The sequence below is a fragment of the Lissotriton vulgaris genome, chromosome 12 (genome assembly GCF_964263255.1).
Source record: "Lissotriton vulgaris chromosome 12, aLisVul1.2, whole genome shotgun sequence".
Classification (NCBI taxonomy): domain Eukaryota; kingdom Metazoa; phylum Chordata; class Amphibia; order Caudata; family Salamandridae; genus Lissotriton; species Lissotriton vulgaris.
The window spans coordinates 619,947,200-620,019,288 of NC_141700.1; positions in this window are offsets into that span (position 1 = coordinate 619,947,200).

Consider the following 72,089-nt stretch of genomic DNA (forward strand, 5'->3'; position numbering starts at 1 on the left):
GCCATAAGATCTCTTGACATTTTGCTTGGTCCTGTTTGGAGTTATTGTAGAAAGTGAATACCAGTTGGGGATCATCGGCGTATGACACCATTTTTATGTTCCGTGCTTTGGCCAGTTGGGCCAGGGTGCATACGTAAACATTAAATAGAGTGGGGCTCAGGGCAGAACCATGTGGGACACCACATCTAAGAGGGTGGACGCTGGAAAAGAAAGGGGGAGCAGAGACCTGGAAGGATTGGTCTGTCAAAAAAGATGCAAACCAGGCCAGGATCTTGCCCGTGACCCCGATCTCCTCTAACGGTTGTAGCAGGATCTTGTGGGAGACCGTGTCAAAGCCCACACTGAGGTCCAACAGAATCAGTGCTGAGATTGTGCCCTCATCCAGAGTGGCCCGTAGCTGCTCTGTGACTTCAAGTAGTGCATATTCAGTTCTATGTCTAGGCCGAAGGCCATTTTGTGACCTATTTAGGGTTGTATTAGCTTCCAAGTATTTAGACAAAGCGATGTTGACATAGGACTCCATGATTTTCACCAGGTATGGGAGCAAAGATATTGGGCAGACGTTTTCTGGCAGAGAAGTGTTTAGTGTTGTTTTTTTTAGTAAGGGCATAACTTTGGAGTGTTTCCAAGACATGGGGATCACTGCCACTGATAGTGACCCGTTAATCAGCTCCCGGCCCTCCGTCAGGAGGCAGTTGTGAAATTTCCTGAAAAGATACGGTTTTAGAGGATCATCAGGAGAGCCGGATTTTACCTTGGCTGACACAGCGTCCATAAGCATGAGCGAATTTTGCGGATCTCGCGTTCGCGAATTTGCGGATTTTTGAACTCGCAATCCGCAAAATCCGCGAATTCTTGCGAATTTGCGGATTTTTTTTTTTTTTTGTGTTCGCAAGGATTTCTGCCAGTTCGCGAGGGTTTCGTACCAGTTCGCAATTGCGAACTTACATTTCGTCGCGCAACGGTCGCGAATTATGTTGTTTCTACGTCTGGTTCATCATCACAGGTTCCCAGCACCCTCTGTTTCACCACTGCAACCCTCTGTTACATCAATGCCACCCTCTGGTTCATCATTACTGTAGATTATGGGGGGGAAAAGCAAGCACACCATCCCTGCTTCAACTCAGATTAATTAATTTGGGGTTAGTTTATTAATGTGTCACTGTTTTAAAATTCCAGTCTGGCACCTGCTTCCTTATCTGTAATTTTGCTTTCTGTTGCAGTGCATTTTTTTTCCCCAGGACCTTCTTTGTGGCCTACTTGTAGCTATTGTATGAGCCTGCTGTGAGGGTCAGAGCAGGGTCATACAATTGTTGCAACTAGCAACTGAATTCTGGAGGGGCCCCAGTCAGGAAGCACTACCGGGAATTGTTACTAATGATGAGTTTGAACTCTTGCCCCTGCCGAGTGCTTTCACTTTTGAAAAACTCGTTTTTCTGCAATTTCGCGGGGTTCGCGGGGTGCGAACACGCGCAAGATCGGATTCGGAAGCCGCAAATTCGTGCGAATATGCAATTTGTTTTTTTTGCGGCGTGTTAGTTGGCAAGGTTTTGTGCGTTTTTGCGAGCCGCTCGTAGCGCAAGACGCGAAGTTACCCTCGCGGTCGTTCAAGGGCGCAGCCATCTTGTTTGCCTGACGTATTTCCGTTTCCGGGCGCGAAGTGTAATCTCGCAAAGTCCGCGGTTTGCCAGTACAGTTTCCAATTCGACGGTCCGCAAATCAAGCAATACTAAAGTAATGACGTAGTCGACCACATGAGATTGGTCAATAATATATCCCGTGGAGTCGTTCCCTATTTGCTATTTCGCAAAAATATTTTGTTACTTTGTTAGTTCTTTTTTAAATGTTTGATTTGGTTGAGAAATAAATATCATCCATGTTTTCTGTTTTTCTTTCTTTCATGTTGTACATCAGCTTCCCCCAGGGGCAAGAGGAGGACACAGGAGGAGGAGGAGGAGGGTGCTGTTGTCGATGCAGGCCAGGACCGGGCAGTCGAGGGCTCCTTTGCTGGCCCCAGTAAGTTTTAATTTTAATATAGAGTACTTATTTTTTCCTAGCGTTCCTCATTCGATTTTTTCTAAATCGTCTTTGATCTTCTTGTAGACAGGATCTAAATTCTTATCCCTATGACTCCGTGTGGTATTACTAGATTATTCTTATTAGTCTGTCTGTGTAGCTAACTAAGATTGCACATTTGGCATTTCCATTGGACTCCCATTCTAGTCAGCAATAGCTCTATGCACTGAGTGTAGTCCTCTGGGATTGTCCATAATGTCTTTTCAAGTATTCTAAATGTTTATGCTTTGACCATTGCCAACAATAAAAAGGTGAATGACCACCACCAAGAAATAATAAGATACTACTTTACTTTTGGTTTGGATAGGACAATCCATTCTACTACTGTTGCAGGGACAAATCTGCACAAACAGAACTATGGACACTAAATAATGCATCGCTTAGCTTATCAATTATAATAGGTGCTGTAACTGTTAGACTTTCCACATACCTCAGTGATAACAGACTTTGTAGTTGAACCCCCAATCTCCTTACTGACTAGATAGTGTGGCAGAGTCATTTCGCTCCCAAAGTCACCGATGGCAGAGGCACGGACTCATGCTTGCAAAAATTCGAAAACCTTTAGCTCATCCACTCTAGTCTGGAGGACCAAAAACCACAGAGTCTATTTAAGTTTAAAAGCTTTATTAAAAGTAAACACATTTATTAAATTCAAGTTTGTCATAAAAGTGAACGTGTAACTGAAAATGGAAAAGTGCTTAGTGCTGACGATTAATTGGACACATTTCTTGTGGTCGAGCCGAGCTCTCACCTGGTTTGAACTTGATCCTGCTCGTGTTCTTAGAAGTCAAGGTTCTGTCTGTTAGGAGAAAAAGTGGTGCGTGTTAAAAAGTAAAAAGCAAACATTCATCAGTTGTGCCAAAAAGTGCAGCAAGACAACAGCCTTCCCTGGAAAAAGGGACATTTTTACTCTAGAGTACACAGTCAAAAATTATTAAATTGTACACTTTTTTTCACATTTCTTTCTTCCTCCTAGACCAAATATTATATAGTAGTGAGTGGTGTATTCTAACATTATTAAATGTACTTTGTAGGTGGAACATCTGGAGACGGGGCCAGCGCGGAGGTGGTGGCATTGGACGAGGAGGACAACTCTGGGGAGGAGGCGGTGCAAGTGCCGGAAAAGGACATGCCTGTGAGGGTTCACACGGTGGTGGCGGGCAGAGGTAAGCTATACATTCCTTAGTCATTGAGATTGAAGACTGCAGAGTGTGCTTTCTGCACGGGTGTATTATAAAAAAAGCAGGTAGTAGCCTCCTCTAAATGTACTTCGACTTAGCTGTGAAGTTTTTGGCGAGAAGAATCCCAATCAGATCTGAGGTGAACTTGATGGATGGGATGAACGAAAAGCGAAAGAAGGGTGTAAGTAAGTGTGGAAGCACGAGAAATGTAATGATGACTGGCAAAGAAGAATGATATGTGTTTGCTTGGTCCCCGAGGTGGCTGGGAAGGTAAGAAAATGGTATGGTGCATGGCTGGGTGAATGATGAAGCAAGGATGGGTGGAAGGAGAACAGCCTGGGTGGGTGAGACAGAAACTGTATGTCTGCAATATACTTTGAATGGATGGATGCCTGGATCATTCATGGTACTATCTGACTCTTAGATAGCATATGTGAATCTAGAGAGAGTAGACGGTCACTGGATGAACTAAGTGTTACTTTGAAGAGCATGTAACACCGCACCCGCACGTCCGTTCCAGTGTAGGAAAGGCAAGGAAAAGAAGTTGTAACGTTGTCCAAAGACTACCATGAATAGTAGCAGTAGTTTGTATTGCAACTGCAAGCACAGCATATATCCAGTTATTACGGTGGGCACTCCCTACCTCCCTTAATAACTTTAGTTTAGTAGTAGTACGTCATTCATGTGTGGGGGTATCACTGTTCACTCAATAATAAGCAAAGCACCTAAAGTCATCCCATATGTCATCAAATACATCCCATGTGAAGTGATAGATAATCAGATAATTTAGCTTCTTCATTTTCCTTTTCTAATACTCATTTGCACTGTAGGGTGAAAGCTAAATTAATTAAGCAGTAGCCCTTTTAACAGAGTATTCTCAGTGCCACCCGTAATAGAAAAGTAAGAGCTTCACCACCTGCATGTACTGGACCGGTACAGTAACGCAAGTCTGTCTCACTCACCATGGTGTGCGTCTGTTTTTCTCGGGTGCAAGTTCACTGCGCTGGCATTATGCCGGCTTGCATAAGATAATGTACCAATTTTCCTAAACAAGAGAGAAGAAGAAGAATAAGAGTGGTGTACTGTCATAGTCGACTGTAATAGAAGTCCATAGTGCTCGTAGAATTTGTTCCTTAAACTCCCACTAATGTTAGAGCAAGGATGAAGAAGTCGGAGGTTACAAAGATACTGTCCTCAATAGTTATGCACTGTGCTTTCAATTTGCTACTTGTACTGTGACAACTTTCTGCTCAATCATTTTGTGTTAATCTTAAGGAGCATTGGTTACAGACTATGTCTTTCTTTTTTCATGTAGTTGCTCCTTCCAAATCCAAGACACCATCAAGGAGGAAGGAGCAGGCTCGAATGGCCCGGCAACGGAGGCTGGATGCCACTGTTGCTGAATATCGGCGGCTGGTGGCCCTGGAGGAGGAGGAGACGCAGTCTGGAACAACAACAACGTCCACTGGGACAGCTGCCTCCTCCTCCGTGCGGGCTGCCAGCCAGCGCAGTGCTCCAGCGGTACGGAGCCGGGCTACCAAAGCCAAACGCCACCGCCCAGCAGCAAAGAAAGCAGCTGCCCCTCACAGGATTTGCAAGGCACACCGGCGCCGCTTATCCCTCAGACTGTCCTACCTGGAGCAGGAGGTCCATAATTATAAGAACGTGGTGGAGGGCCTCCGCTTCGAACTTGCCACCCTCCGCAAGGAGCATGATGCCCTGGCTGCTAATTCCAACAGCACCCTGCCATAGTGTCCCTTGCCCCTTTTTTAGAGACTTTTGGGGGGTGGGAATTGGGAGTTGTGATTTTTGGGGACTTTTGAAGGACAATCGTTGGGGTTAGGGAGGGTCTTGCGGCAGATTCTTTTGTTAGGGCTATAAAAATATACTTTTTGAAACTTTATCTGACCATACCTGTTTTTTACTGCTTTTGAGTCTGGTGGGTGGGGGTTTAACATAACAGTAAGTTTGTTTTCCTGAATAGTCCTAGGACTTTAGTAGTACTACCGTCAATCAAATCTCTCGTCTCTCCTAATACTCCATTATACTACCTCCAACCAAACGCCTATCTTACCTGTAATTTCTGTTTGCAAGTAGGGCTAGGCCCAGGGCTGGCTCCACGGGAAACAGCAAATAAGGTTGGCAATCCTGGGCGGATAAAATTTCCTCATAGCGGTGGTACTAGTGGTGTGACACAGTGGCAGTTGCTTGCCTATGAAAAAAAGAAAATGAAATCTGGTTTGTCCTCCTGAGCAATACAAAGGTACAATACAGAATATAGCAGGTGACAGAAGTACACTAGAACAGTGCCACGTTGTAGCCTAACAAATGTTAAAGTATAACTAATTCGGTTGAAGTTCTTTGACATTAGCCATGGGTCTTTGTCAAGCAGAGTAAGAATATATCCTCGGATTTCTTCACCAGCCTGTTGCTATCACCTTATCCTCCCCAGCAAGTGTGTGGATTTATTGCTGTAATTTAGTCACACATCAATCAAAACCACACAGCCCGGGGGAAGAGGGTTAGGGTTTGAAAAATGGATGGGTACGGGGGTTTTTGGGAAAGGTTTTGGGAGACAAGAAAAAGTAGCACAGCATGGACGAACAATTGTGAACATAAACAAATCTTTGGGTACAAACCTATCCATCAATCTTTGAAAGTGCATACACTACTGTAACTGCATGCATGTCAGTTAAAAGTAATTAGTACTTTCGACAACTGTGGAAGAAAGAATGCGACAGTACAGGGCGTGGGTGGAAATATTGATAACTATATTCAACATAAGGTCTCTGTAGCCAGATACCTGAGAGCCTTGCTGGTCACTATAAATCCATTCACAACAACACTCAATGGGGTTGGTCTGGAAGGTGTCAGGTTTACTCCCCGTGATCCAGTCGATGCAAATATGGTTCCACTTCCAAATGTCACCAACACCCAGAAGTGTAAACACAGGGTGTTCGAGGCATTAGGCGGGGGAGAAAAATAACAAACTAAAATAAAAAATGTGGGATGGGTAAAGGTAGGGTCAGCAGGGAAAGGATACCTGTAACAGAAGACAAGACAGGCATCAGTGAAGTGCTGTCCTAACATACAAGGGTACTCTCATATAGTCTCACTAAATAGTCTGCAAGTCTCCCGCCTACTCATGGGAAATGTAGTTTCATAGTACGGTAGGCGCTTAGGGGCTGCGTAACCTGACAGAAGGTATAGTAGATAGAAAAGGAGAAATTGCTTTTTTTCTAGGTGTCCCCTCACTCACCAGGGTTGCCCCTTGGTGACATGCTTCATCATTGGGGCCATCCCAGTCCTCTACGGCCTGGGGCGTGCTGCGACTTGCGAATTACGTAGGAGCACTTACAAATGACTATGTGTGGTGCAGATGTGATAGTGGAGTGGACTAAGTGATGTGTTAAGGGATCAATGTAGAAGCAGAGAGAGAGCCAAGAAATGCAGTCACAGTCAGAGAAAAAGGCAAGGGATACTGTATCTATGTGGTTGTAGTGGTCCTGTTGGAAGTGGTAAGTAAGTTGCCCGCAGAAAAAAAATCCTCCTATTAGCGGCACTCCTCCATTGCAGCCGACGCTTCGTCCATCAATGTTGGTCACCAGAAGACACCCTGTCCACTGCCTGCCTGATGCTGAATTGTGGCTCGCTACTGTGAAGCCTGACTCCATCCTTTTTTCCCCATTGCAGAGACTGAAACCCGGCCTGTAATTATTCAACGAAAAACAGGAAGTGATATAATATTACAACACCACTGATAAATAAATATAAGGTATGTAGGCTGTGGAGTGCAAAAAGTCACAATTTGTTTTTCCTAGTAGACAGTACAATGTTTTTGAAAGTGCGTACTCTGAGTCACCTTTTGAAGGATAAATAAGTATGGGCAAATTAATGTATCGGATCTTGCCCCTCAAGCTAGGTGTACTGTAAACTGTGTTTTAGAACAAAATTAGATCTTCCTAGCAGTGCTCCCACCCAGACCCTTACTAAAGCCAGTCGCAAAAATGTAGAAGACCCCCAATCAAATCTCAAAAAACGAGGCCTAGCAGAAAACTGGTGACAAAACTTACTTTGAAAGTAAAAGTAGGCCGAAGTACCCTAATTACCCATTACCCACCGTGGATTGCATTCAAACCACTTGCAAGCAACCAAGCAAAAGTAGCCATAGCCAGCATCGCTCCAAGACTCGAAATCCCCCCCACTCAAACACATGCAATAGAAATACTGCTAACCCTAACGAACCCTAAGTTAAGAATAGTGGCAAAGGCTTTCTTTAACTATGCCAAATCCCCCCTTTCCCACCATGGATTTTCTTCAAATGACTTGCAACCAAAATTACACATTCTCACGAGTGCTCTAAGACCCCAGAACTCAGTTTGAAAAATCTAGAACACCCCGAAACACATGCAATCCTGCTGCTAGGGCTAACCCTAACGAACCCTAAGTTACAAAAAGTGCCAAAACTAAAGGCTTTTCCGCGCGGATTTTGTCCCAACCACTTCTACCCGGTATTAGACCTTCCCAGGAATGCCCCAAGACCCGGCAACCCACCCGCCAAGAAGCGTAACACCCCCAAACAGGCCAAAAGCAAAATCTCATACTTGCAATATTTCTGGGCCTTCGGTCCAAACGCGCTGCGTAGCTAGGCCATAAGTCGGGGTTGGCACGACGGATTTCCTGAAAAGCAAATGCAATCAAGATTAGAGTGTCCCAGCAGTGCTCCCAGACCACGAAACTCACCCGCAAACAGACGGAACCCCCCCTAAGAGCACCTCAAAGGCAAGCAAGTCATCAAAAACACAAAAAAAATTCCGCCTGGGATTTGGTCCAAAACACTTTTATCCGGTATTAGAGCTTCCCAGCAATGGCCCCAGAGCCGTCAACCCAGGAGAAAACGAGTAGAAGACCCCCAAACAGCCAAAGAGCAAAAGTACAAAAATGGGGACTTAGTCACTTTTTCACAAATTTCCCAAATCACTCCGCGCGCGCTCTGCAGCTAGGCCCTAAGTCCCCTCAGCCACCATGGATTTGCTTCAAACCTCTTGCAAAGTAAAGTATATATAGCCAGCAGTGCTCCCACACCACGAAACTCACCCACAAACACCAGGAAGCCCCCCAAACAGGCCCCCGAAAACGCTACATAGAGCAAAATGTCAGAAATAGCCCAAAAAAAAATCGGCCTGGATTTTGTCCCAACCACTTCTACCCGGTATTAGACCTTCCCAGGAATGCCCCAAGACCCGGCAACCCACCCGCCAAGAAGCATAACACCCCCAAACAGGCCAAAAGCAAAATCTCATACTTGCAATATTTCTGGGCCTTCGGTCCAAACGCGCTGCGTAGCTAGGCCATAAGTCGGGGTTGGCACGACGGATTTCCTGAAAAGCAAATGCAATCAAGATTAGAGTGTCCCAGCAGTGCTCCCAGACCACGAAACTCACCCGCAAACACCAGGAAGCCCCCCAAACAGGCCCCCGAAAACGCTACATAGAGCAAAATGTCAGAAATAGCCCAAAAAAAAATCGGCCTGGATTTTGTCCCAACCACTTCTACCCGGTATTAGACCTTCCCAGGAATGCCCCAAGACCCGGCAACCCACCCGCCAAGAAGCATAACACCCCCAAACAGGCCAAAAGCAAAATCTCATACTTGCAATATTTCTGGGCCTTCGGTCCAAACGCGCTGCGTAGCTAGGCCATAAGTCGGGGTTGGCACGACGGATTTCCTGAAAAGCAAATGCAATCAAGATTAGAGTGTCCCAGCAGTGCTCCCAGACCACGAAACTCACCCGCAAACACCAGGAAGCCCCCCAAACAGGCCCCCGAAAACGCTACATAGAGCAAAATGTCAGAAATAGCCCAAAAAAAAATCGGCCTGGATTTTGTCCCAACCACTTCTACCCGGTATTAGACCTTCCCAGGAATGCCCCAAGACCCGGCAACCCACCCGCCAAGAAGCATAACACCCCCAAACAGGCCAAAAGCAAAATCTCATACTTGCAATATTTCTGGGCCTTCGGTCCAAACGCGCTGCGTAGCTAGGCCATAAGTCGGGGTTGGCACGACGGATTTCCTGAAAAGCAAATGCAATCAAGATTAGAGTGTCCCAGCAGTGCTCCCAGACCACGAAACTCACCCGCAAACACCAGGAAGCCCCCCAAACAGGCCCCCGAAAACGCTACATAGAGCAAAATGTCAGAAATAGCCCAAAAAAAAATCGGCCTGGATTTTGTCCCAACCACTTCTACCCGGTATTAGACCTTCCCAGGAATGCCCCAAGACCCGGCAACCCACCCGCCAAGAAGCATAACACCCCCAAACAGGCCAAAAGCAAAATCTCATACTTGCAATATTTCTGGGCCTTCGGTCCAAACGCGCTGCGTAGCTAGGCCATAAGTCGGGGTTGGCACGACGGATTTCCTGAAAAGCAAATGCAATCAAGATTAGAGTGTCCCAGCAGTGCTCCCAGACCACGAAACTCACCCGCAAACACCAGGAAGCCCCCCAAACAGGCCCCCGAAAACGCTACATAGAGCAAAATGTCAGAAATAGCCCAAAAAAAAATCGGCCTGGATTTTGTCCCAACCACTTCTACCCGGTATTAGACCTTCCCAGGAATGCCCCAAGACCCGGCAACCCACCCGCCAAGAAGCATAACACCCCCAAACAGGCCAAAAGCAAAATCTCATACTTGCAATATTTCTGGGCCTTCGGTCCAAACGCGCTGCGTAGCTAGGCCATAAGTCGGGGTTGGCACGACGGATTTCCTGAAAAGCAAATGCAATCAAGATTAGAGTGTCCCAGCAGTGCTCCCAGACCACGAAACTCACCCGCAAACACCAGGAAGCCCCCCAAACAGGCCCCCGAAAACGCTACATAGAGCAAAATGTCAGAAATAGCCCAAAAAAAAATCGGCCTGGATTTTGTCCCAACCACTTCTACCCGGTATTAGACCTTCCCAGGAATGCCCCAAGACCCGGCAACCCACCCGCCAAGAAGCATAACACCCCCAAACAGGCCAAAAGCAAAATCTCATACTTGCAATATTTCTGGGCCTTCGGTCCAAACGCGCTGCGTAGCTAGGCCATAAGTCGGGGTTGGCACGACGGATTTCCTGAAAAGCAAATGCAATCAAGATTAGAGTGTCCCAGCAGTGCTCCCAGACCACGAAACTCACCCGCAAACACCAGGAAGCCCCCCAAACAGGCCCCCGAAAACGCTACATAGAGCAAAATGTCAGAAATAGCCCAAAAAAAAATCGGCCTGGATTTTGTCCCAACCACTTCTACCCGGTATTAGACCTTCCCAGGAATGCCCCAAGACCCGGCAACCCACCCGCCAAGAAGCATAACACCCCCAAACAGGCCAAAAGCAAAATCTCATACTTGCAATATTTCTGGGCCTTCGGTCCAAACGCGCTGCGTAGCTAGGCCATAAGTCGGGGTTGGCACGACGGATTTCCTGAAAAGCAAATGCAATCAAGATTAGAGTGTCCCAGCAATGCTCTCAGACCACGAAACTCACCCACAAACAGACGGAACCCCCCCTAAGAGCACCTCAAAGGCAAGCAAGTCATCAAAAACACAAAAAATTTTCCGCCTCGGATTTGGCACAAACCACTTTTAGTGCTTCCCAGCAATGGCCCCAGACCCGTCAACTCACCTGCAAAGAGGTAGAACAACACCCCCACAAGTGCTGAGTCTTTCTTCATTGGGCGTAAACCAGCCCTCTGCTTTGATGGAAATAGGAGTCTGGAGGAGGAGGATAGAGGAGCATGTTCTTCTGAACTTGTGAACCTGAGGAATGCAGACTGCGGCACCTTCTAATAAATTAGCAAACAAGTGAAGACAGTTCTGCTGATGGGCTTGTTTTTGTGATTATCTGATTAAAGTTTGAATTATATTAACTGTGCACAACAAAGAAAGACAGACACACAGGAATAAAAGTGAATAAGGATGAAAAAGAAAGTTATTGATTCGTTGTCTCATTTTCAGGGCTCGAAGTCGGTATCACGGTCCAGGAATAAGAATAAGGCTTCGTCATCATACTCTGCGAATTCAGCCAGGGTGAGGTCAGTCACAGTGCCACCTGACAGAGTAGAAATTCCCTCATCTATGGTGCTGGCCACCTCCTCTTCATCCGGCACGCTCTCTCGTACTCTTATATCTGGTGGTATGAGGTGCTGATTCATCTTGATCATTGTTAACCTCTCCACATTTTTGGGCGAGAGGCGGCTCCGTTTGGGAGTTACAATCCCACCAGCCGCACTGAAAACCCGTTCAGAAGACACACTTGCGAGTGGGCAAGACAAGTAGTTTAAAGCCAGGTTGGTGAGCTGTGGCCACAATTCTTTTTTCCCATGCCAATACGCCAATGGGTCAGAATTAACATAGACCTCTGTGGAGTCATTCAGATAGTCCTTCACCATCGACTCAAGGTCCTCCTCCAAGGTTCCTCCACTTTGCGTAGCTCTTGCTGTGCCTCTGACCTTTTGAGAACCAAACCCACGCAGAGCTAGCCAATCCTCTTCAGCCTCCAATGTTTCTGTTGTCTTTCGTGCAGATGATCCGGTTGCCGGTGTCTTTAACGGCTGAGAGGTCACTTGTGCCACAGCCACAGGTGCAGAAGTGGATTGTTTTGACTGGGGATGGCCTGCTGATGTACTGCCATTTCCTTCAATTTCCAGCCGTTCTGTTTCAAACTTCTTGGCTGACAAGGCTAGCCAACGTTTGTACTTTGTAACATCTTCATCAGCAAAAGGAAAGAATGCTCTGCCTGCCAGCGCCTTTTTGTAGCGTGGATCCAGAATAGTAGCACAAATGTAATGCTGTTCTGAGTGGATCTTTTGAAGACGTTCATCACCTTGTAGGAGCTCTAATAATTTCTCAGCCAGAAGCAAAGAGTCTTTCTTTTTGTCATCTTTTCGAAACACAGAACACACCTCCTTCAGTTGGTCCTCCAGCATGTACAACAATGGGATAGCTTTTCCCAAATTAGAGTCCTCCTTGCTGACTGCACGTGTGAAGACCTCAAAAGGACGAAGCATGCGTGTTAGGCTTTCAACTATGTTCCATTGCGGCCCACCCATCCTCAGCTCCTCTATACCCTCTTTCAAGAAATATTGATCGAGTTGCGTATACTGCTCATACAGACGCTCAAGCATGTAGAAGGTTGAGTTCCAACGTGTTACCACCTCCTGGATGAGTGCTTTCACTGGCATTTGACATTGATATAGCATGCTCCTCAGCTGCTTGCGGGCCTTAAAAGAATGCCTGAAATGCTTGCAAATTTTTCGGCAGTTCTCCAATACACTGTACGCTGCACTGCGTTTATTACCCAAGAATTTTTGGACAACCAGGTTTATACAGTGCGCCAAACACGGCACTCTGAAATAGTAACCGTCCCTCATGGCCTTAACTATATTGGAGCCATTGTCCGTGGAAACATAACCAACCTTGCGTTTTAGTGGGGACAGACAGTTAAGGACCTTTGTGTTAAAGACATCCAAAATGTTTTCTGCTGTGTGACGTTTCTCCAAACCAAACATGGCTAGTGTTGCATGTTTCCGAGCACCTTTAAAAACAATGTTAGTGTCAACACCTGAGTTTAGCTTTGCTTTAGCCCCTGAAAAAGAGACCCAGTGTGCAGTGATGCACATGTAATCAGCGCCTGCGCCACTGGTCCACATGTCTGTTGTCAGATGTATAGTGTGAACAGCACTCTTCTGCAAAGCTGCCCCAATCACCTTCAGAACATCTTCATGTAGTGCTGGAACCGCAACTCGGGCAAAATAGAACCGGCTAGGAACCTTCCATTTAGGGCAGAGCGCTGTCACTAATTCTAGAAAACCAACCCCTTCTACAAAAGAAAAAGGGAGAAGGTCCAGAGCTAGCATTTTAGCCAGCTTAGTGTTATACAGACGGGTCATTGGGTGGTTGCGTTCATATTGCGCTTCTGTAAACAACATCTTTTTAATGTTGCCCTGGACCAATGATTTACGGGATGATGATGATCTCTTCGACCCAGTTACGCTCGCTGATGAACTTTTCCGCATTGATGTCTCACTCTCTCCCACACTCTTAGTGTGGCTCCCATGGGGTGTGCTGCTGACATGGGAACTGGGTGTAAGTGAAGTGTTTGAATCGTCTTCTTCTACCTCCTCGTCATCAGCAGATGACAAATCAACGTTTTCATTACGTGCAATTCCGGCTTTCTTGACCGCCTCTAGGTGCGGAAACCATTCGACAGCGTGCCTTCTCTCAAGATGACCTCTCTGGCCTCCGGTACCATAGTTAGAACCAAGCTTACCACGACTAAATCGAAGCTTACAAAGGCTACAAATGGCTACGTTTTCCTTTTTTGGGCAAACACTAAAGAAGTCCCAAACTGGAGACTTGAAATGTCTTCGGGGGCCGGAGGAGGCGGCGATACTGGTGGTGGTGGTCCTGCTGCTAATGACAGATGAAGTGGAGGATGTGGATTGCCGAACTTCAGTACGTTTTGCACTTTCACCACCACGAATTGAGGTCGAGGACGAGGTGGGTACCTTCTTGCGAAGAAATATGGAAGCGGTAGGTTTTGGTGTACTACTTAACTCCAAATCTAATGATTCCATTTCCATTGCCTCCTCGCCGACATCATCATCACGCTCAGCAGCTTCTCGGGATAGGGTCAAAATGTCTCTTTGCTGCATGCCCGGTGGGGCTGCAGTGACCTTTGTGATGACTGGCTCGTCGTCATCGTGAGAGGCTTCATCACCAGCAGTATCTGTCACTTCTTGTTGAGCCTCATCACACTCCATAGGTTTGAGTTTTTGGACGACCTTCCTTTTACGCTTAGGAGGTACCGGTGTCAGATCATGGTGTGCCTCTGCCTCACTGTCAGACCGCAGTTGTGGTTCCCAAGACAGATCACTTGCACCAGAACGAGGTGGGCTTGAAGAAGATGTAGACACCCCCCTTGATCTTTTCCTTGCTAGGGATGTGGAAGACAATGAATGATCATCAGGAGGAGTGGCTTCCAATGATACCTCAGCTTCATTGTCGATTTCCAAATGTGCCCCTACTTCGGGAGGAACAACTATTGTGGGCACTTGTGAACGTCCATGCACCTTTGCTTGCGCATCTCCTTTTGCTGCCTCTCCTTCCACATGTACTTGGGCGTGTACTTGCACATGGTGTTGTTGTTGCGGCTGTGGTTGTTCAACACTTGTCAGATGAGTTACAACAACCTGTGTTGATTCAGGGACATTGCTGCTACTTTCTTGCGATGAGCCAACATCACTGGTCGATGGTGATTGGAGAAGTACACTGACTGCCTCTGAAGCACTCAAGGGCTTTGACTTAAGTTGGCGTGGTGGTGGAGGCACTGAACCCAATGGAGCAGGGGTGCTGCTCTCAGGTTGGTCCCCAGCAGATCCTGCTGCTGCAGGCGTACTTTTTTTTTTGCTCCCAAAAAAAGTGGCGGGTGGCACACCAGCCTCCTTGGTAACTTGCTTCTTCTGCTCCTTACTAGCAACTTTCTTGCTAGAGGAGCTACGGAGAACTTTCTTTGGGGCCATCTTCTTCAGAGCAGGTCAGACAGCAGGCCGCAGTTGCACGAATTGTAGAGTTGTCTGAGGCCAGACGTGACGTCGCGTGACGTTATGCTGCACACACACACCGCTGCAGGACTTCTTCCTGGCACTGGTGGTTCTCTTGAGTCTTGTGCACCTAAAAAAAATGGAAGACAGAGGAACATCAGTTCAGTTATAGAGCACAAAAAAATCGAAAAACACTGCAAAATCAGCACAATCCCAATCCATCCATGCCCTCCATAATGTTTAAATTCAAGACAACCCACAGAAAGACTAGGTCCATGCAAGACTCACTACCCCTGGGCATAAATAAAGGTTGAAAAGTAGGCAAAATGGTTGGAGGCCTAACAACAAAGCCTGCATTCAAAATGGCCACTTGCCTGCCAGCACATGGCCAGTGCCTGTAGCTGCACTCAAAATGGCCACCAGCCACATGGCATGTCCCTCCCCATGAACACCCCCAAAAATCGAAAAACACTGCAAAATCAGCACAATCCCATTCCATCCATGGCCTCCATGATGTTTAAATTCAAGACAGCCCACAGAAAGACTAGGCCCATGCTAGACTCAAATACCCCTGGTGAAAAGGCCACAAGTACAGGCCCAAAAATCGAAAAACACTGCAAAATCAGCACAATCCTATTCCATCCATGGCCTCCATGATGTTTAAATTCAAGACAGCCCACAGAAAGACTAGGCCCATGCTAGACTGAAATACCCCTGGTGAAAAGGCCACAAGTACAGGCCCAAAAATCGAAAAACACTGCAAAATCAGCACAATCCCATTCAATCCATGGCCTCCATGATGTTTAAATTCAAGACAACCCACAGAAATACTAGGCCCATGCAAGACTCACTACCCCTGGGCATAAATAAAGGTTGAAAAGTAGGCAAAATGGTTGGAGGCCTAACAACAAAGCCTGCATTCAAAATGGCCACTTGCCTGCCAGCACATGGCCAGTGCCTGTAGCTGCACTCAAAATGGCCACCAGCCACATGGCATGTCCCTCCCCATGAACACCCCCAAAAATCGAAAAACACTGCAAAATCAGCACAATCCCATTCAATCCATGGCCTCCATGATGTTTAAATTCAAGACAACCCACAGAAAGACTAGGCCCATGCTAGACTCAAATACCCCTGGTGAAAAGGCCACAAGTACAGGCCCAAAAATCGAAAAACACTGCAAAATCAGCACAATCCTATTCCATCCATGGCCTCCATGATGTTTAAATTCAAGACAGCCCACAGAAAGACTAGGCCCATGCTAGACTCAAATACCCCTGGTGAAAAGGCCACAAGTACAGGCCCAAAAATCGAAAAACACTGCAAAATCAGCACAATCCTATTCCATCCATGGCCTCCATGATGTTTAAATTCAAGACAGCCCACAGAAAGACTAGGCCCATGCTAGACTCAAATACCCCTGGTGAAAAGGCCACAAGTACAGGCCCAAAAATCGTAAAACACTGCAAAATCAGCACAATCCTATTCCATCCATGGCCTCCATGATGTTTAAATTCAAGACAGCCCACAGAAAGACTAGGCCCATGCTAGACTGAAATACCCCTGGTGAAAAGGCCACAAGTACAGGCCCAAAAATCGAAAAACACTGCAAAATCAGCACAATCCCATTCAATCCATGGCCTCCATGATGTTTAAATTCAAGACAACCCACAGAAATACTAGGCCCATGCAAGACTCACTACCCCTGGGCATAAATAAAGGTTGAAAAGTAGGCAAAATGGTTGGAGGCCTAACAACAAAGCCTGCATTCAAAATGGCCACTTGCCTGCCAGCACATGGCCAGTGCCTGTAGCTGCACTCAAAATGGCCACCAGCCACATGGCATGTCCCTCCCCATGAACACCCCCAAAAATCGAAAAACACTGCAAAATCAGCACAATCCCATTCCATCCATGGCCTCCATGATGTTTAAATTCAAGACAGCCCACAGAAAGACTAGGCCCATGCTAGACTCAAATACCCCTGGTGAAAAGGCCACAAGTACAGGCCCAAAAATCGAAAAACACTGCAAAATCAGCACAATCCTATTCCATCCATGGCCTCCATGATGTTTAAATTCAAGACAGCCCACAGAAAGACTAGGCCCATGCTAGACTCAAATACCCCTGGTGAAAAGGCCACAAGTACAGGCCCAAAAATCGAAAAACACTGCAAAATCAGCACAATCCTATTCCATCCATGGCCTCCATGATGTTTAAATTCAAGACAGCCCACAGAAAGACTAGGCCCATGCTAGACTGAAATACCCCTGGTGAAAAGGCCACAAGTACAGGCCCAAAAATCGAAAAACACTGCAAAATCAGCACAATCCCATTCAATCCATGGCCTCCATGATGTTTAAATTCAAGACAACCCACAGAAATACTAGGCCCATGCAAGACTCACTACCCCTGGGCATAAATAAAGGTTGAAAAGTAGGCAAAATGGTTGGAGGCCTAACAACAAAGCCTGCATTCAAAATGGCCACTTGCCTGCCAGCACATGGCCAGTGCCTGTAGCTGCACTCAAAATGGCCACCAGCCACATGGCATGTCCCTCCCCATGAACACCCCCAAAAATCGAAAAACACTGCAAAATCAGCACAATCCCATTCCATCCATGGCCTCCATGATGTTTAAATTCAAGACAGCCCACAGAAAGACTAGGCCCATGCTAGACTCAAATACCCCTGGTGAAAAGGCCACAAGTACAGGCCCAAAAATCGAAAAACACTGCAAAATCAGCACAATCCTATTCCATCCATGGCCTCCATGATGTTTAAATTCAAGACAGCCCACAGAAAGACTAGGCCCATGCTAGACTCAAATACCCCTGGTGAAAAGGCCACAAGTACAGGCCCAAAAATCGAAAAACACTGCAAAATCAGCACAATCCTATTCCATCCATGGCCTCCATGATGTTTAAATTCAAGACAGCCCACAGAAAGACTAGGCCCATGCTAGACTGAAATACCCCTGGTGAAAAGGCCACAAGTACAGGCCCAAAAATCGAAAAACACTGCAAAATCAGCACAATCCCATTCAATCCATGGCCTCCATGATGTTTAAATTCAAGACAACCCACAGAAATACTAGGCCCATGCAAGACTCACTACCCCTGGGCATAAATAAAGGTTGAAAAGTAGGCAAAATGGTTGGAGGCCTAACAACAAAGCCTGCATTCAAAATGGCCACTTGCCTGCCAGCACATGGCCAGTGCCTGTAGCTGCACTCAAAATGGCCACCAGCCACATGGCATGTCCCTCCCCATGAACACCCCCAAAAATCGAAAAACACTGCAAAATCAGCACAATCCCATTCCATCCATGGCCTCCATGATGTTTAAATTCAAGACAGCCCACAGAAAGACTAGGCCCATGCTAGACTCAAATACCCCTGGTGAAAAGGCCACAAGTACAGGCCCAAAAATCGAAAAACACTGCAAAATCAGCACAATCCTATTCCATCCATGGCCTCCATGATGTTTAAATTCAAGACAGCCCACAGAAAGACTAGGCCCATGCTAGACTCAAATACCCCTGGTGAAAAGGCCACAAGTACAGGCCCAAAAATCGAAAAACACTGCAAAATCAGCACAATCCTATTCCATCCATGGCCTCCATGATGTTTAAATTCAAGACAGCCCACAGAAAGACTAGGCCCATGCTAGACTGAAATACCCCTGGTGAAAAGGCCACAAGTACAGGCCCAAAAATCGAAAAACACTGCAAAATCAGCACAATCCCATTCAATCCATGGCCTCCATGATGTTTAAATTCAAGACAACCCACAGAAATACTAGGCCCATGCAAGACTCACTACCCCTGGGCATAAATAAAGGTTGAAAAGTAGGCAAAATGGTTGGAGGCCTAACAACAAAGCCTGCATTCAAAATGGCCACTTGCCTGCCAGCACATGGCCAGTGCCTGTAGCTGCACTCAAAATGGCCACCAGCCACATGGCATGTCCCTCCCCATGAACACCCCCAAAAATCGAAAAACACTGCAAAATCAGCACAATCCCATTCCATCCATGGCCTCCATGATGTTTAAATTCAAGACAGCCCACAGAAAGACTAGGCCCATGCTAGACTCAAATACCCCTGGTGAAAAGGCCACAAGTACAGGCCCAAAAATCGAAAAACACTGCAAAATCAGCACAATCCTATTCCATCCATGGCCTCCATGATGTTTAAATTCAAGACAGCCCACAGAAAGACTAGGCCCATGCTAGACTCAAATACCCCTGGTGAAAAGGCCACAAGTACAGGCCCAAAAATCGAAAAACACTGCAAAATCAGCACAATCCTATACCATCCATGGCCTCCATGATGTTTAAATTCAAGTCAGCCCACAGAAAGACTAGGCCCATGCTAGACTGAAATACCCCTGGTGAAAAGGCCACAAGTACAGGCCCAAAAATCGAAAAACACTGCAAAATCAGCACAATCCCATTCAATCCATGGCCTCCATGATGTTTAAATTCAAGACAACCCACAGAAATACTAGGCCCATGCAAGACTCACTACCCCTGGGCATAAATAAAGGTTGAAAAGTAGGCAAAATGGTTGGAGGCCTAACAACAAAGCCTGCATTCAAAATGGCCACTTGCCTGCCAGCACATGGCCAGTGCCTGTAGCTGCACTCAAAATGGCCACCAGCCACATGGCATGTCCCTCCCCATGAACACCCCCAAAAATCGAAAAACACTGCAAAATCAGCACAATCCCATTCAATCCATGGCCTCCATGATGTTTAAATTCAAGACAACCCACAGAAAGACTAGGCCCATGCTAGACTCAAATACCCCTGGTGAAAAGGCCACAAGTACAGGCCCAAAAATCGAAAAACACTGCAAAATCCGCACAATCCTATTCCATCCATGGCCTCCATGATGTTTAAATTCAAGACAGCCCACAGAAAGACTAGGCCCATGCTAGACTCAAATACCCCTGGTGAAAAGGCCACAAGTACAGGCCCAAAAATCGAAAAACACTGCAAAATCAGCACAATCCCATTCCATCCATGGCCTCCATGATGTTTAAATTCAAGACAGCCCACAGAAAGACTAGGCCCATGCACCACTCACTACCCCTGGTCAAGGCCCCAACAACAGGTCAAAAATCGAAAAACACAAAATTTTACAAAAAAAAAAAATCGAAAAACACAGAAAAATCAGCACAATCCCAATTCATCTATGGCCTCCATGATGTTTAAGTTCAAGACAACCACAGTCCACCCACCACTGAGTACCCCTGGGGAAAAGGCCCCAAAACAGCCCAAAAATCGAAAATCCCAAAATTTTAGTTGCAGCAACTGTAATGCCCCAAACAAACTTACTTGTAAAATTTCTAATCCAACAGTGATCCAAAGAAAGTCAAAAAGGCCTCAAATCCAAAGATCCAGCAGCATCCACAAAAAGTAATCCTTCCAGGTCCACATCCGAATGAAAAGTGACCAGGAGATGGACAAAGCACTGGGAGGAGCCTGCTGAACAGGAACAGGAAGTTGAAGACTATGGGGCACTTCCTTCCTCCCACCCCCCTGCCCCCCTCCCCAAAATGGACTCCTCGCTAAAAAAGTGCAGGCAAATGTCAAACTAAGGAGTTATTCACATAAAAATCATCATTTCTAGAAGGTTTATGCTGCTTGCTGGTGGATTTCTTGTGCAGAATTGCAAATTTATATTTTCGCTCGCCGCATCTCAAATCTCGCAATTGCGAAGTACCGCGAGACGTGATCTCGCCGTACTCGCGTTGACAAACTATCGCTGGCAAGCCGCGATGACGTAATCGCGCTCGCCAATTCCCGCGGGATCACACAGCAAGATCCAAAATGGCGCAGCACTCGCAAACTATCGGAAAAAACAACTCGGCAAACGATGATAAACGCCGCGCGCCGCAAAAATTGTATCACCAACGCCGCGCGCCGCCAAAAAAATCCGCTGCGTGCGAATTTGCGGATTTTGCGGGAAATCCGCAAATCTCGCGGATTGCGGATTTCCCGAAAATCCGCAAAATCCGCGAGCGGAACGGATTTTCCGCCCACGCTTAAGCGTCCATGTCTTTAGGAGGCAGGGACGGAAGGTCGTGTAGGGACTGAGGTATGGCTATCAGAGAGGAGTTCTCCCAAAGTTCGAAGGTAGCCTTTCTCGGGCAGAGTGCACTATAAATATGATCCACCATGCTGATGAAATAATTAGCTACAATGCCGAGGTTGCTGGTATGGTCTTTTGGTGTGGGGGTTGGTCCGAGCCCCGTATACCACCAGGAGTAGTTCCAGACGGCAGTGTGCCCGCTGAAGATCAGGACTTCCATCTTGGCCCTGTTAAGTTTGTGGCAGTTGTCTCTCATCCATGTCGCTACATTCTGCATTCAGTTGTGGAAGTTGGTCTTTGTCTGGGTGGGATTAGCTGAGAGTGAGAGCACATGGGTTTGTGAGTGCCTCTGGTGTTGGGGCCAGGGCTTCCTTCTATATCTGAGTTGTGCGATGGACTCGTTTGCACCATATAAAGAAAAGTACTTGACTTTTAAAAGCACAATGCAACACTGTAAACAAAGGTCCAAAGATGTCAGTACGGTACATAATTGTCAAAGAAGTAACCACTGTGCAAGCAGGTGCTTTTGGCTTATGCTATTCCCACTGGTAAAGTATTGTACAGAATCGATCCATGAAGTCTAGGATACATTGCCCCTTTGGATAAAAGTAATGGGTAAGGATCTCATGACACCCCCATTGGTACACCATCTAGATCAATCAATCAATCAATCAGGAGTTTGTTAAAGCGTGACTACTCACCCGTAAGGGTCTCAAGGCGCTAGGGGTGGGGGTGGAGGGGGGGGGGGGTGCAGGTTCCATTCCATCAAGGAGGGGGTCTGTCGAAAAGCCAGGTTTTGAGGTTTCTTGCAAAGATGGGGAGCAATGTTGTCTGTCTGAGGTGGAGCGGAAGGGGCGTTCCATGCTTTGGCCGCGAGGAAGGAGAAGGAGCGGCCTACCGATCTGGTCTTTCTGGTGCGGGGGACCACGGCGTAGGAAAGCTGGGCTGATCGTAGGGTCCTTTGGGGTGCGTGGAATTTGAGTCGGCTATTCAGGTATGCTGGTCCGGTGCCGTGGAGGGCCTTGTGTGCGTGGGTGAGCATCTTAAAGGTGATTCTCGCCTCGACAGGGAGCCAGTGGAGTGTGCGCAGGTGCTGGGAGATGTGGCAGTGTTTTGGCAGGTTGAGGACCAGTCTTGCGGCGGCGTTCTGGATGTTCTGTAGCTTGCGGATGAGGTTTTTGTTTATTCCGGCATAGAGTGCGTTGCCGTAGTCGAGTCTGCTGGTGACCAGGGCGTGAGTGACTGTCTTTCGGTGTTCGAGGGGGATCCATTTGAAGGTCTTACTGAGGAAATAGAAATTTTACGTGGCCAGTGTGTCCCCTACATGCACCCTATGTATGTACATATACCCCGTGTTTGTCCATATCATCATACAATTCCCTTCTCATGCCTGTGATAATAATGCCTCTGCATTTCCGTTCAATGTTAGCATGTTAGTTATCAGGCCCTCCATGAATGAAACGTTAATTCTGCACTGAGGCCTATGTTGCCAATGCATTTACATGGTACACGTTTAAAAGTCGAGATGAACTCGTTTTTGTGGCTCAGCCGAGCTAGGACCCGAATTCAGGCTCCAAGCCTCCTGACACTCTGAAAGCTGCAGAATAGTTATGTATCCCTGACTTCTCACTTACTTCCTGCTCAGCCGAGAGGTGCCCAGCTCGGCCTGCCAAAGACAGTATTTTGCCTACAGTTATCTGCTTCGCTCCACAGAAACACATTCCTGTCTAATGAAAGGGGTAAACATATTCCGCCTGCAGAAGATAGGGCCTAGCCTTTCTGTCTCCATTCAAGTGATTTACAGCACCCGAACCCATAGAAGGCCCATGGCCCCATGCCATGCACGAAGAAATATAGGCACACACTAGCATTTAGTGATGAACAGCCTTTGCTCCAGCGACCTTTAAGTCAGACAATACATCCTCCAAACACAAGATATCAGATAATGTCAGAGGTGCAGGTCGTTCTGACATCCAAGACTCCTCTACTAGCACGAAAAGTCAGCTCCCCCCAGCTTTCCCCCAGTTACACGTCAATTCCACGTCATGACCAATTTGCGCGCACAAGTAGGGTAAAGGTTCCTGCTGACCATGCAGACCCCCTCCATGTATCCACCCATCTATGACACATCAAGTGAACACCCACGTGTACGCCTCCTTACACGCCTTTTTTCTTCGCCCATGTGCTCTTATCTCTCTCTTTCACTTGCTCCGCCTGGAGCGCTCCGCCTTCTCTACCCAAGTCAATGTATGTTTTAACTATAAATAATGCATTTTGTGAATAAAGATCAGATGACGATCCTTCCTGATCCCTAGTGGTGATGGAACCCGATTCTCCCTTAACTCGAGTTACTGAATTAAAGCCCTTCTGAATCAGACACCACGGACTCTGCCTCTCATTATATGCATGATCCTTATTAATGTATAGAAATTCTGACAGGGTAATTAATTTATTTACCACATAATCTGGCGCCCGAACAGGAACCAGTCCCCTTCCCCACACGCCGGCGATGTAGGTCCAGCCCCCTGCCCCCTTCTACAGCCGTGACGGACTTCAAGTGTACAGGACAGCGGGACTTCCTGCTTACTCCCTCAGGCCCACGGAGGAGACGGAGACTGCGACCAGGCATCCACACGAGGCGGTGAGGATTGCGGACCATCCCAACCAGAGCCCAAGCCGAGAGAGCAAGGTCCGAGGTATCCCGAGGCCCACCTGTTCCGAGGCGCATGCGCAGCAGCAGGCGCAGCAGCAGCAGTCACGCAGTATCGAGTGTCCGAGTCCTTCAGTTCTGCTTCCCGGTGAGTACCGTTATTTGGAACGCATAGAGACGGGTTCATTTATTTGAGCCCGGTAAAGACGTGTCTGGGTACGCAGACGCGGTAAAGACGTGTCCATTTGATGGATGCGGTAAAGACGTGTCTCTTTATGAGGCCGGTATGGCTGTACTGTTTTGCAGTGCATAAAGTAAACAGTTTTTCAGGATCAGGTTTTGTTCTATATACTAGTTAGGATGTATTTGTTTTTAATGTTTTAATGTCGTAGTGTGAATGGTTGTTTCCAGTCTATTCTTGTGCATATTGTGTTTTTGTTCAAGTTAATTCCAACATGCCACTGTTTTCGAAATTACGTCAGATAGGGACCAGGAAAGGGATACTCGAAGAGGCAGTCCCCGTTCCGCCTAGAGACACACCTGGTCATTTCATGTATCAGAAGCATGGGCTAGATGCCATACTGTTTTTAGACTTATGGGTAGATTATACGAAGGATCTGGAAGAGAAATATAGATGGCCTGCCTCAGGAACATGGGATGCTGATTGCATTATGAGAGTAGAGGAAGCACTATGGAAAAAGAAAGTTAGACAGTCCCAGAAAGATGCCATTGAGCTATGGCGTAAAGAAGCGCATAGGAGAGCAGAGAAAGAATTCCACAAAGCAGAGAGAAGTAAAGAAGCAGCAGAAAAAGCTAGAGAAAAAGAACTAAAGGAAGAAGGGGAGCGGGTCAAGGCAGAACAAGCAGATAGAGAAAGAAATGCCCTTATCAAAGGCATGTATCCCGTCCTCGCCGAAGGACTAGCTAAAGTGACCCCGGAAGTACCCAGTAATTTGCCGCCACCACTGATCCCGACTAAAGTACGTAGGCATAAACAGACAGAAGCTGAGGCTTTTCTTTCCTCTTATTTAGAGGAGGCCGCTCCGGATTATGTTAATGCAGGTTTTCCTCCTCCTCCTCCTGGCAACAATCCTTTTCTCCCTCCGCCCCGCATCACAGGATCAACTTACACCAGCAGTGACAATGACAGTGAAAAACGATTTAGGACAAGGGGCAGTGGGAGGGGGGCCCACAAACATACCGCGAACACCGCCACCAACACGAGCGCTGCAAGAGCTAGGATTACAACGAACACCACAAATGACATCATCACCCTATAAGCAAAATGTAACGATTTCACATTGTATATATGATCCAGTACCAGGTGTGGGTCCAATGCTCATGTACTCACTACGATTAAGACGCGTTGCAGAGTATCTGATCACATTACCAGGCATGAAGGACAATTTAGACAAAATATACCATTTCATTAGAACGGGGGAGGGACCCGAGAGTATACATGAGGCCATGGAACAAAGAAAGGTGGAGGTTCAACGCGCAATTTTACGTTTTCTAATTAATTGTCTGATCAGGAAACAAGACCAGCCAGATAAAGGAGTAACTAGAGGTATGATTGATTGGAGTGACAACATAGCTGCCTGTAAACATGATACAATGGCAAAGATAGAATGCATGTACAAGAAAATACGTAAAGAAATTCTAAACTTACACAGGAAAGAGTCAGACGAGAAAGAGGACGACTTAGCATCAGATGATGCTGAGCCCGAAACAAAGGAAATGGGTAAAATAAATTATGTAGGCAGAGCAAGACAGTTTGACAGGCCCAAGTGCCTCGATTACAGCAAACATGGACCTCCCATACCAGAAAGATATTCTCTCGAACATCTATTCCAAGCTACTGAGAACGCACTGAAAAGACGAGTAGAGTGCGATAGACCCCACACTATACACGAACAGGAACTAGCCCGGTCAGCCGTTCAATGGGTGACTAATTCTAACATATATAACAGCGACGTAGTGGCTCAGACCTTTTTGAGCCTTCCCCCTGAAGAACAGCGTTTGGCTGGTATTTACATGGTTCAACATCTGATCACGTTGTACGAGAGTCAACGTTCTGATCCCGGTCCTTTATATAAATTACTAGACGATATACTCCTAGAGAGATGGATAGGCCTAGGTACTGAATTAATTAATGTCATTCTAGACCAACGACATAAGTACTTGACTTTTCTGACCACGCACCTGATTCCTGCCCCACACCACGACAGAAAGATCTTACACATAAACAGACAGAACCCCCTACGAGAGGTGCATCCCGTTAGAAATGCAGCGAATGAGCTTCAACGAGTATATGTTTACACACCCTTGATGAAAATAGAAATACTGGAAATGAAAAAGATGCTGCCCTGCCATGATAAAGACCCGGGGGGGTTCCACCGTGAATTAAAAGACATTCTCCGCATAGGGGATTACACGTACGCTGACATCATTAAATTATTAAAGGTACTGTTACCGGCCGGCATTTATGAAAAGCTTAAAGAGAAAGACTGGGAGGTGGGAGAGAAAAAGATAAATTGGACAGAATTAGAAGATGAAGATAAAGGACGAGACCCTGGTGTTGGTCTTGGGGAAAAAGCTAAAGCACTACCTGAACTATTGATACAGGTCCTGCCGAGATTATTGGTTACTAAAAAGGAAGATTGGGATGCTATTTCAGCCTGTAAACAGAAACAAGACGAAGACACCAGTGATTTTTATTCTAGATTCGAGAAATGTTTTACTATTAATAGTGGCCTTAAGCCAAGTAGTGAATCGTACCCACATCTTTTTGTGAGCAAACTAGTGGAAAATTCCTTACCCGCGATCAAGAATAGAGTACTGAAGGTTGAGAGTACCTGGCAAGCAAACAGCCCTTCCCAAATGTTACAAATGTTACAATACCACCAGAACAGAATTAGAGAGGAACAGGAGCATGAAAAGAGACGCATGAAAGATACGAAAATGAAAGTGCTAGTTGCACAATCTGTACCAGCTAATGGGAATAAAAAGGGCACGACACCTGTTAAAGGGAACTGTAATTATTGCAAGCAACCAGGTCACTATGTAAATGAATGTGCTGTCCTGAAACACAATATAGCTACAGGCAAGACAAAAGAAAGACCGCATCCTCCCAGACAGAATAGCACCCCACAGAACACGCAAACGCCACAGAACACGCAACAGACAGTAGCTATACCGCAGCCAATAGCTGCCACACAACATGTCACGCAACAAATGTACCAGTACGCACAGTCAGACTATCCAGAATATCAACAGTACTCATGAAACAGCCTAGAGAGGGAGGTTGGCTTGCCCCTTATTGAGGTTCCTGTAGATCAAGAGGGTCCCTATGTACATAGTCGTGTATTGGGAAAAGACAGAAAATTTTTGATTGACACAGGGGCGAGCAGAACTACCATCAGTCATGACGAGGTTCCAGGGGCACCCCTCTCAGGCTCACAGAATATTTCCCTGGGATTTTTAGGAAAGCCTATTGTTAACGAAGTGTCAAAGCCAGTTTCACTAGGAGTCGGTCCATTGTCCCGTACCACAGACTTGTTACTTACTAAGTCATGCCCAGAAAATTTGCTTGGTATAAAGACATTGAAAGAACTAGGAGCAGTTATTTGTTGTTCTCCGGAAGGAGTGCAATTGTTTTTACGTGATTTTAAAGGACATTATGCGTTGAAAGATTTTGATCCCAGACTCCAGAATGTACCACAGCATTTATGGGCACAAGGTCCGACTGACGTAGGTTACATGCACATTACGCCACACCGTGTCACTCTCAAACCAGGAGTAGTACTGCCACGAATCCGACAATACAAGTTACCACCTGATGCCGTAGTAGCATTACTAAAAATTGTTGACGAACTCATTGCACAAGGAGTGGTAGTAGAAACTGACTCAAATGTATGTAATTCACCTGTCATCCCTATTCTTAAACGAACTGACCCAAATGCACCACCTGTCTACAGACTAGTTATTGACCTTCGAGAACTGAACAAATGCATAATACCCCAATACCCAGTGGTCCCAGACATTTCTTCTTTATTGACTGCAATTGATTCCGAGGCGACGTTCTTTACTGTAATCGATTTAAAGAACGCCTTCTTCAGTGTCCCAATACATCCAGAGAGCCAGTACCTCTTCGGATTCTGTTTAAATGGACGCAGCTTTAAATTTACGAGGGCTCCTCAAGGATTCACAGAAAGTCCTAGTATTTACAGCCAAGCATTGAAAAGACAACTAGACAGTATTCACATGCCTGCCAACACCGCACTGCTCCAATATGTAGACGATATCCTGATCACAGCACGAACAGAAACAGATTGCGAACATGCATCACTGACAGTCTTATACTTTCTGGCAGACAAGGGGCACAAAGTGTCCCCTTCGAAGTTGCAATTCTGTGCACAGCAAGTGGTGTACCTTGGACACTTGCTGTCCAAGAGGGGTAGACAGCTGACACAAGACCGCATTCAGTTAATTGCAAATCTTTCACAGCCCAAGACACAAAAGGAAGTACGGGCCTTCATTGGCCTCACTTCTTACTGTAGACAATGGATTCCCCAATACGCATATCTAGCCAAGCCACTCATACAGTTAACAACACAGGAGGCAGCGTCTTCGACTGTCCTCCCTTGGACTCAGGAACATACACTTGCATTTGAAGAATTGAAAAAAGCTCTATGTCAAGCACCTGTTTTAGCGACTCCTTGTTACAGCAAACCTTTTACACTTTTTGTCACTGAACGAGAAGGTACAGCATTGTCTGTTCTTACACAAGATCAAGCAGGCAAACACAAGCCTTGTGCTTATTTTTCTAGTACATTGGATCCAGTGGCCCAGGCTCTGCCTGCGTGCCGGAATCAGTTGCAGCAACAGCCCTAGCAATAAGACAGAGTGATTCCATAGTGTTAGGACACCCCCTGACAGTACAGGTTCCACACTCAGTGGAAGTTCTCTTGAACAGGACTCAGACACAACATCTGACTGTAGCAAGACTGACAGGATATGAACTGACATTATTCCAGCCACACATAGAGATCAGACGATGCAACACTTTAAACCCTGCTACACTTTTGCCCTCAAGCACAGCAGGCACTTCACCACATGACTGTGTGGAAGTAGTAAATACAGTGACGAAGCCAAGACAAGACTTGACAGACATTGCACTACCAGACCCAGACCTGACACTATATGTGGATGGTTCATGCATGAGAACAAGCACAGGAGAGTTAGTGGCCGCATATGCAGTGACCACTGATACTGAAGTCATAGAGACACAGCGAATTGACACGCTATCAGCACAAGCAGCAGAGCTCATCGCTCTGACACAAGCCTGCATACGAGCCAAGAACTTGAAAGTAAACATATACACAGATTCACAGTATGCCTTCGGGGTCTTTCACGACTTCGGAGTCTTGTGGCAGGAAAGAGGTTTCCTGACCTCTCATGGGGCCAAAATACAGCATGGCCCCCTTATTCAGGCTCTGTTAGATGCAATACACTTGCCTACAGCCATAGCCATCATGAAGTGCAAAGCGCATACTAAAGTCACAGACATCATTTCCCAGGGTAACGACCTGGCAGATCGAACAGCTAAACTTGTCGAGGATACAAATATGTCCTAGTAGTTGTATGTGCACTATCTAGATGGACAGAAGCATACCCTGTCCCAGATTACACTGCTGTGACCACTGCCAGGCAGTTGGTTCGAGAGTTCTTTCCGCGGTATGGCTTGCCCCGTGTCGTGTACTCAGATAACGGTCAGCCATTCTCCTCTGAATTAATGAAACAAGTATCTCTTCTGTTAGGGTACCAGTGGAAGTTCCATTGTGTACGACACCCAGAGGCAGCAGGCCTTGTTGAGAGACACAACCAAACACTTAAGACAAAATTAGCGAAAGTCTGTGCAGAAAAAGGCGTGGATTGGATGGTAGCCTTGCCGGTTGCCCTCTTTTACATGCGTATGGTAGCCCATTCCAGAACAGGACTGTCCCCTTACGAGGTGGTTTTTGGTAGACCACCGAATATGTGGGGTACGCCTATGCCCAAGAGAATTACTGATGTTGACAGTAATATGCTGACAGATTACCTGGCTTCCTTGATGTCTGCACTCCTCTCTTGTCGTTCACAGGTTGCAGCCGCCTTCCCCGACAACACCGAAGTTAAAGAACACTCCATCGTGCCTGGTGATACAGTGTTAGTACGGAACTTTGATCGTTCAAGTCCTCTCGAGCCCCGCTGGCGAGCACCGAAGTTAGTACTGCTTACAACGAGGACCGCCGTCAAGGTCGAGGGAAGGAAGGGCTGGATCCATGCCCAACACGTCAAAAGATTCCATGGACACGGAACTGTAATCGAAACTAAAGACTGCCCCGAAACCAGTGACTCAAAGCCCCCTTTGCTAGAAAAGACTCCGCAACAGGAGTATAAGTTAAAGTTACGGTCTAGTAAGTCAGACAGCGTTTAATTGTTTAAGTCCACCCTGTGGTGAATCGGTTAGACAGGTTCCTGACATGTATAAGATCGTAGACCAGAATAATAGACAGAGAGATAAGAAAGAGAAATACTGCAAGACCTTACGCAGCAGATGCATAGTAACTTTGATCATCATGTTCCTTCTAAGTATATTGGTTATATGTATAAGCTTGACGCTACATGTTTTCTTTCCTCCTCTTGGTTCACATATACATTCTTCCTTTAACGACACTGTAGAGCACACATTCAGTGAACTGCCACCCCATGAATTGTCATATCGACTAGCACTGCGCAACAATACTTTTATTCGCATGTTGCACCATTCTCATCAGACCAGCAATGTAACGAATTGCTGGGTATGTGGCCGACTCCCACCTTATCAGAAAACAAAGGGAGTTCTGCCCCTCTTTCCTTTTCCGTTTTCGCACAATGGTTCGTGCGGAGCATGGTTTGCTTTAATGTCATCACAAGTTAGAAAGTTCACAGACTCCCAGAGTGAATGGATCTGGGGAGATTTAAATAAAGTAATGAATGAGGCATGTTTCCCAGACGAAGATGGTCTTCCCCAGAGAAAAGGGACCGATCTAGAAAATGAGGTGTACGAACAAGGAAATGCTTCCCTTAATTTTATGATTTTGAATGTTCAATCCGAGAAAAATACAGGTTCACCGTTCATAACAGTCTTACCAGTAAAAGGTGAATTATGCGTTAGAAAGAAAGGCTCAGTGCATTTAGGACACAGTGATTGTAATACTGTGGTCGAGTTCAATGATAAAGGAAAGTCTACTTTCAAAGCTTCCCGCCATTCCTATTTCATTTGCGGTCAGACAGCCTATGTACGTCTGCCCTTAGACTGGGGTGGAACGTGTTATATAGCGTTCCTACTGCCACCTGTTTTTCTAGCCCCATCCCATTATCATCGAGACTCACGACTAGTACATGTTAGACACAAGAGGGAGACCAATTCCCCAGTTGTCGATCAGACTGAGACAGCTTTGGAGCAATACTCAGATTTCAATAAAGGATTCTTTTTCTTCATAGGTCCCGTCCAAAACAGTAAATTAATACGCAGATTAACGAGAACACTTGAAGCAGTAGTGAATGAGAATACTTCTGCCCTGGCTAACTTGACTGAGGAGCAGTCTGCTATGAGACTTGTTGTTCTTCAGAATCGCCTTGTTCTTGACGTCATCCTGGCAGATAGGGGCGGGGCTTGTAGAGTGATCAGCTCCAGTTGTTGCGTGTTTATTCCAAATAATGCGACATCCGTATACGCAGCAATAACAAGACTCCATAAGATAGCTCACGAGATACACCAAAACCCAGGCACATGGACGTGGTCCGGTTGGCTCTGGAGTGTAATATCAGCTTGGGGATGGAAAGTATTATCGTTCCTAGGGATAATACTACTAGTTATATTCAGTTGCTGTCTCTGTCTGCAATGTGGCCCAGCGATTTGCGGCTTGTGTGCCACTGCCTGTATTCCCCATCCACGTATACAAAAGAAAAAAGACGAGCAAATGATGCTGTATGATCAGATATATGGTATCATGAATATAGATGTGTCCTGAAGGGCACAGTAGGGAACAAGGAGGGAATGAGGAAATAGAAATTTTACGTGGCCAGTGTGTCCCCTACATGCACCCTATGTATGTACATATACCCCGTGTATGTCCATATCATCATACAATTCCCTTCTCATGCCTGTGATAATAATGCCTCTGCATTTCTGTTCAATGTTAGCATGTTAGTTATCAGGCCCTCCATGAATGAAACGTTAATTCTGCACTGAGGCCTATGTTGCCAATGCATTTACATGGTACACGTTTAAAAGTCGAGATGAACTCGTTTTTGTGGCTCAGCCGAGCCAGGACCCGAATTCAGGCTCCAAGCCTCCTGACACTCTGAAAGCTGCAGAATAGTTATGTATCCCTGACTTCTCACTTACTTCCTGCTCAGCCGAGAGGTGCCCAGCTCGGCCTGCCAAAGACAGTATTTTGCCTACAGTTATCTGCTTCGCTCCACAGAAACACATTCCTGTCTAATGAAAGGGGTAAACATATTCCGCCTGCAGAAGATAGGGCCTAGCCTTTCTGTCTCCATTCAAGTGATTTACAGCACCCGAACCCATAGAAGGCCCATGGCCCCATGCCATGCACGAAGAAATATAGGCACACACTAGCATTTAGTGATGAACAGCCTTTGCTCCAGCGACCTTTAAGTCAGACATTACATCCTCCAAACACAAGATATCAGATAATGTCAGAGGTGCAGGTCGTTCTGACATCCAAGACTCCTCTACTAGCACGAAAAGTCAGCTCCCCCCAGCTTTCCCCCAGTTACACGTCAATTCCACGTCATGACCAATTTGCGCGCACAAGTAGGGTAAAGGTTCCTGCTGACCATGCAGACCCCCTCCATGTATCCACCCATCTATGACACATCAAGTGAACACCCACGTGTACGCCTCCTTACACGCCTTTTTTCTTCGCCCATGTGCTCTTATCTCTCTCTTTCACTTGCTCCGCCTGGAGCGCTCCGCCTTCTCTACCCAAGTCAATGTATGTTTTAACTATAAATAATGCATTTTGTGAATAAAGATCAGATGACGATCCTTCCTGATCCCTAGTGGTGATGGAACCCGATTCTCCCTTAACTCGAGTTACTGAATTAAAGCCCTTCTGAATCGGACACCACGGACTCTGCCTCTCATTATATGCATGATTCTTATTAATGTATAGAAATTCTGATAGGGTAATTAATTTATTTACCACATTACGAAGGAGGCGGAGGGTGTGGAAGCAGGAAGATGAGACAGAGTTGATCTGGCGGTCCATTTTGAGCTCGGAGTCCAGGATGATTCCCAGGTTGCGTGCATGGTCTGTGGGGATTGGTGGGTTTCCGAGGGCGGTGGGCCACCAGGTGTCGCTCCAGGCGTCAGGGTTTGGGCTCATGATGAGTACTTCTGTTTTGTTGGTGTTTAGTTGTAGGCAGCTGTTTTTCATCCATTTGGCGACGGCTTCCATGCCTTCTCGAAAGTTGCGTCTGGCGGTGTTGGGCTCGTTGGATAGGGAGAGGATGAGCTAGGTGTCGTCTGCATATGACACGATGTTGAGTCCGTAGGTTCTGACGATGGGGGCAAGTGGAGCCATGTAGACGTTGAAGAGCGTCGGACTGAGGGAGGAGCCCTGGGGGACTCCGCAGGTGGTAGGTGTGGGGTCCGAGAGGAAAGGGGGGAGTCTGACCCGCTGCGTCCTGCCGGAGAGGAAGGAGCAGATCCAGTCGAGGGCCTTGTCTTGGATTCCTGCATCGTAGAGTCTGCGTATTAGGGTGCGGTGGGAGACTGTGTCGAACGCCGCTGATAGGTCGAGGAGGATGAGGGCTACTGTTTCTCCTTTGTTCAATAAGGTGCGGATGTCGTCTGTTGCGGCGAGGAGGGCGGTTTCCGTACTGTGGTTTTTTCTGAAGCCGGATTGGGAGGAGTCGAGGATGTTGTGTTCTTCAATGAATGTGGCGAGTTGGCTGTTGATGGCTTTCTCGATGACCTTCGCTGGGAACGGGAGCAGGGAGATGGGTCTGTAGTTTTTGAGGTCGGTGGGGTCCGCTGAGGGTTTCTTTAGGAGGGGGTTGACCTCGGCGTGTTTCCAGTCGTCGGGGAACGAGGCGGTCGCCAGGGAGCGGTTGATGGTTTGGCGGAGCATGGGTGCGATGGTGTTGGCGGCTCTGTTGAAGATGTGGTGGGGGCAGGGGTCCGTGGGGGCCCCTGAGTGGATTGACTTCATTGTCTTCAGTGTGTCTTCGGTGGTGAGGGCTGTCCAGTCATCAATCGCTGGTTTCCGGGTGTCGGGGGTGGTTGGTGAGGGATCAGTGTGTTGGTTGTCTTCGTCGAAGTTGTCGTAGATGCTCTTGATTTTGTGGTGGAAAAAGATGCTGAGTTTGTCGCAGAGGTCTTTTGAGGGAGGGATGTCGGTACACTCGCAGGTGGGTTGGGCGAACTCCTTGATGATGCTGAAGAGTTCCTTTCTGTTGTGTGCGTGGGTGGAGATTCTGTCTTCAATCGCTTTTTTCCTCGTTTCTCTGATGAGTTGATGGTGGGCGTTGGTGGCGGCTCTGAAGTTGTTGTGGGCTTCTGTGGATTTGGTGTTTCTCCAGGCCTTTTTGAGGCGGCGGCATGTGCGCCTGGACTCTCGAAGTTCGGTGGTAAACCATCTGGCTTTCTTGGCACGGGTATTGTTGTTTTTCTTGAGGTGGGCTATGGTGTTGGTGCTGTCCGAGATCCATCTATGCAGGGTTCCGGCTGCGGTGTTGGGGTCGTCGTTTTCCGCGATGGTTGGGGTGGAGTTGTTGAGTGAGGAGGTGAGCTGGTCATCAGTGATTTTGGTCCAGTTTCTTTGTGGAAGCAGGTGCTGGTGTCTGTGGATGGTGGGTGTTCTGAAGGTGAAGTGGACGCAACGATGGTCGGTCCATGGGAGTTCGGTGGTGTGGCTGAAGGTGATGGAGTTTCCTGTAGTGAAGAGGGGGTCGAGGGTGTGTCCTGCTGAGTGCGTGGGCTCGGTCACGATCTGGCGGAGTCCAATGTTGTGGAGGTTGTCCAGGAGGCATGTGGTGTTGGGGTCCAGTTGATTGTCGAGGTGGAAGTTGAGGTCTCCCAGCAGGGTGTAGTTGGTGGATGCAATGGCCTGCGGGGAGATAATGTCCGTGATGGAGTTGGCGAAGGGTCCGCGGGGTCCAGGGGGTCGGTAGATGAGGGTTCCTCGGAGGGCGGCGGTGGGGCTGGCCAGTATCTTGAAGTGAAGGTGTTCCATCAGTTCTGTGGACTCGTCAGGGAGTGTGCTCAGGCGGAGGCTGGATTAGTGGACGATGACGATTCCTCCTCCTGGGTGGGTGGGGCGGTCCTTCCTGGAGATCTTGTATCCTTGGGGGATGGCGATGGCGATGTCCGGTGGTGTTGGTCCAGGTTTCGGTGAAGAATGCTACGTCTGGGGTGGTGCTGTCGAGGAGGTCCCAGATTTCTGTGGCGTGTTTGTGGAGGGATCGGACGTTGAGGAGGATGCATTGCAGGGTCTTCGGTTCGGTTGTGTTCTTGTGGGCGGGTTGTGCTGGATCCGTGTTCTTGGCGGTGCTGCAGGTGTGCCGGTAGCGGTGACAGCTGAAGGGTCCATGGGTGTCGGCTGGTGATGCTAGTTTGCAGTTGTTGTTGCAGCCTGGGTTGAGTGCGTGGAGTGCTGCTGGGTCGTTGCGTTGGCGGGGCGGAGGTCCAGGGTTCCAGACGGGCGTAGACGTGCTTGCCTTTGACGCGCCTTCGGTGCACCAGCGGCGCGCCCGCAGCCCGCGGCCCGCGGCCGCCATTAATTAGGGGTCGGGGAGGGCTGGACAGCTGGGAGGCGGGAGCGGGGAGGGGAGCTGGATTGGGCCGGTCGCGCTGGGGGGGAGGGGCTGCGGGGGCAGCAGCGGCGGGGAAAGGTAAAGGGAGGAATAACGTGACATAACGTGACTCACTGACACAATATCAAAATCAATATTATCATGATACAAACATTTTATATGAGAAATATTAATTACAAAAATATTCTGTAGCTTTACTATTAATGGTAAGTACAATAATTTTACACACATTTTTTTTTACACTATCACAGTTTTTTTTAAATATAGCTATAGTTTAAAATAGTAAATATTGAATATTTTAACCCCTTACATGCGTCGGACGCGCAGGAGCCATCAGGCTCAAAAGTGCCCATGTGTGTCGAAAGCTCCCATGCAGCATGGCACTGGATCGCATGGCACTGGAACGGCTCCCAGCGGCATGGCACTGGAAATCCCTCTGGTGCGAGCACAAGAGGGATTTCCGTTGTATCAAAACAGCCTCAGGAGATGGGGAAGAGCTTCCCCAGCTCCCGAGGCTACTCTGATTTTTTCAGTAAAATGACGATCAGGGCGCAAGGCGCGTTAACGTCATTTCACTGAAACTGAAACTGAAATGAGCCGATTGGCTCGTTTCAGTTTCACTGCCTATGTGCTTGTGGGGCTATCTCAGCCCCTCGAGCACGTAGGCTGATGGGAGAGGTGTCATTCTAAAGGGGAGAATCTTTGGATCCTTGTGGATCTCTGCTTGGAGATCACCTCATAAGGGCAATACCCAAACAGGGATCCACCAGCTAGGCACCAGGGAAGGGGGAGCGGCCCCTTGGGCAAGGGCTTTTGCACCCCCTCTTTGTTCTGGCAATAATCAGTCTTTATGTCCCCTTGGGGGCAGAAAGCACACTAGGCCCCAGGGATTTATTTCCTTTATGTATATCAGGATGGGGGCTCCCCAAAATGACCATGCCAATGCCCCAACCAAAAAAATGCCACAGTTCTTTCAGCCCTCCCAGGAGGCAGATGGGGGCTATAGCCCCTAATCTGCCCGGGGGCGGGGGGGCAGAAAGCCCAACAGGGTTATGCTTTTTTAGGTCTCGCATAGAGAGAGACCTAATGCCGTCCACCCACAAATGACTTTTTACGAGCCGGATTTGTAGAAGTGCACGTGTTCGTGACCGCGCTTCTATCACAGCCATCAGCCTCCCTCCCACGGGCAGCTTGCCCTCAGGCATTCACCCAAGCGCGACTTCTCCTCCCCCCTAATTACATCACGGCCGCGAGGCCGTGCTTCAAATGATCCGCTCCCCCATCCCCTGCTTTAATTACATTAGCGGTAAAGGGCTTGTTTTAGGACTTGTGCCCTGGCTATCGCCTACTAACTTTCTCTACTCTATCTCTCACACACATACACAGAGGCCTCTTTTTCTCCACTGAAACATTCTCCACTGGACTAATTTGCTTCTATAAAAAGAACAGGATGAGAACAGGCATACCTGTTTCCGCTTCCGGTAACTTTTCACTTTTTCCCTCTCCAGACCCCTCCAAACAAAGAGAGACAAACAAACTGCGCACTCACTAGTATACTGATTTTTGTTGAGGCCGGCATCTGGGGGCCTGAGTCAGTGCTGTGTGTTTTTTTATGCAGTTCACCAAACCCCCAACCTATCCCCCTCTGCTCTGCGCACTTTAGTTATCGGGCAGCGGACTCCGGGGCCTATGATTGGATTTCCCTGCTCATCATTACATCAACATGCAATAGACGGATCAAAGGCATTTTTTTAAACAATGAGGTACTTCCTGATCATCTCTGTTGCTAAACTATAAGTAGCATATAGGAAACACTTTACACACTTTTAAAATTCCACCTTCTAGCGTTCGCACTCTCGCCGCACCGTCTTTGAATTCTAAAGTCTCCGCCCCACCGCGCCCGGGAACCCTTCCTCCACTGAGAGTCCATATGTGAAAGTGTCAGTGTCGAGAGCTCGTGCCCCAGACGGCGCTTCCAGATGAGATCTGCTTTTTTTTATGCAGTTCACCAAACCCCCAACCTATCCCCCTCTGCTCTGCGCACTTTAGTTATCGGGCAGCGGACTCCGGGGCCTAGGATTGGATTGCTCTGCTCATCATTACATCACCATGCAATAGACGGATCAAAGGCATTTTTTTAAACAATGAGGTACTTCCTAACCATCTCTGTTGTTAAACTATAAGTAGCATATAGGAAACACTACACACTTTTAAAATTCCACCTTCTAGCGTTCGCACTCTCGCCGCACCGTCTTTGAATTCTGAGACCACTGAGAACACTGACAGTCCCCTTCCTCCACTGAGAGTCCATATGTGAAAGTGTCAGTTTCGAGAGCTCGTGCCCCAGACGGCGCTTCCAGATTAGATCTGCTTTTTTTCTGCAGTTCACCAAACCCCCAACCTTTCCCCCTCTGCTCTGCGCACTTCGGTTATCGGGCAGCGGACTCCGGGCCTAGGATTGGATTTCCCTGCTCATCATTACATCACCATGCAATAGACGGATCAAAGGCATTTTTTAAACAATGAGGCACTTCCTAACCATCTCTGTTGCTAAACTATAAGTAGCATATATTGTGGAGAAGTGTGGCTCAATGGTTAGAGCGGCAGACCCTGATGCAGAGGTCTGGCCCGGGACCAAGGTTCAATTCCCCGCCTCGGTGGGTCTTGGGCTCAAAACTCCACGGACCTGATAATTCTCGCCTCGGTGCCTATTCCAATCATTGAGTCCCACTCTGCAACTCTGGGCAATAGCTTGCTTAATCTCCACAACGCTAAGGATGCCTGGCCCTCACCTTGGGGGTGCCCAGGAGTGGGACGCCTCACAGAGAAAAAAGCCAGGACGGGTTCCACAGCGGTATTCGTACAAGCGCCTTGAGACCCTTGCGGGTGAGTAGTGCGCTATACAAGTATCAATTTACATTTTTTACATTTAGCATATAGGAAACACTTTACACACTTTTAAAATTCCACCTTCATGTTTAATTTTAATTTTATTTTTCCTGTCAGGATAACTCTATAATTCAAAAGCGGCTGCATATGATTTAAGAGAAGCAAAACGTGGGTGTTTTTATAAGGTAAAAACAGTGTGCTAAGTATTGCATTATATTGTGTCTTAGCTTTTGTATAGCGCTTCATATCCCGCAATAAGGCCATAAGCTGCTTTATTGATGGCAGAAAACGTGGCTGCTCATTGTTTTCGCATGCTTGGAAGAGTGTCGGTTTATATTGTTGTAATCTATGTGTAGAATGTTCAGTGCGAGGGCGCGAGGTTGAGATCTTCTATCCTCCTATCTAAACTGGCGTATAAGAAGAAGTGCCTACACCCAAAGCTCATGTGCAAAGCGATTGAGATATAAGATCATGATTTAATGTACTATCATTGCCATTTTATAAGCCTCATCATATATTGTGGATGAAACTGCGGACTTTTTTACAAGTCTCTTGCGCCGCCCATACGTCACTTTTTCACAGCCAATCAGTACTGATCTTTGTAATTAGACCACTCTTATTTGCTGCGTGTTGTCCATTCAGAATAGCCATCGGCAGTCCTCTTTTGTTCAGGAAGGCAGTGGTAGCGCAGACAGACAAAGTTATCCTATTTCGGGGACGGGAGCCTGTATTTTTTTAATACACTTTAAAAGCAGCATCACATGCAGATTAAAGCTAAAAAAGTATACTGTGCAATACCACAAAAGTCGCAGTATATTTTTTCTATCTGTTTCAAAAAAATTTTTTTTAGATAAATTAATGATCTCCTGGGTCTTGCTTTATCTAGTGCTTATGAGGAAAAAAAACAGTTAGTCGTGACTAGGGCACAAGCCATAACGCAAGACATGTAAAGTCAATACATTTGTGATTGAGTTTATCCAGTATAGGGTGCCTCCTCTTCTGTGTGGATAATGATTGGAAGCACTTCTTTTGCGATTGGAGGTTGGCAGCATGCCCCTGCAGCAGGCGCCCTCTGCATTCTTCTGTAAAGAGGATTTTGTTTTTGCTCTTACATATTGCCTATACAAACATTGCTCCATCAGGGTTATTAACAAAAAATCTACTCTCAATTGGTCAATATTTTTGTAAACAATATTTAGGACACAATAGTTGTCATATTATATTTCTGAATACAATATTCTGACATAAAACGTCCTTGAATGTGTTCAATTATAATCAACCAATATTTGACTAAATATGTATATCTTATTTATTCATAACCTTTTTTCTTCTTCTCCAAAATCGCCGCTCGGCTCTCAAGTTTTGAGGGGGAAAAATAGCTGTTTGCACGCTTCTATTCTGCCTTGTTTTTCTTGTCTTTTCTTGTCTTGCCTTCTGCTCCCCTGATTGCCCTCGCTTTCTTGCCTTCTGCTTCCCTGATTGTTTTTTCTTGCCTTCGGCTCCCCACTTCATCCATCCACCCCCCCACTCCATCCATCCATCCATCCACCCCACTCCATCCATCCCCCCACTCCATCCATCCCCCCACTCATCCATCCATACATCCCCCAGTCTATCCATCCCCCACTCCATCCATCCATCCCACTACATCCATCCATTCCCCCACTCCATCCATCCATCCATCCCCCCACTCCATCCATCCATTCATACCCCCACTCCATCCCACTCCATCCATCCATCCCCCCACTCCATCCATCCATCCATCCATCCCCCACTCCATCCATCCATCTCACTCCATCCATTCATCCATCCGTCCCACTCCATCCATCCATCCCCGCACTCCATCCAGCCATCCATTCCCCCCACTCCATCCATCCATCCATTCCCCCGACTCCATTCATCCCTCCCCGCCCCACACTCCATCCCTCCCCTGCCCCACACTCCATCCCTCCCCCGCACCACACTCCAGCCCTCCCCCGCCCCACACTCCAGACCTCCCCTGCCCCAAACTCCATCCCTCCCCCGCCCCACACTCCATCCCTCCCCCGCCCACACTCCATCCCTCCCCCGCTCCCTCCCCTGCCCCACACTCCATCCCTCCCCCGCCCCACACTCCATCCATCGCCTACACTCCATCCCTCGCCCACACTCCATCCCTCGCCCACACTCCATATCTCGCCCTCTTGCCCTGCCTCTATCTCTCACCCTGCCTCTATCTCTCGCCCTCCGTCTATCTATCTTTGGCCCTCCCTCTATCTATCTTTCGCCCTCAGTATTCATCGCATCACTATAGCATCACTCAGGGGCACCACAACATCACTATGCTCCATCACAGCATCACTCAGCACCACTACAGCACCACTCAGCACCACAACAGCATCACTCAGCACCACCACAGCATCACTCAGCACCACCACAGCATCACTCAGCACCACCACAGCACCACCACAGCATCACGCAGCACCACCACAGCACCACCACAGAACCACTCAGCACCACCACAGCACCACTCAGCACCACCCCAGCATCACTCAGCACCACCCCAGCATCACTCAGCACCACCACAGCATCTTTCAGCACCACCACAGCACCACCACAGCATCACTCAGCACCACCACAGCACCACTCAGCACCACTCAGCACCACTCAGCACCACTCAGCGCCACCACAGCACCACTCAGCGCCACCACAGCACCACTCAGCGCCACCTCAGCATCACTCAGCGCCACCACATTATCACTCAGCAACACCACATTATCACTCAGCACCACCACAGCACCACTCAGCGCCACCACACCATCAGTCAGCACCACCAAAGCATCAGTCAGCACCACCACAGCATCACTCAGCACGACCACAGCATCACTCAGCACCACCAATCACTTAGCACCACCAATCACTCAGCACCACCACAGCACCACTCAGCGCCATCACAGCATCAATCTGTGCAACCATTCAACAACAACTGGTTCAAATATGTTCTCTCAATGTTTCAAGCTTTATTACAAATGTCACAAAAAGATGTTAATATTTCACTTCTGTTCTTGGATTTTCATCACAATAAAATACACTGAACATAATCTTCACAAAAGTTATTTACAAAAGTTTAAGCTATTGCCATTATAAATTACAATCACTTTTATTTAAGTATTAATTATTTAAAAAAATTAAAAGCCATTGTTATTTGTAATATCAATACATCTAAGTCACGTCAATACAAAACATGTTGCATTACAAAGGCTAATGGTGTCACATTTGCAAAAGTTATAACTATTGGCATTGTAAATGACAAAGCTATTAATTTAGCTATTTTCAAAACCAACACATAAATAAAAAAATTGTCATTTACAAAACCAATAGCTCAAACTTTCATAATGCGAGACCTATTGCATTGTAAATGCTTGTTTTTAATATGTAGGGGTGGGTGCTAGCCAGAATGGGCATGCCAATGCTCCCACTCTCCCCATAAATTTGCCACAGTCTTGCTGCCCCCAACCCCGGGTGGCCCACTAGGCACCAGGGATTATGGTTTTTATTATACGTAGTAGTGGGCAGTAGAAGCTACTTCCGGACCCAGGTGGTGGGGTGGGTGGGACAAAAAGGAAAACACCACGAGCCTGTAACAGCCGTCCGCCGCCTCTCCTCCGTCCTCCATCATCTTCCTTCTTCGTGCTGTCCCAGCCAGCAGTATGAAGCACCCGGGCTCCTAAGCTCCCGTGAGCCAATCACAACACTGCATTGCAGCATTGTGATTTGTCTGAGCGCCGTGGTTAGGTGCTCAGATGGGGAATGGGAGGCTAGGCATGTTCCTCACCAGGCTGTGTAATGCAGCCTGGTGGGGAAGATGCAAAGTGCGCATGACTGTTTGCCGAGCCCAAGAGGGCAGGCCAAACAGTCCTGTGCACTTAGGGAGTGTACCCCACTCCTCCCGCTGCTCTGCCCATCCCCGCCTGCTCTTAGAGCCTCTGAATACAATAGGAAAACTAAAATGATAATAATCATAGTTATTATCATTTTATTTTTTCCTTTGTTCAGTGGGGCGACGCTTAGCAGAGGAGCCGATGGGGGCTGCTCAGAATGAGCAGGCCAATGCCCCCACCCCCAAAACAATTAGCCACAGTCTTTGTGCCTTTCCGTGAGGCAGACGGGGGCAATAGCATAGGGGTGGGGCCTGCCAAAATAGGCATGCAAATGCCCCCACTGCACAAAAAAAATTGCCACCGTATTTCAGCCCCCCCGGGAGGCAGATGGGGCAATAGTCCCTGATCTTCCCTCCTTCCCTCCCCGGTGGCAGAAAGCCCACAAGGCCCAAGGGATTTTGTTTTTTCTATACACAAGGGAGGGGGCTGCCCAGAATACTTCTACCCCCAAACACAAATGAGACAGTTTTCTTTCCCTCTCTGGGGGGCAAAAAGCCCATTAGACAACAGGGATTATTATTTTATTGTTTTAATAAAAGAGGGGTAGGGGCTGCCCAATATTGGCTTGGCCATTCCCCCAACCCACATAAATAGGGGCCTAAGTCTTTCTGCCTCCCCTAGGGGGTAGGTGAGGAAATAGTCTCAGATCTGCCCCCGGGAAGGCAGAAAGCCTACAAGGTACCAATGACTATTTTTTTCTTCTTAGTGTAGAGATAAGGGCTGCCAAGAATGGACATGCCAATGCCTCTACCCCCTCAAAAAAATAAAATGAGCACAGTCTTTCTCCCCCCCCCCGGGGGCAAATGGGAGCAATAGCCCCGATATGCTCCCTGGGGGAGGCAGAACGCCCACTAGACACCAGGGACTATTTTTGCTTCTTACCGTAGGGCCGGGGGCTGCCCAGAATGGTCATGCCAAGGCCCCCAACCCTCCCCCAAAAAATGGCCACAGTCTCTCTGCCACCCCCCACCTTGGGGGCATATCATGGCAAAAAAAGTCCCCTAGGCAGTGACATTTTTTTGCAATGTGCCTACTTGTGGATTTTGGGCTGTAGCACAGCCAGCACATGGGGGGACTTGTGTGACTCTCACCTGCTTCTATTATCTAGAATCCCTTGCACACCTCAAACCTTGTAAAAAACCCAACACATTTTCCTCACATTTCTGCGAAGGATAGTTCTGGAATCTGTAGGAAGCCACAAACTTCCACCCACCCATTATTCCCCCAAGTCTCTCAATAAAAATTGTACCTTCCTATTGTGGGTAGGCCTAGTACCCGTGACAGGAAGTGGCCCAAAACGCAACGTGGACACATCACATTTTTCCACTGAAAACTGTTCCTTTTTCGCAATGTGCCTAGCTGTGGATTTTGGACCCTAGCTCAGCCGGCACCTAGGAAAACCTAGTAAACCTATACACTTCTGCAAACGAGACACCCAGGGGAATCCAGGATGGGGTGACTTGTGTTGTTCCCACCAGGTTCTGTTGCCCAGAATCCCTTGCAAACCTCTAACTTTGTAAAAAGAAAACACATTATCCTCACAGTTATGTGAAGGATAGTTCTGGAATCTGCGGGGAGCCACAGACTTCCACCCACCCAACATCCCCCCAAGTTTCCTGATAAAAATGGTATCTCACTTGTGTGGTTAGGGGAATAAAGAATAGTAGAACAAGTGTTATTACCAATTGAATTTATTTGCATTTCTGCCTTTCAAATGTAAGACAATGTGTAAAAAAGAATTCATTTTGAAAAATGTCCTCGAATTCACATACATGTATGGGTACCCACAATTTCAGAGATGAGCAAAAACCGGTGCTTCTAAACACTATAGTTTGTTCCCATTTCAGAAATATATAGGTTTCCGTAATACCTATTTTTCACTCATTATATTTTACCAAAGGAACTGCTATATACCCGGTACACATTGAAAACCATTGCAAGACACAGCTCAGTTATTGGGTCTGGCTACCTCGGATTGTAGGTGAACCTACAAGTCCTATATATCCCCCCCACCAGAAGGGTTCAAAGGACGTAACAGTATATTGCTTTAAAAATCTGCCATACTTAGAAGTTACAGGTGAAAGCATTGGCTCAAATGACAATTATATTCAACTCAATTTCAATATTTCTTTATTTCAACTGTTAGTTTGTATAGGATAACCTTGAAGGCTCTACACAAATGACCCCTCGCTCAATTCAGAATTTTGTCTACTTTTCAGAATGAATAGTTTTCCGGGATCCATTATTGCTTTTACACCCATTTCTACCACTATCTGGAAGGAGGTTGAAAGCACAAACATTAGGAAAAATATGCTATGTCCCAGTAAAATTCCAAAACTGTGCAGAAAAGAATGTTGGTTTTGTGACAAAAGTCGGCCTGTTCCTGAAAGCTGAGAAGATGGTTATTTTAGCACCACAAACCCTTTGTTGATACCTTTTGCAGGGAAAAAACAGGCACTTTCTTCTGCAGCACTTTTTCCAATTTTTCCCCAAAATAAAAACTATTTGCTGTATTTTGGCAAATTTCTTAGTCCCCTGCAGGAGAATCCACAAACCCTGGCTACCTTTAGAATCCTCAAGATGTTGGAAGAAAAGGACGCAAATTTGGCATGGATACCTTTCGTGGACAAAACGTTTCATGGGCCTAAGCGTGAACTCCCCCAAATAGCTCAAAAAAGGCTTAGCACAGGGGGAAAAAGGCCTAGCAGCGAAGGGGTTAATATATAATAACAATATAAAGTAAACAAAATAAATGTAAATAATATTTATTAATAAATATATACTTATATAAACGCACATATATATGTGCGTATGTTTATATGTATGGTCCAGTTGAAGACTGATTGCAGATGAAACACGTAGGCCGCCCATTTTGCATTTTTCTACACATGGTGTACTTAAAATAAACTAAAGTAAATTATCCTACTGTTGTGGTGCCGTGACTTCCGTCGTGGAACTTAGGAACGTGAAGATTCGAAGAGATGTTTATATGTACATATATATTATGTAACACCATTACTAAAAATATCAATATTATGTTATAGTAATTTTTGGGGGTTCATTTTTTAATTGTACTACTATAAAAGAAAAAAATATACATATATATAATTACATAAAAAATATTAACAAACCATTTGCAAAACATTAGATAAATTACCAAATTAATGAAATATAAAAAACCTATCAAATAAAAAAAGATGTTTACTAAAGATATAAGAATAAATAAAAATATATATAAGCAAATAATATAAAATTTAAAAAATAAACAAATAATAATAATAGATATATTTAAACAATATTAAGAAAAGTACTAATGTCTGGGAATAATATATATCAATTCCCACTCCAGTTTATGCAACAATAGTGAAAGTGTAGGCTATCAGAGAGTTTACAATTACTATTCCCGTTCCAAACAGGTCAACATTAAGGAAAGTATTGGATTTTGAAGGGGTTAAATCTACTGTTCCCACTTCTGTTCGTGCAACAGTGGGGAAAGCATTGGACTTCGGAGGGGTAAGATTTACAATTCCTATTCCTGTCTAAGCAACAGTAGGGTGCGTGTTGGACTTTGGAGTGGTAATATATACTACTAGCAGCCCGTCCCGACGTTGTGCTAGTATGAATTGCTGCCGGCCAGTAGTATATTGTTTTGTAGTATTTCGTTTTGATAGCATTTCTTATCAGTGACAGGCCTGTGAAATGCTCCGATTCACAGTGCACTGCTGATGCACTTGAGAGTGCGCGTTCAGTAGTGTGTGAACTAGAGTTTCCCTACTTTTTTTTCCCTTGCAGTATTATATAGCGCGAACTCGACAACATGGCATGAGCACAATTTGCATTACAGAAGAACATATTCATTTGTGGTAGGCATGGGGAGACAAAGCGATTTGCCTGGAATCACAGGATGTTGAGCTGATGCCGAGATTCGAACGTAGCTCCCCAGCTCTAAAGTTCGCAATTCTAGAACTTGTGTCGGGAGGTGTGTCTAAAGGTGTATGTCGGTGCTGGCCATCAATGAGAGAGACCTATGCATTTTTTAAATGGGTGGTGAAAAAATATGAGTATGTTGCTGGAGATGTGGGCCGCCGTGCCACCAATGTACTTACCGGGGGAGGGTAAACACCCATTATTCCGCAACTTTCTTTCCGCATACCATCACTCCGCATACTTTCATTACGAAAGTACCATGACTCTGCAATGCCATTATAACGCATGGCATTATATTTTATATGCTTTTAACACGCATACATTTACAACAAAATTAGTTGTAAATGCATGAATGGTAAAAGCATGTTTTTTAAAAATGTTTGGATAAGGTAAGTATGGGTATAGGGGTATATGTTTTGGGGTACTGAGGTATATGTTTTGGGGGGTTTGGGTATTTTAAGGGTTCAGATATAGTTTTGAGTTATGGGGTACAGGGGTAGTTTTAGGGTTTAGGGATAGGTATGGGTTTTGGGGTACAGGGGTATTTTTAGGGTTCGGGGCTATGTTTGGGTTTTGGGGTATAGGGGTATTTTTAGGGTTCAGTGGTAGGTTTGGGTTTTGGGGTACAGGGGTATTTTAAGAGTTCAGGGCTAGGTTTGGGTTTTGGGGTACAGGGGTATTTTTAGGGTTCAGGGCTAGGTTTGGGTTTTGGGGTACAGGGGTATTTTAGGGTTCAGGGGTAGGTTTGGGTTTTGGGGTACAGTGGTATTTTTAGGGTGCAGGGCTAGGTTTGGGTTTTGGGGTACAGGGGTAGTTTTTAGGGTTAAGGGGTAGGTTTGGGTTTTGGGGTACAGGGGTATTTTAAGGGTTCAGGGCTAGGTTTGGGTTTTGGGGTACAGGGGTATTTTAGGGTTCAGGGGTAGGTTTGGGTTTTGGGGTACAGTGGTATTTTTAGGATTCATGGCTAGGTTTGGGTTTTGGGGTACAGGGGTATTTTTAGGGTTCAGGGGTAGGTTTGGGTTTTGTGGAACAGGGGTATTTATAGGGTTCAGGGCTAGGTTTGGGTTTTGGGGTACAGGGGTATTTTTAGGGTTTAGGGATAGGTTTGGGTTTGGGGTACAGGGTATATTTATAGGGTTAAGATGGGTTAGTGTTTAAGGGTGTGGAGGTATTTTAAGGAGTAAGGGTGGGTTATGATTATGGGGTGCAGTGGTATTTAAAGGGAGCAGGATGGGATTAGCACATGATATGAGACATGGCATGAAGGGCGGAACGTACCACACGCCCCCAGCATTTGTCACGCCCCCCAGCACACGCCCACAGCACAACGCAGACCTGCCCACAAGGGACTACTTTGCTGGCATGGTTCTTTTACCTTTTAAATGTATATGGTGGGCGTCTGCATAGCCTATGTCCTTCTGCTGCAACTGCCCTTTACAACGCTGTATTGGGTGTTGTGATTGGTGCTGTGGTTCCTGAGATTACCCGCCTCAAAGGTTTGGGCTCTCTCTTTATTATATTAGTATGGATTAAGCATGGGCGTAAAATCCGTTCCGCTCGCGGATTTTGCGGATTTTCGGTAAATTCGCAATCCGCGAGATTCGCGAATTTCCAGCAAAATCCGCAAATTCGCACGCAGCGGATTTTTTTTTTCTTGGTGATACAATTTTGCGGCGCGCGGCGTTTACTTACCGTCATTCAGCGTTTGCCGAGTTGTTTTTCTTGATATTTTGCGAGTGCTGCGCCATTTTGGATCTTGCTGCGGGATCCCGCGAGAATTTGGCGAGCGCGATTACGTAATCGCGGCTTGCCAACTTGCACAGCGAGAGTTTGTCAACGCGAGTACGCCGTGATCACGTATCGCGGGACTTCGCAATTGCGAGCTTGGAGATGCGGCGAGCAGCAACAATCTCGCACTCGCGAAAATATAAAATTTGCAATTCTGCACAAGAAATCCACCAGCAAGCAGCATAAACCTTCTGGAAATGATGATTTTTATCTGAATAACTCCTCAGGTTGACATTTGCCTACACTTTTTTTGCGAGGAGTCCATTTTGGGGAGGGGGGGGGGTGGGAGGAAGGAAGTGCCCCACAGTCTTCAACTTCCTGTTCCTGTCCAGCAGGCTCCTCCCAGTGCTTTCTCCATCTCCTGGTCACTTTTCATTTGGATCTGGAGCTGGAAGGATTACTTTTTGTGGATGCTGCTGGATATTTGGATTTGAGGCCTTTTTGACACTCTTTGGATCACTTTTGGATTAGAAAATTTCACAAGTAAGTTTGTTTGGGGCATTACAGTTTCTGCAACTACAATTTTGGAATTTTCGATTTTCGGGCTGTTTTGGGGCCTTTTGCCCAGGGGTACTCAGTGGTGGGTGCACTGAGTCTTTCTGTGGGGTGTTTTGAATTTAAACATCATGGAGGGGCTGGATGGCTTGGGATTGTGCTGATTTTTCTGTGATTTTCGTTTTTTTGGCCTGTTGTGGCCTTTTCACCCTGGGTAGTGAGTGGTGCATGGGCCTAGTCTTTCTGTGGGTTGTCTTGAATTTAAACATCATGGAGGGGCTGGATGGCATGGGATTGTGCTGATTTTTCTGTGATTTTCGTTTTTTTGGCCTGTTGTGGACAGGCCATGTGGTTGGGGGCCATTTTGAGTGCTGCTACATGCCCTGGCCATGTGCTGTGATGGAGGGGGCCATTTTGAATGCAGGCAGTGTTCTCAGGCCTGCACCCATTTTGCCTAGCTTTCATCCATTATGCCTAGGGGTAGTGAGTGGTGCATGGGCCTAGTCTTTCTGTGGGTTGTCTTGAATTTAAACATCATGGAGGGGCTGGATGGCTTGGGATTGTGCTGATTTTTCTGTGATTTTCGTTTTTTGGCCTGTTGTGGACAGGCCATGTGGTTGGGGGCCATTTTGAGTGCTGCTACAGGCCCTGGCCATGTGCTGTGATGGAGGGGGTCATTTTGAATGCAGGCAGTGTTCTCAGGCCTGCACCCATTTTGCCTAGCTTTCATCCATTATGCCCAGGGGTAGTGAGTGGTGCATGTGCCTAGTCTTTCTGTGGGTTGTCTTGAATTTAAACATCATGGTGGGGCTGGATGGCTTGGGATTGTGCTGATTTTTCTGTGATTTTCGTTTTTTTTTGGCCTGTTGTGGACAGGCCATGTGGTCGGGGGCCATTTTGAGTGCTGCTACAGGCCCTGGCCATGTGCTGTGATGGAGGGGGCCATTTTGAATGCAGGCAGTGTTCTCAGGCCTGCACCCATTTTGCCTAGCTTTCATCCATTATGCCCAGGGGTAGTGAGTGGTGCATGGGCCTAGTCTTTCTGTGGGTTGTCTTGAATTTAAACATCATGGAGGGGCTGGATGGCATGGGATTGTGCTGACTTTTCTGTGATTTTCGTTTTTTTGGCCTGTTGTGGACAGGCCATGTGGTTGGGGGCCATTTTGAGTGCTGCTACAGGCCCTGGCCATGTGCTGTGATGGAGGGGGCCATTTTGAATGCAGGCAGTGTTCTCAGGCCTGCACCCATTTTGCCTAACTTTCATCCATTATGCCCAGGGGTAGTGAGTGGTGCATGGGCCTAGTCTTTCTGTGGGTTGTCTTGAATTTAAACATCATGGAGGGGCTGGATGGCATGAGATTGTGCTGACTTTTCTGTGATTTTCGTTTTTTTGGCCTGTTGTGGACAGGCCATGTGGTTGGGGGCCATTTTGAGTGCTGCTACAGGCCCTGGCCATGTGCTGTGATGGAGGGGGCCATTTTGAATGCAGGCAGTGTTCTCAGGCCTGCACCCATTTTGCCTAACTTTCATCCATTATGCCCAGGGGTAGTGAGTGGTGCATGGGCCTAGTCTTTCTGTGGGTTGTCTTGAATTTAAACATCATGGAGGGGCTGGATGGCATGGGATTGTGCTAATTTTTCTGTGATTTTCGTTTTTTTGGCCTGTTGTGGACAGGCCATGTGGTTGGGGGCCATTTTGAGTGCTGCTACAGGCCCTGGCCATGTGCTGTGATGGAGGGGGCCATTTTGAATGCAGGCAGTGTTCTCAAGCCTGCACCCATTTTGCCTAGCTTTCATCCATTATGCCCAGGGGTAGTGAGTGGTGCATGGGCCTAGTCTTTCTGTGGGTTGTCTTGAATTTAAACATCATGGAGGGGCTGGATGGCATGGGATTGTGCTGATTTTTCTGTGATTTTCGTTTTTTTGGCCTGTTGTGGACAGGCCATGTGGTTGGGGGCCATTTTGAGTGCTGCTACAGGCCCTGGCCATGTGCTGTGATGGAGGGGGCCATTTTGAATGCAGGCAGTGTTCTCAGGCCTGCACCCATTTTGCCTAGCTTTCATCCATTATGCCCAGGGGTAGTGAGTGGTGCATGGGCCTAGTCTTTCTGTGGGTTGTCTTGAATTTTAAACATCATGGAGGGGCTGGATGGCTTGGAATTATGCTGATTTTTCTGCGATTTTCGTTTTTTTGGCCTGTTGTGGCCTTTTCACTAGGGAGTAGTGAGTGGTGCATGTGCCTAGTCTTTCTGTGGGTTGTCTTGAATTTAAACATCATGGAGGGGCTGGATGGCTTGGGATTGTGCTGATTTTTCTGTGATTTTCGTTTTTTTGGCCTGTTGTTGTGGCCTTTTCACCAGGGGTAGTGACTCGTGAGTGTTGCATGTGCCTAGTCTTTCTGTGGGGTGTCTTGAATTTAAGCATCATGGAGGGCATGGGATTGTGCTGATTTTTCTGTTTTTTTTCGATTTTTTTGGGGTGTATAACTGAACTGATGTTCCTCTGTCTTCCATTGCTTTTAGGTGCACAAGACTCAAGAGAACCACCAGTGCCAGGAAGAAGTCCTGCAGCGGTGTGTGTGTGCAGCATAACATCACGCGACGTCACGTCTGGCCTCAGACAACTCTACAATTCGTGCAACTGCGGCCTGCTGTCTGACCTGCTCTGAAGAAGATGGCCCCAAAAAAAGGTCTCCGTAGCTCCTCTAGCAAGAAAGTTGCTAGTAAGGAGCAGAAGAAGCAAGTTACCAAGGAGGCTGGTGTGCCGGCCGCCGCGTTTTTTGGGAGCAAAAAAAAAGTGCGCCTGCAGCAGCAGCAGGATCTGCTGGGGACCAAGCTGGGAGCAGCACCCCGCTCCATTGGGTTCAGTGCCTCCACCACCACGCCAACCTAAGTCAAAGCCCTTGAGTGCTTCAGAGGCAGTCAGTGTACTTCTTCAATCACCATCGACCAGTGATGTTGGCTCATCGCAAGAAAGTAGCAGCAATGTCCCTGAATCAACACAGGTTGTTGTAACTCATCTGACAAGTGGTGAACAACCACAACCGCAACAACAACACCATGTGCAAGTACAAGCCCAAGTACATGTGGAAGGAGAGGCAGCGCAAGGAGATGCGCAAGCAGAGGTGCACGGAGGGTCACAAGTGCCCACAATAGTTGTTCCTCCCGAAGTAGGGGCACATCAGGAAATTGACAATCAAACCGAGGTATCATTTGAGGAAGCCATTCCTCCTGATGATCATTCATTGTCTTTCACATCCCTAGCAAGGAAAAGATCAAGGGGGGTGTCTACATCTTCTTCAAGCCCACCTCCTTCTGATGATCCCATTCTGGATGAAGATTGGGAACCATCATCACGGCAGTCTGAGAGTGAGGCACACCATGATCTGACAAAGATACCTAAGAGTAAAAGGAAGGTCGTCGAAAAACTCATAGCTATGGAGTGTGATGAGGCTCAACAAGAAGTGACGGATACTGCTGCTGATGAAGCCTCTCACGATGACGACGAGCCAGTCATCATAAAGGTCTCTGCAGCCCCAGCGGGCATGCAGCAAAGAGACATTTTGACCCTATCCCGAGAAGCTGCTGAGCGTGATGATGATGTCGACGAGGAGGCAATGGAAATGTAAACACAACAATCATTAGATTTGGAGTTAACTAGTACACCAACACCTACCGCTTCCATATTTCTTCCTCGCAAGAAGGGACCTCCATCCACCTCGACCTCAATTAGTGGTGGTGAAAGTGCAAAACGTACTGAAGTTCAGCAATCCACATCCTCCACTTCATCTGACATTAGCAGCAGGAACACCACCACCAGTATCGCCGCCTCCTCCGGCCCCCAAAGACATTTCAAGTCTCCAGTTTGGGACTTCTTTAGTGTTTGCCCAAAAAAGGAAAAAGTAGCCATTTGTAGCATTTGTAAGCTTCGAGTTAGTCGTGGTAAGTTTGGTACCAACTATGGTACCGGAGGCCAGAGAGGTCATCTTAGGAGAACGCACACTGTCCAATGGTTTGCGCACCTAGAGGCGATCAAGGAAGCCCGAATTGCACGTAATGAAAACGTTGATTTTCATCTGATGATGACGAGGAGGAAGAAGACGATTCAAACACTTCACTTACACCCAGTACCCCTGTCAGCAGCACACCCCATGTGAGCCACACTAAGAGTGTGGGAGAGAGTGAGACACCAATGCGAAAAAGTTAATCAGCGAGCGTAACTGGGTCGAAGATATCATCATCATCATCCCGTAAATCCTTGGTCCAGGGCAACATTAAAAAGATATTGTTTACAGAAGCGCAATATGAACGCAACCACCCACTGACGCGTCTGTATAACACTAAGCTGGCTAAAATGCTAGCTCTGGACCTTCTCCCTTTTTCTTTTGTAGAAGGGGTTGGTTTTCTAGAATTAGTGGCAGCGCTCTGCCCTAAATGGAAGGTTCCTAGCCGGTTCTATTTTGCCAGAGTTGCGGTTCCAGCACTACATGAAGATGTTCTGGAGGTGATTGGGGCAGCTTTGCAGAAGAGTGCTGTTCACACTATACATCTGACAACAGACATGTGGACCAGTGGAGCAGGCGCTGATTACATGTGCATCACTGCACACTGGGTCTCTTTTTCAGGGGCTAAAGCAAAGCTAAACGCAGGTGTTGACCCGGACATTGTTTTTAAAGCTGCTCGGAAACATGCAACACTAGCCATGTTTGGTTTGGAGAAACGTCACACAGCACAAAACATTTTGGATGTCTTTAACACAAAGGTGCTTGACTGGCTGTCCCCAAAAAAACGGCAGGTTGGTTATGTTTCCACGGACAATGGCGCCAATATAGTTAAGGCCATGCAGCTGGGTGACTATTTCAGAGTGCCGTGTTTGGCGCACTGTATAAACCTGGTTGTCAAAAAATTCTTGGGTGATAAAGACAGTGCAGCGTACAGAGTAGTGGACACCTGCCGAAAAATGTGCAACCATTTCAGCCATTCTTTTAAGGCCCGGAAGCATCTGAGGAGCCTGCTATACGAACATCAAATGCCAGTGAAAGCACTCATCCAGGAGGTGGTAGCACGTTGGAACTCAACCTTCTACATGCTTGAGCGTCTGTATGAGCAGTATACGGTACTCGATCACTATTTCTTAACACAGGGTACAGCTCAGAAGGAGGACCTGAGGATGGGTGCGGCGCAATGGAACATAGTTAAAAGCCTGACACGCATGCTTCGTCCTTTTGAGTTCTTCACGCGTGCAGTCAGCAAGGAGGACTGTAATTTGGGAAAAGCTATCCCATTGTTGTACATGCTGGAGCACCAACTGAAGGACGTGTGTTCTGTGTTTGAAAAAGATGAAGAAAACCAAGACCCTTTTGTTCTGGCTGAGAAATTATTAGAGCACCTACAAGGTGATGAATGTCTTAAAATTATCCACTCAAACCAGCATTACATTTGTGCTACTATTCTGGATCCACGCTACAAAAAGGCGCTGGCAGGCCAAGCATTCTTTCCTTTTGCTGATGAAGATGTTACAAAGTACAAACAGTGGATAGCCTCCTCAGCCAAGAGGTTTGAAAGAGAACGGCAGCAAATTGAAGGAAAAGGCAGTACATCAGCATCAGCAGGCCATCCCCAGTCACAACAATCCACTTCTGCACCTGTGGCTGCGGCACAAGTGACCTCTCAGCCGTTAAAGAGACCGGCAACCGGATCATCTGCACCACCAGACACAACAGTAACATTGGAGGCTGAAGAGGATTGGCTAGCTCGGCTTGGGTTTGGTTCTCAAAAGGTCACAGCAACAGCTAAGCAAAGTGGAGGAACCTTGGAGGAGAACCTTGAGTCGATGGTGAAGGACTATCTGAATGACTCAACAGAGGTCTATGTTAATGCTGACCCATTGGCGTATTGGCATGGGAAAAAAGAATTGTGGCCACAGCTCACCAACCTGGCTTTAAACTACTTGTCTTGCCCACTCGCAAGCGTGTCTTCTGAACGTGTTTTCAGTGCTGCTGGTGGCATTGTAACTTCCAAACGGAGCTGCCTCTCGCCCAAAAATGTGGAGAGGTTAACAATGATCAAGATGAATCAGCACCTCATACCACCAGATTTCAGAGTACGAGAAAATGCGCCGGATGAAGACGAGGTGGACAGCAACATAGATGAGGGAATTTCTTCTCTGTCAGGTGACACTGAGCTCACCCTGCCTGAATTTGCAGAGTATGATGACGAAGCCTTATTCTTATTCAGAGTCAGAGTGAGTCAGAGTCAAAAATACTTTATTCGATTAATTAAAATCATAAAAGTATACTACAAACACATATAAGAATGGGATAGGCATACATTTCATTCATTTTTTGACCAATACAATACAGCATGTAGTATACATTTAAAAGGATGTTTAAAAAAGACGTTAAAAAGAAAAGATGTTAAAAAGAACATTTATGCAGGATAAATCGGGTTCAGGTATTACTTTTTACTTTGTAGGATAGATCAAACCCCTTGATTAAGACATCACTTTTAGGTTCTATAGGTAGTTCATTGCCATATTCAGAATACTTTAAAACTATACGGAGCAAATTTATTATGCAAATCATAAGGAAATAGGTTGTATAGTATGCTATATCTTAATATTTACATGATTCATTCAGCTGTTGAGGTGTTCAGTGATCTAAGTCGTTTAGCTCTCATGGCTGCTACCAAAAAACTTGCAACCCCAAACATTACAATAGGGGTCTCCATGATTTGTAAAAACAACAATGCGGGTTTCACTTGCATAAATCCCCTGTTTCTCAAAAGTGGTAGTATATATTTTTTTCTCCCCTCCGCAAAAAAGGGACAAAAAAATACAAAATGGGTCTGGTCTTGGTCGGAGAAAGAATCGCATTTACATGGGGCATGATCCCTTGGCTTGTTCCATTTCGGATAATCACCCAGAAGGAGGTGTATCTGGTTGAAACGGAATTTTGTGAGAAGCCACCGATGATATGGCCTATTCACTACCCTCAAATAAGGCTGGATGGTCATGGTTGATACAGCAGTGTAGTGAGCCCTAACCGTTGTTTTCTCTATTTCTTGGGCTTCACGGAGCATGTTCCTAGACTCTATAAATTGTGTTTTAATCCATGTGACATCCTCTTTACATAGCCTCTCGGGATTACTATACAAGTCAGCACGGCCCAGATGAGTAGCAACAGACTTAATATAGCTCAGCCATTTTATATCTTTTGCTCTGTCTCTCCCCATGCAGTCAGTAATAATTTGGCGATTTAGCATCAGGTTCGGGTTCAGCCACATTTTCACCCAGAGAAGTAGTGGGGCCAGGTTAAGGGTATCCTCAATATATCCTTGCCCTAATTCTGTCAAGACAGAGAAGATGGGTGTAGACTGTGATCAGCCTAATAGTGAGCGCATGGACCTATTCTCTTCCTTCTGTATCAGGGCCAAGTCCCTGAATCCCCAAATCCCAGCCCCGTATCTAGCCAGAGCCAGGGTTTTGGCTCTATACAGGTTGAGAATGGCTTCAGTTGGTTTACCCCCCAGTCTCTTAGCGAAACTCTGTATCGCTGCAAATGACCGCCGTATAGCCATTGCTTTGTTTACAACCTGTGGGGTCCAGGTGCTCATGTCATCGAAGATGACTCCAAGGTATGTAAACGTTTTGACTTTGGATAAAATCACTCCATTGCATCGTAGGGTTTTTGTGGTGTTTTTTCCTTTCCCAATGTGTTGGGAATTAGAGTGGGTTTCAGCTCCCTGGTCTGGTCTTTTTCCTTCTTTCTTTTTTTGTATTGGTGTCCTTCCTTTGTTTCCTTGTTTCGGTAACCCCGCCCCCTTACCCTCCTTGGATATAGGTCGCCAGCACTAGGGCTCTGTGCTTGGTTTCTGACCTTGTTGGCGTTTTTCGGAATTCGAGTTGGTAGGCTTTCTGAATTGCTTCGTGGGAACCTGTGGAACATTTTCCTATCGCTGCTCGACAAGCGGATGCTTCCTGCTGCACGAGGCTTCGTGTCAGCCGCCCGGAAGGGTGCCGCTCCGGTCGTCTTCCTGAGCGAAGGGGAATCAGCGGTAAACGTACAAAAGCGGCCGCTTTTGAAAACGCGTGTACTGTCTGCTGCTGTGTTGACATTGAGTATTACGGGACTGCGCAAAAGGGTTTTCCTCGGCGAGGGAAAGTCGGAAGCTTCTCCGGGTTTTTTGGGCACCCGATGTGAGAGTAGTTTTCCTTCGCGCTACAAGTAGAGGCGTGTTTTAGTCTGTGGCCACAGATAGTGGTATTCAGTTGGACACATTAGTACTTAGTATGCACTTTTGTTTTCCGTGCGGGGTTTTTTTTGATGTCAGACGTATGACTTTTTTCCCCTCGTCACACATCGTGCATTAAGCAGTTTGACCTTGCTATTGGATTATTTGCTCTTCTCGGATACCTCCTGACAATTACACAAGTAAGGAGGGGATTGGGGTGTGTTGGTTGTGTTAACTGGTGGGGATGGGGAATCAAAGGAAGGAGCACTGGGTTCTGTGTTAACGTACTCTTTCTTTTCTGTGTCTCTTTTCTTTTGTGGCTGCAGGTTAGGATCTCCTTCCCCAAGCTACAGAAGAGGGGTTGCTGTGCTGCAGCAAAGAGAGAGAGCATTGGCTTTACTTTTCTTTGGTTTACATTTTTCCTACCTTCTCCCTTTTCCCGGTTCGCGCTCACGCTGTATCTAAAGTGCGTGCGGCGATCCGAGGGGAGGCAGATGAGTGGGGCCATCCTCGCTTCCGTGGTTGTGGGTTAAGCTGGCGAAAGATCCAACAGAAAACCAAGCCCACGAAATTATAACCACCTGAGCGAGAATGGATGAGGACGGGAATGAGTTAGATGAAAGAGCCCCTACTGTTCAGGAATTAATAGGGGCTGTTAACGCACTGCAACTCAAGGTGCAGGAGTTACAACAGGAAAACCAAGGGTTACGTCAGGAGATGAGTGTAGGGAAGGTTAAAGCGTCAGTTTGGGGAATGGGTAAAACTCCAATAGTACATCCAGCTACTTTTCAATTTGACAGGAGCACGAGTGCCAGTAATCCCCCTTTAACAGTTAATGTGACTACACCCTCCCCTGTCCCGTTGGCGGTTCCGGAAAGGTTCACTGGTGATTCCAGTAAATATAGTATTTTCATGAACCAATGCCATCTGCACTTTATGTGTCGACCAGCTTCATTCCCTAATGACTCCACCAAGGTGGCATTTGTTATATCTTACCTAGCAGGTACGGCGGCGTCATGGGCTGTGCCGCTAGTAGAGAATGAGGACCCTGTTCTGAACGATTTTGTGGCTTTCAAGGAACAGATGCGTTGTCTCTTTGCAAAGCATGCGTTTATGCAAGCGAGCGACGCTGAACTACTGAAGCTAAGACAGGGAAAACAAGACCTAATGACTTATGTCTCCACTTTCAACAGGTTAGTGTCTGAAACCCATTGGCCCCCTGATAAAAGGACTTCGTTATTTTACCAAGGGTTGTCAGAAGACCTGAAAGATATTGTCTCCCAAGTGGTGAATCCCCCTGAAGATTGTGTGGAATTCATAGACCTTGTGGTGAAGCTTAATCATAGGCTAACGGAGCGTAGAGGAGAGAAAAACCGCTTTCACTTCTCTCGTGTGGTTCCGGTTAAGGGTGAGTTAACGAGTTCCGTAAAAGGGGAGGGTGGAACAACCCCTGAGCCCATGGAAATTGGTGGGGTGCGGGGTCCTCTCTCGGCTGATGAGAAAAGTAGAAGACGCACTCATAATTTGTGTTTGTATTGTGGGCAGGGAGGACATTATGCCAGGGATTGCTCTGTCAAGCCTTCTTCCAGGCCATCCAAGAAGGTGGTGGCCTGTGTGCAACCTCCTGCTGAATTGGTGATGCAAGATAGGCACAATCCCTCCTATCAGATTTCGGGCATAGTCAAAAGAGTGCCCAAACATTTCATGATCACTGTCTGCTTAGTCATTTCTAACAGTCACAGGACTCCGGTGTCCGCCTTATTGGATTCAGGGGCCACTGGCAATTTTATGGATCTTAAGTTAGCGGAACGATTGAAAGTGCCCTGGCTTCTGAAGGAGCAACCAGAACCGGTGAGGGCTATTGATGGTACGGAATTTACCTCAGGTACAATCACTAAACAGACTGAGCCCTTATGTATGGTGTGTGATAATGGCCATTCAGAGTATCTTAGGTTTGATTTGATTGATGCCCCGTCGTTTGGTGTTGTGTTGGGGGTTCCCTGGTTGCAATCCCACAATCCCCGCATCGATTGGTTTAGGAGAACGGTGACACTTGATTCAGCCTTTTGTCTGCAGAGTTGCTATAAAGTGGCTACTGATTGGGTTACACCTCTTTCTTGTGCGGTTGGAGATGGATTGCGGTGTAATGTGCAAAACATACCGGAAGCTTATGTGGAGTATGCGGAGGTGTTCGATAAAGGGCGAGCGGGGGACTTGCCTCCCCATCGTTCATTTGATTGTCGCATAGACTTAATGCCAGGGGCGACTTTACCTTGTTGTCGAATCTACGCTTTATCTGAGCCGGAGGAACACCACTTAAAGGAATATATAGAGGAGATGTTGGCTAAGGGGTTTATTCGACCTTCCTCTTCTCCCGCTTCCTCGGCTATCTTTTTCATCCCCAAACGAGAAGGTGGTCTTCGCGCCTGTGTGGACTATAGGGCGCTCAATAAGGGTACTATTAAGAACAAGTATCCCCTCCCTTTGATCCCGGTGTTACTGGATCAGCTGAAGCATGCGACGGTGTTTACCAAATTAGATCTCCGAGGGGCATACCATCTCATACGAGTCCGTGAAGGCGATGAGTGGAAGACCGCCTTCCGGACTAAGTACGGCCTGTATGAGTACTGCGTTATGCCCTTCGGGTTGTGTAATGCCCCGGCTGCTTTTCAGTTTTTTATCAATGAGGTGTTGAGGGAGTTTTTGGATCTGAGCGTGATTGTCTATATTGACGATATATTGATCTTCTCGAATACGGAAGCGGAACATGTCACTCATGTTCGGCAAGTCTTGCAGGCTTTGAAAGACAATCAGCTCTTTGTCAAACCTGAGAAATGTGCTTTTCATACCAACAGGGTAGAGTTCCTGGGTTTCGTTGTTTCAGCAGAAGGTATTCGAATGGATCCTCGGAAGATCGAGGCAATCACTTCGTGGCCCGCCCCAAACAATGTGAAAGAAGTACAGGTGTTGTTAGGATTCGCAAACTTCTACCGGAGGTTTATTTCACATTTTTCTGAAATCGTAGCTCCTATGACTGTGTTGTTGCGGAAAGGCGTGCCTTTTGTGTGGTCTTATGTGGCGCAAATGTCTCTAGATCAGTTGATAGAGAGGTTCACAACAGCTCCTGTTCTTGTTCATCCTGACCCTGCCTTACCCTTCTTTGTCGAAGCAGACGCTTCCTTGGGCGCAGTGGGAGGGGTTCTATCTCAGAGGGATGTGGAGACCGGATTTATGCATCCCATTGCCTTCTTCTCAAAAACTCTGTTGCCTGCTGAAAGAAACTACACGGTGGCTGAGCGAGAATTGCTGGCCATCAAGTTGTCCTTTGAAGAATGGAGACATCATTTGTGGGGGGCCCGTCACTCCATTACCATCTTTACAGATCATAAGAATCTTGAGTTCTTTCGATCTGCTCGGGCCCTTACCCCCAGGCAAATGAGGTGGGTCTCATTCTTCAATGAGTACGATTTTATTATCACCTATAGGCCTGCCGCTCAGCAATTGAAATCGGATGCTCTATCCCGCATCCATGTGAAACCAAATGAGTGGGGGACCGACAAGGACTCGGGGTGTTTTATTCCATCAGAGAGGATAGTGGGGAGCATTACACTGGATGATTTTGTGGCCTCTGTGAAAGATAAGTTGAGGGGTTTGGATTTAACACCTTGGTCCTCTCTGCCTTCCTTTGCACAGAGAGATGGGTTGCTGTACCACGGCTCTCAATTGTTCATACCTCCCCCTTTACGGGACACTGTGTTGGAATGGTGTCATTCATCTGCTTTGGTTGGGCATCCCGGAATTCATAAAACCAGGGAATTCTGTTTACGTTGGTTTTGGTGGGAGTCACTGACCCAGGACGTACAGCAGTATGTAGCTTCTTGTCCGGTTTGCGCTGTGAGTAAACCATCTCATTCCAGCCCATCTGGCCTGTTGAGACCTTTACCAGTACCTCCTGCACCTTGGCATACGATTAGTATGGACTTTGTTACCGACCTACCTTTGAAATCAGGTTGTACGGTGATTCTTGTCGTGGTTGATTCCTTCACTAAGATGAGCCATTTCATCCCCTTGCCTAAACTACCCACGGCCAAGGAAATGGCCTTGATATTTGTGTCATCTATTGTGCGGCTGCATGGGCTGCCTTCTTCCGTTGTGTCTGACAGGGGTTCCCAGTTTGTGTCCCGGTTTTGGACTGAGTTAGGGGAGGCCCTTCATATGACACTCTGCCTTTCCTCAGCCTATCATCCTCAGTCCGATGGTCAGACAGAGAGGGTTAACCAAACCATGGAACAGTACTTGAGATGTTTGTTGACTTCCCTAACTTGTGATTGGGTGGTGGCCCTCCCTCTGGCTGAGTTCGCGTACAACAATAGCTTCCATTCCGCTTTGGGGATGTCTCCCTTTTACTGTTCTATGGGTTTTCATCCCCGCGCTATCCCCATTCAACCGTCTGGTCATGTGCCTGCTGTGGATGCTTTAGGGACAGCCTTGAGCCGGATCTGGGATTTGGCAAGGGAACATCTGGTAAAGGCGAAAGAAGACATGAAGCGACAGGCAGATAGACATAGGAGCCCTGCCCCGTCCTATGCCGTAGGGGAGCGGGTGTGGCTGTCTACTAGAAACCTGCACCTGGAGGGCCCTAGGAAACTGCAGCCTAGGTTTGTGGGTCCTTTTCCCATAGCTCAGGTGATCAATCCGGTTGCAATGAGGTTAGAGTTACCGGATGAATATCGCATCCATCCGGTGTTTCACACCTCATTGTTGAAGCCCTATGCAGACACTGATCAATCCTTGCCCCCTCCCCCTCCAGTGGTGGTTGAAGGTGAGGTGGAGTTCGAGGTTAATACTATTCTAGATGCTAGAAGGAGACGGGGGAGGTTGATGTACTTGATTGATTGGAAAGGGTATCCCCCTGAAGACCGTTCCTGGGAACCTGCTACTGGAGTGCATGCTCCCAGACTGGTTCGGTTATTCCATCTTCGCCACCCGACCAAACCTCGCCCGGTGGGGAGGCCTTTGAGGGGAGGTACTGTTGGGAATTAGAGTGGGTTTCAGCTCCCTGGTCTGGTCTTTTTCCTTCTTTCTTTTTTTGTATTGGTGTCCTTCCTTTGTTTCCTTGTTTCGGTAACCCCGCCCCCTTACCCTCCTTGGATATAGGTCGCCAGCACTAGGGCTCTGTGCTTGGTTTCTGACCTTGTTGGCGTTTTTCGGAATTCGAGTTGGTAGGCTTTCTGAATTGCTTCGTGGGAACCTGTGGAACATTTTCCTATCGCTGCTCGACAAGCGGATGCTTCCTGCTGCACGAGGCTTCGTGTCAGCCGCCCGGAAGGGTGCCGCTCCGGTCGTCTTCCTGAGCGAAGGGGAATCAGCGGTAAACGTACAAAAGCGGCCGCTTTTGAAAACGCGTGTACTGTCTGCTGCTGTGTTGACATTGAGTATTACGGGACTGCGCAAAAGGGTTTTCCTCGGCGAGGGAAAGTCGGAAGCTTCTCCGGGTTTTTTGGGCACCCGATGTGAGAGTAGTTTTCCTTCGCGCTACAAGTAGAGGCGTGTTTTAGTCTGTGGCCACAGATAGTGGTATTCAGTTGGACACATTAGTACTTAGTATGCACTTTTGTTTTCCGTGCGGGGGTTTTTTTGATGTCAGACGTATGACTTTTTTCCCCTCGTCACACATCGTGCATTAAGCAGTTTGACCTTGCTATTGGATTATTTGCTCTTCTCGGATACCTCCTGACAATTACACAAGTAAGGAGGGGATTGGGGTGTGTTGGTTGTGTTAACTGGTGGGGATGGGGAATCAAAGGAAGGAGCACTGGGTTCTGTGTTAACGTACTCTTTCTTTTCTGTGTCTCTTTTCTTTTGTGGCTGCAGGTTAGGATCTCCTTCCCCAAGCTACAGAAGAGGGGTTGCTGTGCTGCAGCAAAGAGAGAGAGCATTGGCTTTACTTTTCTTTGGTTTACATTTTTCCTACCTTCTCCCTTTTCCCGGTTCGCGCTCACGCTGTATCTAAAGTGCGTGCGGCGATCCGAGGGGAGGCAGATGAGTGGGGCCATCCTCGCTTCCGTGGTTGTGGGTTAAGCTGGCGAAAGATCCAACACAATGGACATAACGTGCGATTTTTCCATATTTTCAACCAAGTCTAGTTTTTGCATAAAAGCCCCAAACGAGTCAAGGAGCAACTGTAAACCATTGGGGGTTCTGGCAATGAGGACCGTGTCATCGGCATACATCAATACCGGCAACGGTGACCCTCCCATATTGGGTATATCTGGGGTAGCTGTTTTTAGAACGGAGTACAGAGAGTTAATATACAAAGAAAATAACATGGGGGGCCAAAATGCACCCCTGTCTAACCCCTCTTACTGATCTAAACCCAGTGGTGCACTTGCCTCCTGTAGTCATCCGTACTGATGCAGTCAGGTCGCTGTGCAGGAAAGCTAAAAAGTTTATCAAAGCAAGGTCCAGACCCAGCTCCGAGAGAATCGTCCACAGCTTCGACCTATTTACTAGGTCGAACGCTGTGGACAGGTCCATAAAAGCTAGGTGGATTGACCTGCTGGCAGCGACAGTATATTTACAAACAGTCATGTATAAATTAAGACACTGCTCCTCAGTACCCCTCCCTGTTCTGAATCCATACTGAGTGTTGCATAGAATTGCATTTTCCTTTTCCCACAAGTTAATTTTGTTTAAAATGACTTTACCAAGAATCTTAAATGAGGAATCAAGTAGCGATATTGGTCTATAACACCTGGGGTCACCCCTTTGCCCCTTCTTAAAAATCGGAATGATAACCGAATGTGACCAAGTGGTCGGAGTGTCAGACAAATTCATACATGCTAAATTAAAAACATTCGCAAGTACTATAGACCATATGTGGGGATGTGCTTTATACATATCAGCGGGGACCCCATCCGGGCCTGGGGCTTTCCCGCCGGCAGTATTTTCAATTGCGTTTAATACTTCTTTTACCGTTACCCTTAATGGAGTGTCTGTAGGTGAAGGATCTATAGGAGTGAAAGGGGTAGTAATGGTCTTACTTCCGTAGATGTTTTCAAAGTGATCTAACCATTGTTTCTCGGTGATATTAACCTCTAATGACTCATTCTCTTTGCCACTAAACAAAGGAGAGTTCACTATAGACCAAAATTTTGCACTATCCCTTAAAGTAAGATTGTCATAAAGTGCTTCCCAGGCTTTGTGTTTTATTTCTCTTTTACGAGCCTCGGTCGTACTCCTATATTCTTTCCTTAGTTGGGTCACTTCAATTATGTTACGTGGCTTACGTTTTAGGGCTTCTAGAAGTTTTTTATGTGCCTTTGAGCAATCGGCATTAAACCATCCCTGTGCCCTTCGTGGCTTATCAGCGGGTTTGCTTGTAAGGGCCTCAGCATCATTTTTACATATGGATTCAAAGGCTTTTGTGACATTTCCTCCTGTGGTCAAAGGGTCCCTGCATATATTTAGTTCAACACTTAGTTTATCACACAAATTAGTAAAAAATTCCTCAACGTTAATCCTAGACCATTTAACTCGTCTACCTTGGTCGTAGGCCCGGATTACAGTGGGGTAGGTTAACTGTTGGTCATGATTTATTATGGTTGGATTTATATTAGTCAGTTCCATAACGACCGGATTATGGTCACTAAATGCCGTTATAATGGCATTGTATGAGATGACATTTGTGAGAACACTAGGTGACCCAAAGATATAATCAATGATGGTATTACTACCTCTTGCACTATAAGTTACCACTCTGTCTTTCGGGTTCACAAAAACGGGTTCAGACATATCCATATCTATCAACAGTTCTTCTAAAGCACCCCCTTTTGCAGAGTGTTCGAAGTGCGGATGGGTCAAATAGTCATCATCATGGGAACTGCCATTATAACAGTTGAGTTGACAGAGGTGTGTGTTAAAATCACCAAAAACAATATAGTAAACCAAAGTAGATTGACTCTTCTTATAATTATTTAAAAAATCAGCCAACATTAGGATATTTTCACTTCCTTGTAACCCTTCTGTTGAATTATAAAAATTTACGTATAAGAGTTTTTCCCCCATATTCATCGAGACCTCTAGAATTAAACAGTTAGGGGAGTTGATATTTATAATTTCCAACTTCCCCATGTGGCTTACTGAGATTAAGAGTGCTAGGCCTCCCTTACTTCTGCCCCTATTGGACTTTTGAGCAGCTTTAAAGTAGGATATATATCCTTCTACCCAGAAGTTACATTCAGTGTCCCAAGTTTCTTGTAGTGCAATCACATCCTGTTGCTTAATGATTTCAAGCCATTCTTTATCATCTCTTTTGGCTTGAAGGCCGGAAATGTTCCATGTCATTATTCTTATTCATGGACCGTGATACCGAGCCCTGAAAATGAGACAACGAATCAATAACTTTCTTTTTCGTCCTTATTCACTTTTATTCCTGTGTGTCTGTCTTTCTTTGTTGTGCACAGTTAATATAATTCAAACTTTAATCAGATAATCACAAAAACAAGCCCATCAGCAGAACTGTCGTCACTTGTTTGCTAATTGATTTGAAGGTGCCGCAGTCTGCATTCCTCAGGTTCACAAGTTCAGAAGAACATGCTCCTCTATCCTCCTCCTCCAGACTCCTATTTCCATCAAAGCAGAGGGCTGGTTTACGCCCAATGAAGAAAGACTCAGCACTTGTGGGGGTGTTGTTCTACCTCTTTGCAGGTGAGTTGACGGCTCTGGGGCCATTGCTGGGAAGCTCTAATACCGGATAAAAGTGGTTTGGACCAAATCCGAGGCGGAAATTTTTTGGTGTTTTTGCTGACTTGCTTGCCTTTGAGGTGCTCTTTGAGGGGGTTCCGGCTGTTTGTGGGTGAGTTTCGGGGTCTGGGAGCACTGCTGGGACACTCTAATCTTGATTGCATTTGCTTTTCAGGAAATCCGTGGTGGTAAACCGGACTTATGGCCTAGCTACACAGCGCGTTTGGACCGAAGGCCGAGAAATATTGTAAGTATGAGATTTTGCTTTTGGCCTGTTTGGGGGTGTTATGCTTTTTGGCGGGTGGGTTGGCGGGTCTTGGGGCATTCCTGGGAAGGTCTAATACCGGATAGAAGTGGTTGGGACAAAATCCACGCCGATTTTTTTTTTGGCTATTTCTGACATTTTGCTCAATGTAGCGTTTTCGGGGGCCTGTTTGGGGGTCTTCCTGGCGTTTGTGGGTGGGTTTCGGGGTCTGGAAGCACTGCTGGCTATGGATACTTTACTTTGCAAGAGGTTTGAAGCAAATCCATGGTGGCAGAGGGGAGTTAGGGCCTAGCTGCAGAGCGCGCGCGGAGTGATTTGGGAAATTTGCCGAAAAAATGACTAAGTCCCCATTTTTGTACTTTTGCTCTTTGGCTGTTTGGGGGTCTTCTACTCGTTTTCTCCTGGGTTGACGGCTCTGGGGCCATTGCTGGGAAGCTCTAATACCGGATAAAAGTGGTTTGGACCAAATCCGAGGCGGAAATTTTTTGGTGTTTTTGCTGACTTGCTTGCCTTTGAGGTGCTCTTTGAGGGGGTTCCGGCTGTTTGTGGGTGAGTTTCGGGGTCTGGGAGCACTGCTGGGACACTCTAATCTTGATTGCATTTGCTTTTCAGGAAATCCGTGGTGGTAAACCGGACTTATGGCCTAGCTACACAGCGCGTTTGGACCGAAGGCCGAGAAATATTGTAAGTATGAGATTTTGCTTTTGGCCTGTTTGGGGGTGTTATGCTTTTTGGCGGGTGGGTTGGCGGGTCTTGGGGCATTCCTGGGAAGGTCTAATACCGGATAGAAGTGGTTGGGACAAAATCCACGCCGATTTTGTTTTGGCTATTTCTGACATTTTGCTCAATGTAGCGTTTTCGGGGGCCTGTTTGGGGGTCTTCCTGGTGTTTGTGGGTGGGTTTCGGGGTCTGGGAGCACTGCTGGCTATGGATACTTTACTTTGCAAGAGGTTTGAAGCAAATCCATGGTGGCAGAGGGGAGTTAGGGCCAAGCTGCAGAGCGCGCGCGGAGTGATTTGGGAAATTTGCCAAAAAATGACTAAGTCCCCATTTTTGTACTTTTGCTCTTTGGCTGTTTGGGGGTCTTCTACTCGTTTTCTCCTGGGTTGACGGCTCTGGGGCCATTGCTGGGAAGCTCTAATACTGTATAAAAGTGGTTTGGACCAAATCCGAGGCGGAAATTTTTTGGTGTTTTTGCTGACTTGCTTGCCTTTGAGGTGCTCTTTGAGGGGGTTCCGGCTGTTTGTGGGTGAGTTTCGGGGTCTGGGAGCACTGCTGGGACACTCTAATCTTGATTACATTTGCTTTTCAGGAAATCCGTGGTGGTAAACCGGACTTATGGCCTAGCTACACAGCGCGTTTGGACCGAAGGCAGAGAAATATTGTAAGTATGAGATTTTGCTTTTGGCCTGTTTGGGGGTGTTATGCTTTTTGGCGGGTGGGTTGGCGGGTCTTGGGGCATTCCTGGCAAGGTCTAATACCTAATAGAAGTGGTTGGGACAAAATCCATGCCGATTTTTTTTGGGCTATTTCTGACATTTTGCTCAATGTAGCGTTTTCGGGGGCCTGTTTGGGGGTCTTCCTGTTGTTTGTGGGTGGGTTTCGGGGTCTGGGAGCACTGCTGGCTATGGATACTTTACTTTGCAAGAGGTTTGAAGCAAATCCATGGTGGCAGAGGGGAGTTAGGGCCTAGCTGCAGAGCGCGCGCGGAGTGATTTGGGAAATTTGCCAAAAAATGACTAAGTCCCCATTTTTGTACTTTTGCTCTTTGGCTGTTTGGGGGTCTTCTACTCGTTTTCTCCTGGGTTGACGGCTCTGGGGCCATTGCTGGGAAGCTCTAATACCGGATAAAAGTGGTTTGGACAAAATCCACGCAGATTTTTTGTTGTTGCTATTTCTGACATTTTGCTCAATGTAGCGTTTTCGGGGGCCTGTTTGGGGGGCTTCCTGGTGTTTGTGGGTGGGTTTCGGGGTCTGTGAGCACTGCTGGGACACTCTAATCTTGATTGCATTTGCTTTTCAGGAAATCCGTGGTGGTAAACCGGACTTATGGCCTAGCTACACAGCACGTTTGGACCGAAGGCCGAGAAATATTGTACGTATGAGAGTTTGCTTTTGGCCTGTTTGGGGGTGTTATGCTTTTTGGCGGGTGGGTTGGCGGGTCTTGGGGCATTTCTGGGAAGGTCTAATACCGGATAGAAGTGGTTGGGACAAAATACACGCGGAAAAGCCTTTTGGCACTTTTTGTAACTTAGGGTTCGTTAGGGTTAGCCCTAGCAGCAGGATTGCATGTGTTTCGGGGTGTTCTAGATTTTTGCAACTGAGTTCTGGGGTCTTAGAGCACTCGTGAGAATGTGTAATTTTGGTTGCAAGTCATTTGAAGAAAATCCATGGTGGGAAAGGGGGGATTTGGCATAGTTAAAGAAAGCCTTTGCCACTATTCTTAACTTAGGGTTCGTTAGGGTTAGCAGTATTTCTATTGCATGTGTTTGGGTGGGGGGGTTTTCGAGTCTTGGAGCGATGCTGGCTATGGATACTTTTGCTTGGTTGCTTGCAAGTGGTTTGAATGCAATCCACAGTGGGTAAGGGGGTATTTGGGCCTACTTTTACTTTCAAAGTACGTTTTGTCACCAGTTTTCTGCTAGGCCTCGATTTTTGAGATTTGATTGGGGGTCTTCTACATTTTTGCGACTGGCTTTAGTAAGGGTCTGGGTGGGAGCACTGCTGGGAAGATCTAATTTTGTTCTAAAACACAGTTTACAGTACACCTAGCTTGAGGGGAAAGATCCGCTACATTAATTTGCCCATACTTATTTATCCTTCAAAAGGTGACTCAGACAGAGTACGCACTTTCAAAAATATTGTACTGTCTACTAGGAAAATCAAAGTGTGACTTTTTGCACTCCACAGCCTACATACCTTATATTTATTTATCAGTGGTGTTGTAATATTATATCACTTCCTGTTTTTCGTTGAATAATTACAGGCCGGGTTTCAGTCTGTGCAATGGGGAAAAAAGGATGGAGTCAGGCTTCACATTAGCGAGCCGCAATTCAGCATCCGCCAGGCAGGCAGTGGACAGGGTGTCTTCTGGTCACCAACATTGATGGACGAAGCGTCAGATGGAATGGAGGAGTGCCGCTAATAAGAGGAATTTTTTTCTGCATGCAACTTACTTACCAAATTCAACAGGACAACTACAACAACATACAGATACAGTATCCATTGTGTTTTTCTATGACTGTGACTGCATTTCTTGGATCTCTCTCTGCTTCTAAATTGATCCCTTAACACATCACTTAGTCCACTCCACTATCACATCTGCACCACACATAGTCATTTGTAAGTGCTCCTACGTAATTCCCAAGTCGCAGCACGCCCCAGCCCGTAGAGGACTGGGATGGCCCCAATGATGAAGCATGTCACCAAGGGGCAACCCTGGTGAGTGAGGGGACACCTAGAAAAAGAGCAATTTCTCCGTTTCTATCTACTATACCTTCCAGACCAACCCCATTGAGTGTTGTGAATGGATTTATAGTGACCAGCAAGGCTCTCAGGTATCTGGCAACAGAGACCTTATGTTGAATATAGTTATCAATAATTCCACACACGCCCTGTACTGTCGCATTCTTTCTTCCACAGTTGTCGAAAGTACTACTTACTTTTCACTGACATGCATGCAGTAGTGCATGCACTTTCAAAGATTGATGGATAGGTTTGTACCCAAAGATTTGTTTATGTTCAATTGTTTGTCCATGCTGTGCTTTTTTTACAGGGTGTCTTCTGGTGACCAACATCGATGGACGAAGCGTCAGCTGCAACGGAGGAGTGCCGCTAATAAGAGGAATTTTTTTCTGCATGCAACTTACTTACCAATTTCAACAGGACAACTACAACAACATACAGATACAGTATCCATTGTTTCTTTCTATGACTGTGACTGCATTTCTCGGATCTCTCTCTGCTTCTAAATTGATCCTTTAACACATCACTTAGTCCACTCCACTATCACATCTGCACCACACATAGTCATTTGTAAGTGCTCCTACGTAATTCGCAAGTCGCAGCACGCCCCAGCCCGTAGAGGACTGGGATGGCCCCAATGATGAAGCATGTCACCAAGGGGCAACCCTGGTGAGTGAGGGGACACCTAGAAAAAGAGCAATTTCTCCTTTTCTATCTACTATACCTTCCAGACCAACCCCATTGAGTGTTGTGAATGGATTTATAGTGACCAGCAAGGCTCTCAGGTATCTGGCAACAGAGACCTTATCTTGAATATAGTTATCAATATTTCCACACACGCCCTGTACTGTCGCATTCTTTCTTCCACAGTTGTCGAAAGTACTACTTACTTTTCACTGACATGATTGCAGTAGTGCATGCACTTTCAAAGATTGATGGATAGGTTTGTACCCAAAGATTTGTTTATGTTCACAATTGTTTGTCCATGCTGTGCTATTTTTTCTTGTCTCCCAAAACCTTTCCCAAAACCCCCCGTACCCATCCATTTTTCAAACCCTAACCCTCTTCCCCCGGGCTGTGTGGTTTTGATTGATGTCTGACTAAATTACAGCAATAAATCCACACACTTGCTGGGGAGGATAAGGTGATACCAACAGGCTGGTGAAGAAATCCGAGGATATATTCTTACTCTGCTTGACAAAGACCCATGGCTAATGTCAAAGTACTTCAACCGAATTAGTAGTTATACTTTACCATTTGTTAGGCTACAATGTGGCACTGTTCTAGTGTACTGTCACCTGCTATATTCTCTATTGTACCGTTGTATTGCTCAGGAGGACAAACCAGATTTCATTTTCTTTTTTTTCATAGGCATGCAACTGCCACTGTGTCACACCACTAGTACCACCGCTATGAGGAAATTTTATCCGCCCAGGATTGCCAACCTTATTTGCTGTTTCCCATGGAGCCAGCCCTGGGCCTAGCCCTACTTGCAAACAGAAATTACAGGTAAAATAGGCGTTTGGTTGAAGGTAGTATAATGGAGTATTAGGAGAGACGAGAGATTGACGGTAGTACTACTAAAGTCCTAGGACTATTCAGGAAAACAAACTTACTGTTAAACCCCCACCCACCAGACTCAAAAGCAGTCAAAAACAGGTATGGTCAGATAAAGTTTCAAAAAGTATATTTTTATAGCCCTAACAAAATAATCTCCCGCAAGACCCTCCCTAACCCCAACGATTGTCCTTCAAAAGTCCCCAAAAAACCCAACTCCCAATTCCCACCCCCCAAAAGTCTCTAAAAAAGGGGCAAGGGACACTATGGCAGGGTGCTGTTGGCTTTAGCAGCCAGGGCATCATGCTCCTTGCGGAGGGTGGCATGTTCGAAGCGGAGGCCCTCCACCAAGTTCTTATAGTTCAGGACCTCCTGCTCCAGGTAGGACAGTCTGAGGGATAAGCGGCGCCGGTGTGCCTTGCAAATCCTGTGGGGGGCAGCTGCTGTCTTTGCTGCTCGGCGGTGGCGTTTGGCTTTGGTAGCCCGGCTCCGTACCGCTGGAGCACTGCGCTGGCTGGCAGCCCGCACGGAGGAGGATGCAGCTGTCCCCGTGGACGTTGTTGTTGTACCAGACTGCGTCTCCTCCTCCTCCAGGGCCACCACCCGCCGATATTCAGCGACAGTGGCATCCAGCCTCCGTTGCCGGGCCATTCGAGCCAGCTCCTTCCTCCTTGATGGTCTCCTGGATTTGGAAGGAGCAACTACATGAAGAAAGAAAGACATAGTCTGTAACCAATGCTCCTTAAGATTAACACAAAATGATTGAGCAGAAAGTTGTCACAGTACAAGTAGCAAATTGAAAGCACAGTACATAACTATTGAGGACAGTATCTATGTAACCTCCGACTTCTTCATCCTTGCTCTAACATTAGTGGGAGTTTAAGGAACAAATTCTACAAGCACTATGGACTTCCATTACAGTCGACTATGACAGTACACCAGTCTTATTCTTCTTCTTCTCTCTTGTTTAGGAAAATTGGTACGTTATCATATGCAAGCCGGCATAATGCCAGCACAGTGAACTTGCACCCGAGAAAAACAGACTCACACCATGGTGAGTGAGACAGACTTGCGTTACTGTACCGGTCCAGTACATGCAGGTGGTGAAGCTCTTACTTTTCTATTACGGGTGGCACTGAGAATACTCTGTTAAAAGGGCTACTGCTTAATTAATTTAGCTTTCACCCTACAGTGCAAATAAGTATTAGAAAAGGAAAATGAAGAAGCTAAATAATCTGATTATCTATCACTTCACATGGGATGTATTTGATGACATATGGGATGACTTTAGGTGCTTTGCTTATTATTGAGTGAACAGTGATACCCCCACACATGAATGACGTACTACTACTA